This window comes from Melampsora larici-populina, assembly GCF_000204055.1.
Source record: "Melampsora larici-populina 98AG31 unplaced genomic scaffold MELLAscaffold_1, whole genome shotgun sequence".
Taxonomy (NCBI): domain Eukaryota; kingdom Fungi; phylum Basidiomycota; class Pucciniomycetes; order Pucciniales; family Melampsoraceae; genus Melampsora; species Melampsora laricis-populina.
In genome coordinates, this window is record NW_006768765.1 from 80,273 (window position 1) to 151,045 (window position 70,773).

Consider the following 70,773-nt stretch of genomic DNA (forward strand, 5'->3'; position numbering starts at 1 on the left):
AAGAAAGATAACACTTGAACAGATGATGTTCATCACCCCCCTGCACTATTAAGTGTCTCAATGTCTCTGTCCAGTAAGGCTCACAATGCAAAATTTGTAAGGCAAACAACGTTTTCTAAACCAGTGACTGATAATCTAAACAAACAATATATGTTCAGGTTTGTTTTGTCACCATGATAGTATATAGGAGTAAAAACTTATGATCCAGAATTCATATTTCTGAGGTCAACCCTGTGGTCAAATCCATTCTTTCAACAGCAATTCAAATAATCTTCACTAGACTTTTTGCCATAGTGGAGATCAATGATTATATGAATCAGAAGAACCAATTGTTTGATTTTGTTGTTCATATTCAGGAACATGAGGATAAGCTGGATTGTGATAACTTGACATTTATTGAAATTATTCTGAATCAAGTATGTGAATTACATTCTGGTGTTGACCAATTTTTTTGTTTTTGTGGAAGAATTTTGTGATTGATTGAAAGGCACTTATTGATGTAGACTTACTGAGCCAGGTCTAAGAAATTGATATCTGAGAATATGGTTTCCTACAAAGAGATAAAATTTGCTTAATCCTTCAACCACACAATAATAATGGACTCAATTTGTTTCATGTAATACTTCAAGAGTTGATTCTTCACTCCAAAAAGATAGAAGTGGTTGAAGATCTGAACTCAGTCTCAAGTCAATTGCTTGAGACAAACTTGTGAAAGAAGCTCAATCAAAATTCACTTTTGTTATTATTTCCCAAATTATCTTGTATCTGAGAATCATGAATGGAGCAAAATTATAACATTCAACTTCACAACTCTCTTTGTGATGAATGGATAGATCTCATAGGGTATGGATGGATGGATGTTTATGATTTTTCCTTCAGAAATTAGAATGAGGTTACAAATCCTTCTGCCAAGTTGATTTCTCTTGTAATTATTATGAGCCTCAATGTGTTCTTTGCTCTGAGAGGCTGAAAATTAACAAGTTACTTTCATGGATTGGATCAAGTCAATTATCTCATTTTATAGTGAAAAGAAATTCCAAGATGGGCCTCTTCTTCTTCTTCTTGATGTCCATGTACTGTGTCCCATTCATACCTGCTCCGCTTTTCTGTATCAATGGGTTTGATCTTACAGTCGTCACTTGTCACTGTGAGACAAAATAATTGAATACATTTTATTGCTATTTGAATTTGAACCTCTCTATCTCTGTCTTTCTCTCTTGCTGAGCACTGACAAATGTTGACCAAGAGCGCAGAAATTCAAAAGAGGAATGGAAAACTAATTAAGTTGAAAGTCGCAAGAATCATAAATTCAGATTGTAAATCATCACCAGCCTAATGTTGGTTGATGAAAACAAAGCTGAAATTATAACACCACATATCTGCTACATGTGGGAAGTAAAAGTTGTGAAGTCATCAACAAGTAACAATTTCTTGGAATTCAACTTGCGCTGTGATTATAACTGATAAAAACTGCATAAATTGTGATTTGAGGATTCATTCTGTAGAGCAGAGGAAAATTGAAATAATTTCATGTTGTTTCATCTTTTACGTGAATCTACGCGGTTGAAATGGAATACAAGAAAGAGGAATTGAGGATTGGTGCAAGATAAGAAAAGCAATAATAATCAAGGACAGCTACAATGAGGGATAATAAAATATCAAAAGTAGTGTTGTCCATAGAGTACGGGGAACTGTGGGGATGTGATGGTAAGCAAAAGATGGGCCATTTTATAGCCTGGATTGGTCTCCACAAGCAGTGCAAAAGTGAGGCGGCGCCGGCAGTGATTTGTAATGCACCTCACTTTTAAAAGCAAGCAAATTTAAAAAGTCATCAAAAGGACTTTGAATGACAAAGAGAAGACGTAAATGAAATGTGTTTTCTTGAAGAGAGAAAACAAAGAGCACCAAAATATTAAAATCGATGAACAATCCATGTCGATCGACCTGAAATTGGCATTGAGTGGGGACATGCACCTTTGGTGTGCTAGATACAACTATGAACAAAGTCGTTGTTGTTTGAAACTGCGATTGAAGCGTGAAATTACCGGTCTTGAAAAAGAAGAACACGATCGGTGGAAACAAAAGTACAAAGGTTGCTTTGCAAACATGGCTCCTTTACAGAGAGCAAGAAAAGCAGCCACAAAAGGTGGGTGCAGAGAAGAACAAACGGATAAAAAGCATGAAACATTTGAAAAGCAAAAATGAAAAGAGACGTGGGGCAAAAAGAACCGGACCCAAGAGAACAAACGAACCGTACTGAACGGTCCTTCATGCGAGTTCATTCGACGTATTTATATATTAGATATGTCGGTGGGACAGGGGCAAAAAAAACGGACAAGGTATTTATTTGCAAGGCAAGAAAGAGGAAGCATAGCATAGTTGTTGGCATAGTAGAGAAGAGGGATAAACATAAACAAAGTATATAAATTGTATGAAATGACAGCTAAGAATCAGACTACTTTTTTCTTTTTTTTTGATGCAATTCTGGCTATATTACCTTGAAGAACTTTTGCAGCTTCTGCAAATTCACCTTCAGGAATAATACCCTCCTTTAACCACGCTTGAGATCCCACCAAGCGCTCCATGGTGCGAGGGAGCATACTGCCACGAGGTGTACAGATGTCCGCGGCGGCCGAAAAAGTATGCTCGCAAGCGCAGGACGTAGCCGAGACTGACAGATAATCGCGTGCCAGTTTGGCAAGCATAGGGTAACGGTATTGGTGTTCCTGTCAAGCATAGAACGAGATTAGTCAGGTCAACCTGTGGGATAAGAAGGAAAAAAGTGGAAGGAAGAATCACAAACCTTCCACCATTGCAGCGGGGTTTGATCCTTCTTCATTTGATCTTGGCCTGACAAGTAATCCTTGAGCTCGGTTGATGATTTGGTTGTGGGCTTGTTAGATTGTCCAAAAACATCAAAGGCATCGATCTCCGGTGAATTGTCATTCTCTTCAGGAGAAGGACTTGGATCACGCTCCACAGCTTCTTCCAGAAGTTCGTTGAAGGCAGTCTCAATCAGAAGTTTAGAGGAGTAATTGTGTTCAGGGTAATGAAGAGTAAAAAAATCTTGTCGAAACTGGGGATTGAGGATTGTTGCTAGGACAACTGCTTCGCATTCGGCAGCCTCGTCCTGATACTCCCTGAGCCACTTAATCATGACATCAATCACATTATCCAGACTAGGAAAGATTGACTCCGCTCGATGATCTAGAAGCTCTTCGATGACTCTCTTGTACTCGGCAATAAGAATGCACCCAGTTGGACTGTTGCCCTCAACTCTAGAAGTTGCGTCACCAAACGTCTAATGAATGAAATAGATTCATTAGTATATACATATTAATGATAAGCAATAGGAATATTGACAAACAAAACACTCACCTTTAAAACTTTATTTACTAACTCGACCGCATGCCATTCAGAGGCTGATATGGTAACACCTTTGAAAAAGCAGGCCTTGCGATCAGCTGCTATCATCGAGTTGATTACCTGTAAATAAATTTGATAAGTCAGTCTGAATGAAGAAACAACATAGAAATAGGAAAAATGGAAAGATGAAAAGAAACACACCTCCTGCGCCTCACAAGCAATCTTACGACTCTCGTAATGACTATTCCATCAAGTCTTGCAAGGTTGCTTCAACTTTTGACCAGTGTAACCCATTCGAGCAGCACGAGTCTTAAAGTCGTTTCGGCGTGCTGCGCTGCTAGCGATCTGACCTGACACTGTATCTACCTATAAGTGAGAATAAAAATGAAAGTAATGTTCAAGATGAGTAGAAGTTAGACGGTTGGAAGAAATGAAAAGACTCACCTTTGAAAGAGCCACTGCAACTACATCTTCCGGATTGCAAACAACACCACCTGAACATTCACGGACTAAGTCTTTGTCCTCGTCATCGTCTCCATGATCAACCCCATCCGGCTCGGCTGGAAGACCTACTTCATCCTCCTCATCTGAATCTGAATCATACTCAACTTCTCCATCTCCGTTGTTAACCTCAAGAGCTGGAATAGGAAGGACACCTCCTTTGGGGATCGATGGCTTGGTACAACCAGTCTTTTGACCAAGGGCCTTGAGACCATGTCCGACGGTCAGATTGAGCTTGTGGGCATAGCATTGTATATGGTGAGACGAGCTATCCCACGTAGCCGGATCTTCGGCATCAGCAAACATTGATTGAAGCTCGTCTGCCATTGGTTGATTGTTACCTCCGCTATTGGTGGTCTGTGATAGCATGTATTTATCATGAAATAAAAGAGACAAAGTCAACATAATGAAGAATGAAGATAGACATATTATAAAAGAATAAAAAGGACTTATCTTCTTATGAAGACCGTGTTTGATCAAAAACTTCCCAATCGGTTTGGCTAGCAAAACCCCAAAATGTCGCCATGCAATCAATTTGAGAGTAAGATGTGTTGACTGATATTCCCAGTTACTGTCGATTTAATTTGCTGTTGCCCCAACAAAAGCATAGCGGTTACCTTTTGTTGTCCAAACGTCATGAATCAAGGAAAATCGACCATCGTTTTCCTAGGACATGCGACAAAATTGACACAATCAAAACATCAGTAAAGTATTAGAAAGTAGAAAAGGAAAACATTGATAAGAAAGAGATGAGAAAGACAAAAGTTACTTACTCTCAAAGTGTTGATGGCCTTATTGTGCAATTCGGAAAAAAGATTAACTGATTGTTTGGCTGCCCAGGTCTTTGATCGTATCACAGCACTACGGTTGGCTGTGTCAAAGGCCCCTCGAAGGGTGGCATCTTCAAAGCGAGCCCAGGGTAAGGCATGTCAAACAACCCACAATACTAGTACCATATTCAAGAGGTCAACGGTAAAGGTGGGTCCAGATAGAAAGGAGTCCAAGGTTTGATTCTTGGCTTCTTTCTTCTTGGCCTCAACGGTTTTGGCATAGGTGAGTGGAAGATCCATCCCAGCTCTGATGGCACAATGTCGTTCCTTGCATGCAGGTTGGTTTTTGTTGCCGTTGCAATGGGTCCAAAGAGCAGAATACGTCGTGGGGTGTTTGAGGTACGTGTTGTTGCAAAATCAACACTTGTACTTACGACCCTAGGCAAGCAAGATACATGTCAGATAATATACAAACTGATAAACTAGATTGAGATTAGGATTGGAAAAACATTACTTTAGGTGGAAAATAGAAATCAAGAAGCTTCTTGACATTGAGAGAACGACCCTCGTTATATCCGAGTTGACCCTTGGAGGCTACAATCTCAACATCGGATCCTGCATCCAAATCTACGCCTTCAGGGACCTTGAAGGGCTACATAGAAATTTAAGAAGAAAGTAAATCAAAGATGGAAGTGGAACAAGACTCCAGCGAAATCGAATGTACTTACGTCCACATTAGTTCTCTTGGCTGATCTGGCTGAGAGAGGGCTACCAGCTGATGAGTTTGGTGTTGGTGATCTAGCTCGATTGCTAATTGATGAACAAGGCTAGAACACAAATAAACACATGTGTTAGTGTGTTTATGAAATGTCTGCTGAGATTGGAAAGCAAACCTTTCCTGGTGCTTTTGGTTTGGCACCAATTTGTGCCGAACCAACTGGACCTTTAACTTGATTGTTCTTTTTGTTCAAGGTCGGGGGACGAGGTGACGCAGGACAATGAGCAAGTTGGCCTTCTTCATGCTCAGGATCAGGACTTGATGGGATGGTGAGAGCTAGTCGTGAGTCTTTCGGCGTAGCGACAAAACCTTGCTGAGTACGAGATGGGCTCGGTGGTCGAAGTCATCTGGTGGTAGATCCCCGGTCTGGAACTTGAAGGCTACTACGGCTTTGGCTTTGCAATGACAAGTTTTTAGACATTGTAAAGAAAATTCAAACTTTGTAAGTTATATGATTGCTTTTACGGTGTTTTTGAAAAGGGGTAAATGAAAGAACGGGAAGGTCACTTACTTTACATACTTGATAAACTGATGATAACCCAACCACAAGTAGGCCCACGAGCAGGTTGAATTGTAAGAAATATGGGCCAGTGCGTTGGTGTCCATCATATTTAACGGTAGTTGATTGAATGAACTGTTTTGTGGTGAGCAAGAGTGGATGGTGGCGTAAAGTAGTCGATGGCGATAGGTTACCGGGTGCTTGGCCGGGAGGTATCACTGCCAGCATTAAATAGGTTCCCTGGTCGGAACATGACCTAGGCTGGGAATATCATTGAGAGAAGAATGGAGCATCACATCATCTCGCACTGCACATCTGAGCCATAAAGCATACACTACATATGTGCAAACATCTGAGTAAATCCTTAGCTATCAGCTACATACAGGTCCGCTCAGTTATCTGCTCATCTAGATAAGAAAATCATGTGTAATACATGCTGTAACTTTGTTCAGATTGAGACACACATTTCAAAATATTGACTACATATATCACAATGGCTACTCAGGCAATATTCATGGAACTGTGTAACAGTAGCAGAATGGGAATCTGATCACTAGGACCCATATTCCCATCTGGGAACCTCTTTAATGCTGGAAGTGTATGAGTTTCTCCGATATATGTTGGAGAAACCCACCCTGGGCCGGGTATTGCATCGGTGGATCCGACATGAAAAACCCTGGCCCTGGGTTGCGGTGCGCAGCCTCCGATATGTAAATCGGGGGTTGAATCGCATGCCAGAATCGCTGCGAAACCGCTCCAACATCGAAAAAAGTTTTGGAGCGGTTCTGGTATTTCCATGACAGTATTGACACTTGTAGCCTTGAGGATTGTGGATGGTCTACAAATAGAGATGATTCAGAGATACTCTCAAAAGACAAAGGCTGAAAAATTATAAACTTCTCATCACTTAACTTGTTTATATGATTAGGTACTTTTAAATAGAGCACTAGTTGTTTTGTGTATTCTGCTTGTTGAATTCAGATACCTATCAAAGATGTTTACACAGTTTCAGATGCAATATCATCCTAATCAAGATCTAGTTTGATTGGGACTGGGATATTCTGAAAAATATAAAATTTTACTGACAATTCAAAATACAAACAATGACCACATGAATAAGAGATTGCAAGCTCACTAGATTTATCATTTTTGCATATTGGTTGCTCATCATCATATTCAGATGAGATCCCAATCTCTTGAGTTTTCTTTTTACCTTTCTTCATGTGCTTCTGTTGGGTGCTTTGAGTGCTGACACTTTGGTCCTTCAGTTTGCAACTGGTCAGATTCAGTGTCACCTTTATCAGTCTGAGATATACTTGGATTTGTCACACTAAGAGACAATTGAGAATTAGCTGAGGATAGCTTTCAAACATGATTCAGTAGCTGTGATGGGATGAAGAGTATTCCAATTGTGGTACAGATCCATTAGGGATATGCAGGAGAGGGATGAAGCTCAGGATTTGGTGGCATGGAATGATATGATAGTCTTTAGAAATGAATTCATAGATGACCCCAATCCTAGGTATGAAGATGGCTATGAACCCTGTAGTACAGAGACTCTGCATCCTTTTGAGGCTGATGCGGTTAACCCTCACAGCATAAGTCTCAAAAGTACACAGATTCTCTGGACTACAAGGCTTATAGTCATGTTCATACCTAGAGTTGTAGTCAAATATGTCTATGAATTCATCTCTAAAAGCTATCATATCATTCCATGACACCAAATACAGAGCTCTATTCCTCTCCTGAATCTCCCTAGTGGATCTGTACCACAATTGGAATGTTCTCCATCATATCTCAGTTATTGGATCATGTTTGAAAGCCATGTCAGTGTACCACAACATATCATACCTTGGGGGAATAGGAAAATTAGGATTGGGAACTTGTTCCTGTAAGACTGGTGGTGGTGAAGGTTGAGTGGGAGCTATAACAGGCTGTGGACAGTAGTGACAAATCAGGTGATGACTGAATAGCAGGAGTAGAGGCAAGAACAGGTGTGGGTACTGGGAGAAGACATCTAAAGACAGAAGAGAAAGAAGTCAGCAACTTGATGATAGAGAAAAGACAAGAGAATTGGAAAACCTAATGTGTATAAACTTTATGAAAAATAATAATGATGAGGAGGTTGGGGGGGACAAAAATCAGGCAAAGAGGGGCAGTATATATGTATAGATCAAATTCAGATTTACAAAATCTACCTTTGCCATTGTTGATTTTCTATCTTTCTTATGGTAAACATTATGTCTTTCTCATGGTGGACAGTCTAATTTCTCTCACAGCAGACAATCCACACCACAATTCATCTACATACTTTTGGCAACTCAAAATCAGGGTGAGCCTCAAGCCCAATGCCCCACGGGGTCCCTGGCCCCCAAACCCTCACCCCAAGGGTTTGGTCAGGCCTTTTGGGCCTCCAATACATCAGGGACCTCAAAGGGTACAGGGCGGGGGGTCAAATGCATAGAAACCCCAATCCTACCCATGCAGCCCCCTGGTATCCCGTGGGCTTGAGGCAATTGGGTGTGGGTTTGGGGGGCCTCCTGGAAGCCGGGTTTACATTGGTTTGGGGGTGGGTTTGGGGGTGGGTTTGGGGGTGGGTTTGGGGGTGAGGGGGCTTTTCAGATTTGGGTTGGGGCACAGGTAGGCCACTACCCATGTTTTTTGGCTCAGGGCTCACCCTGAACTAAAAAAAACAATGCAATCAGAAAGCAGATCACAATGCTTCAACACTGTTTTCTAAATATGGTAACTAATTACATATATATGTTGAGCTGGGTCCAAATAGCTCACAAGTCTGGTGTTAAAATTCCCCTTGCTCTGTTCATCTAACCTTGTCAAAACAATATCTTGCCAGAATCCATTCAGTATTTTTTCCTCATCATGATAATTCGTTGCAAGAAAGTTCTTGCTGTGGTGAAGCAAGAGTTATTATTGAGGTGTAGCAAATTGGGACCTTTCAGGACCCTGGTATCTACCAATAACTAATAAACCATGTTGGGCTACGGTGAAGTCCTGTAGAAAGTAACCAGAAGTGCTAGGCGTTAGCTCTGATATCTATCCTTTGGAGCTATTCGCCTTGGCCCGACCATAGCTCAGGTGTTTTGAACTTGAATAGCTAGGCGTTGGTTGCCCTAAAAAAATCGATTTTACAACTATGTACTTGAAACTGTCTCTTCGGCTGAAACGATTGCAAACCATTGTTTCTACATATCAATTCCCTGAAAATCCTCATATAAGCGAATTTAAACAAAAACCGCAACTTAACACTGAATTCATCTAGAGCTCCATCAAAAATCAATTCAGCATCAAATTGATCTATCGAAGTCCATGGAAGCAGATTCAATGGAAATCGATTAACTAGATCAATTGATATGTTTCCGCTATGTTTTTTATTATGTGCTTACTAGAGGTGAACCCCTTTTGGAAGTAGCTATGAAAGAGAAATGAGTATGTTAGAGGGCGGTATGAGGTTAGAACAATCAGATGGATTTGATGAAAAGGCATTCAAAGCACAAGATTCAGTTAAATTTATGTTGAGATCCAATCCAAAAGTAAAGTGAGTAATCTTGTTTAATTTGAACAGAACAAATTAAGAAGGAGGTGACTTTGACTTTGATTTTGGTTTGATCTCTAGACCTACAGCAAAGGAAGTTTCACAAAATTCATATTTTTGGGATCCAAATAAACAATTAATGTTTTTATGTGAACTAAGTGATAGGCTTTTAATTTTAAAGTGAGAAAGTCAATAACGTACAATTCTGGAAACTTCAAATCAATCTGAAAACATTTTGAATTGGGATCAAAGGGTAGATGAAATCTTGATTGAGGAGTGTAGAATATATGATTTTGGTTCTTTTAGAGATCTATTGGAAGTTTTGACAAATAAGGGTTGTTGTAATCTTTTCCCAGCCCTTGCTCTTCTATTTCTGTGATGTTCTTCAATCAAAAACTGATGTAGTTTATATTCTTTTGGCATCATTAAAAATATAATCTTCAAGACTCACTGGAAAATTCAAAACAAACATTAGCCCCATTACCCGGAGGATTTTCAAATTCATTCGTACAACTATTGTCTTCATCAATTATCCATGAATATTTAATCATTGAAAAGCTTATAACTCTTGAAAGTATGTTCTTAAATCTACCTTATATGCCTTTTCTGTTGTAGACCGCCCAAAAGGAGCAAGAATATGCAATCAAATCATTCAAATCTGGCAAAAATAATGTGATGGTAGGCAGTGGTGTACCAAAAGGTTCAAATTTTGCAGGAATTCAAAACATGCTTCAGTTCACTATGCCAGCTCAAATCAAAAGATATGTTCATCAAATCAGTTGTACTGGTTGGTTTGGCAAAACAGATATTGTGACTACATTCATCAATATCAATACACCTGAACTTAATTTGTTGTATTTGGAGTATCTGCTTAGTGAAGCCAAACAGAGGTCACCTCCATTCTTACAGACTGTTGAAGATCCCAATGCAGGTTGTACCAGTAATGGTGGATGTCAACTTTGTGGATATGTGTACATTCGATCTCAAAAAACAGATGATAGCTTCAGAGATTGAAGGATATAATTTTTTTTGTAAACAGTTTTGATAGCTTTGGGTCATTCTGCATTCAATTCTCCCAAATGGGGAGATACACAATGATGGCAAGGGACAGGGCACACCACATCATCAAGAAGAAGGTGGTGGTGATGGTGGTTATTGATATTCCAGTGACACTTCCCTCATGTCTTTATACTTTTTGATTCATTATTCCCTGCATGTGTGTGTCCTTTATTTCTTGCTTTTTGTTGGTACAAGAAACAGAGTATAAGTTTTTACAACTACTTGCAGAGCCTTTGTCAGATTTTTCACATATACATCATTTTGCTAGTTGTATACGTGTCTGTTCCTGAAATTGAGCATTATTATTCCTACTTGTATGCATAAAGGATGCATCTAAAGATTTCTTCTTTCATGCTCATCTGAGTGACCATATCTCATTGTGCTGAATCAGGTAAAGAGACCATGTTTGTGGTGGTTTCACACAAAGCAACTGTGTTGGTGGTAGTTTAAGGTCAGGAGACAATTTTGGATAGTGGTCGCAGTTGTTGGGTGAACATTGGACAGTGCAATCCATTTTTGGTTGGTGTACAGATGCTGCAGTTGTTCATCATCAGACATAAAGTGTACTTACTGCGGGGGATGGGCCCACAGAGGTTTACCGTGCATCAAAATGCACAACCCATGTCACCGTGCAAACTGGACGTAAGTCATGATTTTCAGCTAATGCAAAATCAAGAATCCCAGACCCCACAGAGAATCAGTTTTGTTTGTAGTGTTTTCAAGTCTTAGAGCATCCACAAGAGACTTCACAATTTTTTAAATTTGAAGTTGAAATTGTCAAATTTTGCCACAGCAGACTTTTCAAATCTTTGAACCTGACCTCCAAATTTGAAGGTTGGATTCAAGAATTTGAAAATTCAAAAATTATGTGTCAACTTGTTGTGGATTCTGCCACATCACCTCAACATATACAGCTCTACACCCCCCTTCAATACCTTTCAATTTGTTTGATCTCATTGCAAACAAGTGTGTAAGCAACTTCATGCAGTCATAAAAACACTGATCGTGCTTGTAGATCAACATATTGTTAATGTACAATTTGTTGCACTCAACAGAGACTATTTTCAATCATTCAAATTGAACAAGCCAAGTCTGTACTGGGAGTGATGATCTTGCTGTTTGAGCTGCTTCAAGCAAGGTTGCACATGTTTGTACAGAAAATCAAAGTCCAAAAATGGATGGTGCACTGTGGGTAACAAGATTTAAAGGCCAAAATGACCCTTGCAGCCAACTATCCAAAAGTCAGACTTTTCAAATTGTTGAAAAGTCCGCTGTGGATGCTCTTAGCCCCTAGGCCAATTGTAAAACAAGCATTTTGTAAACTGACTTTCCAAGGTGGACGTGTCAGCCTTCTTTCACACATGACATTTGTGATCAGCCATTGATTGTCAACCATCCACAATGTGAAACAACACTTACTCTGTCCAACTCACCATTGAACTTTGTCACATAAGGCCATTCCTAATGTGTCTGGGCATCAAGTATCCACATTCTTGACTAGCCTTTTGATTCAATGTTGATTATGCACAATATGAACCTGAACTTCCATCCCTGAAATTTTTCATAATACCCTATTTTCAAACTGACTGGGGGTCATGTCCAGCCCAACAAAGCTTTATCCCATTTGATGGACATCATAGCTAATCTCTCTACTTATTTTCAATCACTTTCTGCTTGGACTTGCCTTCTTTTGATCTGCCGGGCTTTCTTAGCAACCTGAGACTTCCTCATGTTGATGTGGTAATCTTGGGCAAATGCTCCATGGTGCTTTGGGCTGATGATGATTGACACTCAACGGGAATTGGTTACTTTGTGATGTATTGGCCATTCAATCATTTTAGCTGGAGAGCAGGCTTTAATTGGAGAATTTGGTATCAGCTTAAGAATGATGTTACACCTACCTTGCACAAGTGTGGAAAAATGTAATTGCCAAGGCTGAGCAGAATTGCGATAGTAATGAATTTGTGTTAAATTATGGCATTGTTAGAGCACCCACTATGGGTGCGGTAAACAGCGGTTTTATCGTAAGTTTACCGCTAAAACTTATACAGGTCCACTATGGACCTGTCTTAGACATGCGGTCCCTACGACTGCATCAAATCATGAATCAAGCTTGTCTAAATTTACACAAGCTTGATTCATGATTTATCTTAAGATTTGACGCTTCAAATCTCAACCGTTGCTTTTTTTTGTGACTCTGCAAATCCCACACTTCATCGATTCATCACCACTTTGACATCTCACACTTGATTTGCTCATTCAAAATCGACAAACAGACTTTGATTCTTATGTGGCATTAGGTGCAAAGTATTGTTGTACAGTTGTTCACCGTGTTGGACACGGTCTTGATACGAGTCTGGGGAGGTTGAAGGAGACTTGTCGAAGAGGAAGTCAAAGGCTATTTGCTCATATTCTTGTTGCTCTTCATCGTCATTTGAAGACTTCAAAAGAGCATTGATTGCTTGTTTCATTGAAGTAGACATTGAGATGTTTTTTTGGATGTATTATTTGAAATAGATACAATCTTTCAAGTTGTGATTTTGCCACTGTGGGATCACTTGATTCAAGGTGATTTATTGTTGGTAACTCACACAGTAAATCACTCCATAGTGAATTTCATGCGGTAACTGATTTAGTTGTTACACGCATGATTAAATTTCGCGGTCGGGACCGCAAAATTTACGATAAAACACGCTCACCATAGTGGGTGCTCTTAGTACAATTCTACTCAAAGATAAGAGTATTGCGGCGGCTGGGCGCCCAGTCCCTAGTTCTCCTATAAGGGGTATATAGTGATCTAGAAATGCGACTTTTGAGCTCCTGCAGAGATACAACACATGGGATTATGTCATTGCTCACATGATTTCTGCTGGTTTCTGCCCATTTCAGAGTTGACAAAGGTTTGATACAGCTGATTGGAAGGATTAAACTTGGCTTAGACAAGCTCAAAAGTCACATTTTCATATCACTACCCCTTATAGAGCTATACCGGGGTGCTGACCTTTCCTTGTCAAATGATTTCTTTTTATTAAATGTGAAAAAAACTCAAGATTCCAATCAAGCAGCTTTCTTTAATTGTATACCTCTGTTTTGTGAAACATTTTTTGGGGGGATTCTGTAATTATATATTATATATATGAAAGTTTATGATTGAAATTATTAAGATTTTAAGACAAAAGTACTTTAGATGATCAGATTCAACAAGAAACCAAAAAAGACAAATCAAAACAGAAAACAGAAAACAAATTGTCTAAAGTTAAATAGATCTTTTATTAATTCAAGTCGAGTTCATTAATCAAACCCAAAGCATGATTTAGATTCTTAATCAGATCAGATCTTCTTCTATGATCATTCAAATCCAATGTTTCAAGTTCAATGACCGAATCATGAATCCAAGACCCAATCAACTTCAACCTATCTTTTTCCATCACTGGATTCCTAATCCGAACCGAAGGTGCTTCATCATGATCATGATGTTCAGGTTTAGGAGGAAAGAACCAATAAAGTGGATACCTTTTCCTACCCAAGTTTCCAAAGACTAAAGCCACAGCTAATTGTAATGCAACCATCACCAAGGTGATCGAAATAAACTCCCAACCGATTTTCACAAAGTTAGGTGAAATGGCACCTAAGAGAGCCGTAGCACCACCGGGTGGATGGACTGTACCTGTCATGACTTGAAAGACGGCGGTGAGTGACATCGATAGACAACCGGTTAACCAACTTAAGTCTCGGGACATCTCTCCTTGAATCAGATTAGGTGTGGTTTGTAAATTAAACTTGAAGATTCGAGTGATGATGGTAGACGTTAGACTTGCGATTAGATGGCCAAAGATTACGTTTCGAGGTGTTGCAGTTGGGGTTAAAGGTGTGACGAATAAGATTATAGCGGTGGCTCCGGCTGATCCTAAGCTTAATGGAATACTTTTTGGAAAAAAATCAAGTTGGTTTGATTAATTCGGTTGGAAAGGTTTTGGGCTTTGTGAATGGGTGGTTTTGAGAAAGATTGAAATTGATTTACTTTAGGTGTGATAGATCTGAATAAGAATATGTTAAACAAATCAAAAGGATCGAAAGAAATGAACAAAAGAAAACTAAACCCAAAAACCAAAATCGATGAAATCGAGAACCCCAAGAAAGTCCAAAAAGTCAGAACCCATCAAATGATGATGGAAATGCAAAACTGTAGGTTTAAAGTGTGTAGATATTTACCAGATAAAAGGTTTTCAAAATAAATCGGTAAGAACCTTAACCAAGTGAATAACCAAATCGGTTTTAAATTCGAATTCGATTCACGATATCCCATAAATCTAGAAATGTGAAATGGTAAATTAGGTCTGATATCTATCGAACTGATTTGATTATAATATCTGCTGAAGTTTGATTTCAGGGTGGGTTTCGATGGTCTTGATTGGTCTTCTAAGATTAATGGTCCTTGGTTTGGATGTGAAGGTTGAGGTGGGTTTGATTGCATTTTTTCGTGCATGGGATTGTATGTTGAATGATTTGATGCTCAAACTCGTTAAATCAGCTATGGAAATCGAAAAACGCGTTGATGATCGGTTTGCAAGGTGAGCGAATGAGCGAAATCGAGCGAACAAGAGTCTCACACTTTTCGCGATCGTGTCTTTGAATGGAGCTCTGATATTGGAGAAAGATATCGAAATCGAAATGGAAATCAAGGCGAAAGGGCTGTTTATCTAGAACGAAGTTATAGTTTGATGGACAGTCAAAAGTTAGGATAGAATCAGATTGGATGTGGATTCCCGAGGAGAATTCAGTTCAGAGATCCATCGAATGGGTCCAACTCGATTCAAACATCCCCTACACTGGAGTAGCAGCTCGATTGAGGACTCGCGTCGTGAAGATCAAAAAGAGGATCAGGAACTATTTTCATTAAGCAAACCATCATCAATCATCAAAAAAAAGTATTCAGATGAAAAGGTACAAAATACGGATTGAGCTGAGTTACTCTAACTCTTCTTGGCTTGGAATATATAAAGTCAAACAATACAAACACCAAGACCTCAATCATCTGTGAGAAATCAGTCAAAATGGGATCAAGAATACCCAACTCTTCAAGCGCAAGTTCAACTTCCAATACATTTCATTCTCAATCACCATCTTTAAGATATAGAAGCAATCAAAACACTCCTAATTTAAATTCGAATCAATCTCAAAATAATGGAATGGGAATTGGAGCATTGAGTCCATCATTATTTGATATCACACCTACTTTTCAAAACCATTCATTATCATCAACAAAAGCTTCAATCCCAACTATCAATCATGCACAAGAAGCCAATGAGAATTTAAAAGAATTTAATAGAACTGATTCTATTCAATCAAATGATGAGAATGGATATTTAAGAAAAGCATTGGAATCTATTCAATTCCTTTTAAAACGAAATTTAAACAAATCATCATCATCAACAAGTAATACTCAGAAATCAGAATCAAATCAATCTTCTTTACCTTTACCATTACCTTTACCTGGTTCATTACCTCCCAAGACTATTGCACCATCTCTTGAAAATCTAGGTTCGATTGATAGTGTCTTATCTAGTATTACTTATAATCCTAATCCTACGACTCCTAATCCTAATGGTAATCATCAGAATGTGAATCAAGGACTGGGTTTACTCAAACCTCCTACTGCTACTCTTGCTTCAAATCATCCTTCTACTATTATGATTGTTCATGATCCTAGTAATCATGCTCATCATCAGTTTCCTTCACAATTGATCTCACCTCCTTTGATGTCAAATGATCATAGTTTAGGTAAAGAAAGTTTGTAAGTTGATATCCTCTTTTATCATTCTCTTGTTTTGAAGGCTCAGTTGTTACGGATCAGATTTTGATTTTGATTTTGATTTTGGTTTTTTTGGATACATGTACCAGGTTTTCAAGAATTCGACAATTTCGTGAAACTACTTTTAATTCAACTCAAAGTCATCATGAATCTAATGATCCCAATCTCACGAATTATCCTACACCTAATCATTCCAATCGAAACCGAAATTCGAAATCTAGAATCAGTTTAAATTCTTCTACAAATGTTCAATTCGATTCAAGACATAATTCGATTTACACTCAAGCTTTATCAACTCAATCCAAATCATCATCAACAACTGATCTAAACAATACGAAAGAAACTTCATCATCTATCGATCATCATCAAGTTTCTTTATCTTTGTTTACTTCTTTAAGATATGCGAATAAGTTTCCAGACTTTAGATCTAAATCTATCAAAAGTAATTCAACTAGTTTACCTTCTTATGATCATCATCTTAATAATAGTAAAGGGGTGATTAATACACCGGTTTTGAATTTAACCGAAAAAGGTCAGACTGATGAGATGATCCAAAGCCAAGACCATGAAAAAATTACAAAGTTTAAGATCGCTTTGGTTTTGAGTGTCAGTTCGGTCATGGTTTATGCTTTGATTGGATTGATTTATTCACTTTTGTTTTGGTTTAGAGGTATGAGAATTGGTTTTTAATTTGTCTATTTATATACAATCAGATCTTAACTTAGATTTTTTGTTAGATTTTGGTGATTTCTGACGTGCATTTTTTTTTGTTTTTTTGTATAGCTTTGGAAAATTCAGATGTGGTACAAGTAGCTGATCCAGATGTATTAAGATGTAAGTCAACTTTCCACTCTCTTTACAAAAAAAACACGTTGAAATCTTACAATCAAAAACCCCTTCATAAATTGATCATCTTCTCCCCCAAAAAAGGGCTCACAGCAGCCAGTTCAGTATGTCTTCTAACCGGTCTAACCGGTCTAACCGGAACGATCCTACACTCTCGCAAGATCTTAACGATTTATAATTTAATGCTTTGGCCAAGTTTAGCTTGTGTGTTGGTGATTGGTTATCTGGCGTACAAACGGGTTTCATTGAATTTAGATTTGAAATTGAATCAAGCTTGGAGTGAGATTTATGATCCGTTAGATAGGTTGAGGATCCAGAATGCCTTGAAGTGTTGTGGGTATTATAATCCGTTACGTAAGTGAACTTCTTGTACTTAGAAAAACATCACTCTTTTTTGTGGGTTTCGAAAAGCATTATGCTTGGTGTTAACTTTGGGCGTTTTTCGTTTTAGATGAAGCTACTTTTTCTTCTCAATGTTATCCTAGAGTTAGATTAGTAGGTTGCAAAGGAAAATTATTTAAGTATGAAACTAATAGTTTAGATTCGTTTACTCGAGTGGCTTTTTGGATTGCAAGTTTACATATGTTGAATATTGTGATTGGATTGTTGTGTTCGAATCATGTGGATCGGTACGTTTTTGTCTTTTTTCCTTTTTTCTTTTTGAGAGGGTTGAAGCCAGAGAAGTGGAAATAAATTTGTTTTTTTGAAATTGGGATGGGTTTTTTTTGGTGGGTTTATAGTCAGTTTGGTAAAAATCTTATACCTCCTCAGTACAGATTGAAGTAAGCCTTTTTTCCCTCATATGTTTTGAATTATTTTGTTTCTTAACGGATTCTCTTACATTTTTTTTGGTTTTTTTTAGATTATTGGATGTCAATAGTCATTCAATTCAATTCTTAAACCAATTTCCAATTAAAAATCAAGAAACAAATCCAAAATTGAATGTAAAGAAAGAAGAAGATTTAACCATCAAATTTGGTTTACTCCATCAAAGGAATTTTAGAAATTCAAAACTGTTGATGAGAAATTCTATGGATGGATTAGGTTTAGAACAGTCTTTAAAATGATCATTAAACTTGAAAAAAACAATAAAAAAATCTTAGTGTTTGGTGGTTTCTTGGTTGTTCACGCAAAAAAGGCTTATGGATTTGGTTTTGGTGTTTTTTGGGGGGTAGGGTTCTTGTTTTTGGAATTTGTTTTTTTTTTGAATGGGGTGCTTTGAAAAATCTGGAAAAGTCTTTCTTTTTAGTTTGGTTTTCATTTCTGGAATTTATAAAGTAATGAGTTTTGTTTTCAAAAATAGTAATAATGATAATAATCAATGGGAATCATGTAATAGGTTTTGTTTTTGTAGTATTTTGTAAGAAAAAGGAAATGATTGGATTGGAATTGGAATTCATTTACATAAAGTATAATGAGTGTGCTGTTTGAAAAAAAACAAAGCAGTTTTAAATAAATTGGATGCATGGATGGATGATGAATGGTTTTTGAATGAACAAGGAACTTTGCTTGACAAAGCCCTCTCTGCATGGCTGTGTCTGGACTCTGCTCCCTTGCAGAGGGGCATAGACTATATACTTGTGAACTTCTGGCGTGAACACTCCAAGATTTAAGTGTTGCTATGTAGTTCTTTGCATTTTGGCACTTCCCTCACAAACAAACCTCACTTGATACCACAGGGACAATGTTCAGAATGATCTTCTACACATCCTTGAAGCCTCATATTATAGACACTCCAAGTAGCAAAGACAAGCAATTGGTCTGAAGATGATTACAAGCCCACTTGCAATTTGGCCTTTTGAGATCCTAAATTCATGTACAAGTGCTTTGGGAAAGGATACAACGCATTTACTCCACCAGCCCCAACAAATGTGTTGTATCTTTTCCGGAAGCACTTGTACAATAAGAATACACCTGTACACCCCTTTACAGGTGGGTCATTATAAGGTGTGAACATTTACTTCAAGAAGTGCATGATAGATCAGGATTTCTTGACTAAAAAAGGTCAAAACACATGTAGAAAATGTTTCTGAATAAGTCAGTCTGTCTACAGGGTAGGGAGGATTTCATCAGTGAGGGGAGCAAGAAATATCAAAAAACTACATAAGGAGACTTAATCTCTGGAGTGTCACACCAGAAATCAACAATTAGTCATAAGCCCCTCTGTGAGGGTGTGGCCGCTGCTGTGCAGAGAGGGGTTTGTGATCACAAACCCCATATCCTCAGCTTCATGAAGCTGAGGATATGACCATAAATATCAAGCTTGGTATTGATTAATCACATTCATCTATGAATAATCAACTGCATGTGGGTGGTGATTAAGAAAGTAGAAGTTGATGTGAATTTGACGGAATTGAGTTATTGTACCATAATAATTGCATAAAATCAACCGTCTTCTGTTTGTCATATGTCATGTTACACCTAAGGCTGTGACTCATGTGGCAGGCATGTTCTTTTTAAAAAGACACATCCAATAGCGGGGTTCAAGTCAAAAATTCCAAGTAGGAATTTTACAGCATCCGAGAGAGTTTTTTAGGAAAAATTTTACCTAAAACCGACTTGGGCGTCGTAAGAATGGTTTAAAAATAGGTCACCACATCTTATAACAAGAAGAAGAAAAGCTTTGAGACAAAGGTACAAGTGCTGGAAAAAAGTGCATTTTATCTGTTTTTATGGACTCAACAAGAGAGAAGGACAAAAAAAACAACCATTAGGGAAGAAAAAAACTACTCGTACGCCTTTTCTTGAAACAAAAAAAGACGGTATTTTTTTCTCAATCCTAAAAACAAACCACTCGTCTTAAAATTATAGGCATTAAGGGGGCTCAAGTCAAAATATTTGCGCCCTTTTCTTAAAAAATTGGGGAAAGTTTTTTACAGTACCTTGCTGTAAAAACTTTTCCCAACTTGTAAAAAAGGACTGTAAAAATTTCTTTTGGATCTCCTTCTGAGCAGTCAATTTACGCAAATTTGCGTAAATTTGCTGCTCAAAAAAATTTGGGATGTTGTAAAACTTTTCCCAATTTCATAAACTTTTGCGTAAATTTTATGCAATTGGGAAAAGTTTTTTACAATAAAAGTAGTAAAATATTTTGACTTGAGCCTCCCTATTGTCATATAATTTTAGACATTGCAAGTAGCTATAAAGCTACTTGCAAGTCATAAAACATGAGTTATAATTTACAACCTTTGAGCAATGTCTAAAAGTCATTTTAGGTCCAAATTATTTTGACTTGAACCCCGCTATTATATAAGCAAAAAATTGAAAATTATGTGGTAAAATTGTGTTTTTAGTCAAAGACAATTTTTTTAATGATGTAGATGGTCAGCAGGGGTCAGAAGGTTGTTTTAAATCATTTTATCATTATCATTCCATTCATATATGAATTACATGGTTTGATAAGAGCATTTAGCAGATAAGATAACATTGAAAAATCATAAAAATAGTACATTAGTAAGAATTGATCAAAGAGTTATTATTAAGAATGGAATTGATGAGCAAGGATATTAATTAGCTCATATTCAAAAGAATCAAATCTGTTATGAGAGGAATGAAAGAAGAAAAAGTCAAAACTATAGGTATAAAGTGTTGGAAAATGGTTTGTAGGGTGTTGATAATTGATTTGAGGGTTCAAGAAGGTTATGATGTAAAATTGAATGATAATATTAGTCAGCAAGCACTTTAATGATGAGGGTTGATAAGAGAGAAGTGAAATTATCCAAGAAAGAGGGAAAATTGAGGATGGTAAACAAGGGTACTGCAGGCTTTATTCATGTTTAATGATGTCATTGAGGGATTTATTGGTTGCCAATACTTTTATAATGGTTTTTGAGTTATTCTTATGAATGGATTGATCTACAATGATCTTATGATGAAGCGGAAATCGATATCAGAAGTGAAAAGAGGTGATGATGGGTAAAATGGTCAAAAACGGTTTTCAGATAATTTCATATGTCAAAACTTGTCAGATCATAATGGGGAATAGCCCAATCAACGTGATATGTGTTATTTCATAATATACAACCTGAAAAAGTATATCATCAGAGGTTTTGAGAAAAAGCTATAAGGAAACAAAGGAAATGGTGTGAATTTTGACTTATGTGCTTACATACACACATGTAGCAACATTTACATGACAAAAAGCTTATTTTATCAATCTCTACAGCTCAATAAAATAATCATTACACATCAGAAGTAGGTCATATTGGGGTGAATATTGATCAGCATCAAGTGAGCTATACAATGAGCTACAGTAATCCAAAATTGGACAAATTTACAGAAAATTTGTACTTCTAAAAATGGTTTTCAGCTATGAGTATTAGGGAAAAATCACCATTATTCTTCATGAGAAGATTTTTCCATCCTCTATAAAATCCAATTGATCAATTCCACAGCTTAAACCATGTCATTCATTAGTAATAACTACATCATATGATTACATCAGAGGGGTTTTTGAGGTTTTTGAGGGATTTTGTCAAGTTTTTGTTGGTTTTTGAAGGTTGTTTACCATTGTTGAAAGTTTGAAAGGATGATATATACTATGGATGGTTGGTTTGCAGGCTTTTTCCCCCTTTTTTACATCTTATAATTATGTTAGAATGTTTTTAATCATGATCAAATTAGTTTATCAGTACTAAGCTCACTAAATAGCGCCTTTGTATCAAAGGAGAAATGTTGTTATGTGTGATAAGACTATATAGTCTTCATTGAAATAACAATCCAATCAATTGTTGCTTGTCTTTGGTTAATAAAATTGTGGTTTTGCCATGATCAATTGGAATAACACTATAGTATAGCAGTGTTGAGTTCTTCTCTTGTATCAAAATCACGGGAATGATACTTGAACTAAGTATTGCTAAATATTCCTCTGGTGCCTTATCCTAAAGAAGTCGGCAAATTCTCAAGTTGATTCTTCCAAAGAGGCAGTCTTCATTCAACTTCTATTAGTTAGCTATACTAGTAGATTGTCCCTCTTTAAGCTCTGTAAAGCTCTTGTTAAGCTTTAGAGTCCGTTTGGTTGCCTCCGACCTTGCAGGTTGACCCAGCCAAAATCTCAGGTGTATGCTTTGAGGCAGTTTGAAGTGTACACTTGAAGTTCTGCTGTTTGGTACAGAAGCCGCAGTCAACCTTTGAGGCGTCTACCTCGAGGTCAGCCAGCCAAATTTGTTGACCTGCCAGGTTTGACGTTTTGGTCAAATCTTGCAGGTTGACCTGGCTAGTCCCATAGACCTGAAACCAGGAGCGCGACATCGGATCTTGCAAAGGGAGAAAACCCATAAGTTTCAAGGTCAAGTACACTTCAAGTCGAGTTTGCCAAATGCACCAAACCCTGGTACACGCCTTGTGGCAGACATGGTCTACCTGCGGATCCGCAGGCAGACACCTCGCAAGTCTACGCCAGCAAGGTCAAAGGCAGCCAAACGGGGCCTTAACTTCTACACTGGGCGCGCTCACTTTTTGGCTGAGTACACGGATTAAGGGCAAAAGAGGCGCACTTTTTTTGTAAAAAAGAAGCAGCAAAAATAAAAACAATTTTACACGGGTCTTCTGCACTCCATTAATCACCATTGCTTTCTTGATCTGTGTCTTCTGTATGTAACTGAACAATACCAGCAGCTGTCTGGGTACATAGTGAAATTATCAAAATTGAAAAGAGTCCAGAGTTCAACTTGTTGTCATAGGTGATTTTGGCCACATCTTCATTGTCCACCTTTTGCGCAGAGTCCTTGGCTTGAACTTGTATTTCAATCTGTGTGACCATCTTCAGGTTTGTCATCAACATTTTTTTGAGACATTCTTTTTGTGGATCCCATCTTGGTGAACACACTTTCCACACCTGCAGCATGTGGAACCAGTTCAAGAGCTTTGATTGCTAAAAAGTGCCCGCATATAAAACCTGAGACCACCTGCTTTTAGAATCCGGTGGTTACCAAAAATGTTTGACTGAACTGGGGTTCAGAAGTGATAATTTGTACAAGTTTTGAGTGTCTAGAAGGTGATTGAAAGAAATCAAACGGACACCGGGTGATCTTGAAAATTATCAAGAACCCTTCAAGACCTCCAGCTCTGGCTCCCGCTACCCACATCTCACAACTAGGATAGCAATTTGTTGTCTTTCTTCTTGTTTTCTAACCAAGTTCTATACCATAATTATAAAGCTCTGGTGGGTAGGGCTGGTGTTAAGATAAGTAATCTTGAGTACACAAGTACAAAAAAGGCTTTTACTTGGCTAGATTAAAACTTGATGAGGCTAGAAATTCCCCTTTGTCTGCCAGTCTCTTCATTTGTCGAGCCTTCTTACCCAATTTGGAAATGTGATTGGTCTTTGAAGACCTTAATCTGCCTGTTGCTGATCCAAGGGTTATATAGAGTCACAAAAATTATTGGTCAATATATGATTGATTATCACTTGTTTCTTTTTCCTCTATTGCTTCAGCACCACAAACTTTTTGGCAACCTTTTTATTGCATACATGTCTTGCTTGTAGCTGTTGAAGCAAAGAAAGTTGGGAATAGCAACTTTAGTATTTATATCTTGCCAGCACAGACCGGGAGAGTTCTCCTAGGCAAAAGCGGTCCAGGGCAGCAAAGAATATATGCCCATTCTGCCATCCTACATTCACTGGCTAACCAGATCACCCTAACTTCTTTGGAAATCATATATGACTATTCTCGCTGGTGTCAAGAAGCGTAAACTTTTGGACCAGCAAATTTTTCTCTAGAAAATTGATGCCAAGCCACAAAACTCACCCAATCTGGGATTTGAGGGTACTATTGGAATCTTGGCATTGGTGGTAATCCAGATATCTTGTCAAAAACCAAATATTTCAACTTTTTTACTTGGTTTCCACAGCACAAGAAATTCATCTCTTGAAGTGAGATTCCTGCGAAATACCCGGTGCAACATCTTACGCTTCTCAGCACTAGAAACCATAGAGGATCAAACATTTCACGACATCAAAATTATGATTCAGTTAGACAAAACAAGTGTGGTTAGACCCGCTTGATCATGATCTGGATGATATCAAAACGATCCTTCAAGTATTATTTGAACAATGTTATGTCGATGCTAACTTTTGTGATGAAGTTAAGCTAATCAGATATATGATACCACCGAGAGCGAGCAAAAATCGCTTGAAGATTAATTGGTCTGATCGAAAAGGCAGAGTGATAATTTGCCCTGAAGCTGAGAGAGAAGCCGAAAGGACTTTTCAATTTTGAGTTGAAAGATAAAGAACAACGAGATGAGCTTGACGCCACCCTAAGATACAATCCAATGAAAGTTTATAACAACTTCGCTGTTGAAATAGTGATGATTATCTTAGTCTTTTAAAAATGGTCTCACGACAAAGATAGGCAACCAATACTGATTTCCGGAGAAATCCAAGTTCTGGTGGCCGCGGGTCGCTTTTGCCCCAAAAATCTGGTTAACATTCATGACGATTGTGCATAAATCTTATTAAATTGAAATTATATATTTTAATCAAACTAAACCAAACATTTCTTCTTTCTCATAAACTGTTTTCACATGGGTGTAAAACATTAATATAACAACAATTGAGTCAAACTTGTTCACCAGTGACAAGTTGAGTCTCCTAAACAAACAAGAAGTGAATTTTCTTCCAATCTCTAAATTTAATTTTGAAGTTTTATGCAACTTTTAACCTTCAGCATTAGGTATTATGGGTATTCTTGGATTGATTTGTGAAATTTCTCCTGATTTACGATTGGTTGGAATTTTTGGATCAAACTCGAAATGTGGGTTTCTACGTGAGCGATTCTAAGAGTGAAAAAGTACGATCAAGTCAAAAACTTTGGTTTTTCGTTATTTTAGATCACATACACTCACCTGGATTCTCATTATTAAGATAGGTAGTACTCCTAGTAAACCAAGGGCCAATACTGCCCAAGAAGAAATGAAGATCGCATGATAGGAAGCTTTATTTGCATCAATGCGAAACACAACTGCTGCTCCAGCGGATTGAATTCCTAGTCACACGAAAATGGACCCAAAGAAACTCCCGTCAGCCAGTCTTCGGAGAAATGGTAAAAGGTAAACAAAATAAGCAGATAATAACCTTTGTAGAATCCCACAAATGAAGATAAATCTCTAGGATCATTGCTCAAGGCTCCTATCAACCAATAGGCGAAAGTTTGCCAAACAGCATCGCTGATCCCTAAGTATCAAGAAAGATTCAGAGACAAGATATACTCAAACTGAAAAAGAAAAGTTTTGAATCTCAGATAAAAAGAACTGACCATAGGAGATATAAAGCCAAGCTCTCCCCACATAATCTGGATCTGACCAATCCATCTTGACTGATACAGTTCCACGCTCATAAGTCCTTTGGACTACCCATCCACCGCCCCAAGTCCCAAATATGATCGCCGTCAAGATGCCCCAACCTAAGAATGCGCGACTCCGACGTGAAGAGATTGGATTTCTTGCCGATGAAGATGAATAATCCAGTAAAAGTCCGAACAATCCTGATCCAAATAGCTGTGAAAGCCAATAAAGCAGCGCATTGAGTGATCGAGTGCGAAGATTGAAGAGGGCAAGATTGTAATCGTTGAATTGATAAGTGTAAAACCTGAAATTCACACCGTCAGCTATGTATGGGGGAAGATAGAATAATAAAACGTGAATCGAATCTTCATTCACCAATTACTTGCCCAAAAGAATGGGAAAAGAAGCAACACTGTAGGATCCTTAGTCAACGTCTTGATCATTGCTCGAATTTCGTCTTTCCATCCTGGATTTTGGTCTAATGTTACCCAACTCCCATCAGCTCGCTGGACCGTTGAAGGCAAAGCGAGCGTCATAGTAAGTGCCGAACCAAATAATGTGATGGCGAGGAAAGCAATGTAAACTGAATTTGACACGGGACTATCCTAATTAAGTAAAAATACCACATGCGCATCAGGTTCGGTAGTTCAAAGATTTTTTGATGAAAAGATATTTTCACAGTTTGGCTGTCGTGAAATCGACCAAGTGCAACGGCTTCGCCTAGTACAGCCCCTGGAGTACGTATATTTTCAAAACAGCAGATAGAATAGATATCCTTATCAAATTTATGCAGTGATTTTTCGCATATAAAAGACAATGATCAAATTTCAGAGCGGGGAAGCACAAACCGAGACTGAAGATGATCCAAAACATCGCAATGTATCGACCTTTGGTAGCTTCGGTCGAATAAGCTAGCATCAATGAACCCTGCGCTGTCCATAGCAAGCCCGCGCACACTCCCAGAATAGCGCCTGCTGCAATAACGAAACCGCTAGTTGTTTTTGAACATTTCCCTCATCAGTGTTTGCACTCAAGTTCAAATATTGAGAAGAGCTCACCTATTTTGATTTATGTTGTAAGATAGGTACGAGCCTATAAATAATGTATAACCCAATGACCTGCAATACACAAATTCAATCATTTCAGCCGGAAATTGAAGTGGCGTAATAATTCTTTAAAAGTTATGACGAAAAGAGTCGAAAATTCACCCAATCGATAAGGATAACCTGGGGCCAAGTTTATTAACGATCGTACCTGACAAAAAGGCAGTAGTGGCAAAGGTAGAATATAGGGCTACATTGGCTATTGAGACGCGCGAGTTGAAAATGTCGGATTTCGTACATCAGCAATAGTTTAACACAATTCAAAATCAAGGCTTTTGCATTTAGGAGTGGCCTAGAAACGTTTACGTACCGTTATCGGCCGTGGTCGCGTCGATCTGACCTCCACCTCCGAGGCCGCTCAATGCATTGAACATACCTGTAAGGTATAATTAGATAGACCAACATGAGCAAGCAAATCGGGGAAAAGAAGTCAGAATACGTCATGTCATATTGAGCATCATAATCTCAAACTACCTCACCTGGGCAACAAAAACAGACCATGGATACAATAACGATCTGGATCAAAGGGTGTCGATATCCCATGTCGGGCGGCGACGCTTCGAGTAGCATTGAAACACGACGGAATTCATTGGAAGGCTCGCGAACCGATTGGCTGCGTGCTTTATCTTGCGAGTCGGTCATGATGTTGAAAGTAACGAAGTATCGGTCGAGCAATTCTGAGTTCGATCAGATATTTGTATAGTTGATCAAAATTGATGATCGAGCGTGATCGACGGAGTATACAACAGTTGTCTGAATAACTTCCAAGTGACAAATCGATTTGGTCCAAGAGTCCTTGAAAATGATCAAGATGAAAAAGCACAAGATTCAAAAAATAACTACAGATTAAAATACTTGGATATAGTGAAGCTTAATCGCGCAAAGCCGCCACAGGAAACGAGCTACCAAACTGAGCTGGGAGGGCACAAACGAAGACTTAGGTTCCGAAACGAAAATAGGTCAATTTTGATAGCCACAATGGATCTGAAAAAAATAATCCAGCTGGTAGACGTACAGGTCAAGGGATAAGTGGGGATATCAGCAGATGCCCCTGTTGTGTTAAGTTGAAGGCTAAACATCAAGGAGTTTGAGTGGTGATGAAGATAGGATCGTCCAAATCGTGTAAACTGCTTACAACGGGGGCCATCACATCATTATTATTTCTAATTTACTGGCTAACTGCTCAAAGGAAAAGGAAAGTTGGTAAATCCAAAACCCAAACAGATTGAAAGTGTACATACAACATGGGTGAACATGCAGCTCTTCGTCTTCAGCTGAGGCGAACTTCAAGCGAATCTAACCATAAAACAATTTACGACGGTTGAACTCAAGAACTTGCTGATGTCCGCTACTCGCCCGAGAGCGGAGAATTTTCACCATCATCACCTGTACATACATACCACCACCCTTTCAGTATCACTTCCTATTACATCATACATACCTCTCAACCGCTCAAAGTAGAGATGACTTGGTGAAGAAAGATAAGAAGAGCCTCCAAGGGGCCAAATATTATCAATCGGCCTTCACCTCTTATGGCGGCTCGTTCATAGTCACCGTCAGGAATTCGAGTCGCATGCATCGACGCATTCGCGCTCGATATTTTACAATTCCGTTGTATGTACTGGCAAACGCTTTTCAGGAAACGTGTGGCTATGTGTTGGATCGTTCTAGCTGAAGCTCTCCTGGAGGAGGTATCAACTAAGCACCCTGAGACGAGATCGTGGCAGCAAATATGTATCGGCCTGCTTACTATAGTGAAATATGGGCAGAAGCCGATTCCAATCAAAATTTGTATGGAAACGCTCCAAAGAGATTGCTTTCAGTACGCTACTGGGGTCACCACGTATGCTAGTCCCATCCACACATGAGCGCTGCGATATTATACAAATCAAAAATCTGTACATCAATCACGTTTTTCGCGGGATTTCGATACTTCGGTGAAAGAAGGTTTGAAAGCCTAACATGCTGGGTTTTCTTGAAAAGCCGCCCCCAAGCAGTACTAAGCCTCCAACACATGACGGCCATGCGATATAAAGTGTCCTATGAGAGCACGCATTTTAGAACATTCAAACGTAAAAAAGGAATGAAGGGGAACCGACCATGATCACGTTTCAGCCTCAAAGATACTGGAGTGCCTGTGAGTAAGACGATTGGCTATCAGATCATTTACATAGCGCCCCATATGCTCTGCAACAGATACTGCAATGACTGGCGTCTTGTCTTAATCGAACTTTTCAAGCCAGTGATCATCGTGGAAGATAGTCATGATCAACGTATAATGAAGGACGACTCACGCCAACGGCCGTCCATGTGACGGATGAGAAAAGCTTTGCGGCAAGATTAGTACATTATGAGTACATCAGGTGATGTTCAACTCTTTGGACTTCAGAGATATCGACAGAGAAAGGACGAAAAACTTATGTGTCATTAGCTCAGACCATTTGTTCACGATTGAACAATTTTGTTATCAGAAATGACGCGACCAGTTCCAATCTGAGCATTTACGATCAGTTCATCTGATAATCTTCAAGTCGTTGTATTAGTAATCGGGAGATGTTGACCTACAGAGCACGAAAAACTTAGAGTCATTTGAAGCCATCCGGTGACAATGAAACGAAATTGCTATCAGTGTTATTCCTAATTTCGTCATTTCCCTTTGTTCTCATTGTACGCGCTTTCGATACGCTCGACGCGCTTTTCTCTGCTTTTAACTACTTTTCATTTCTATTGTTTTCACAATGTTTTCCTTATCGAAACGGATCTCACCCAGATCCGTCCCGATCACTTGCTTGACATTACTTGTAGACCGAATCCTTCAGTACCGGATTCGGCCACCTCCACTTTTTACACCTACTTGTATCTCGACAAATCCTTGTCGACTCTCGTTGTACCACTATTTCCTTATTCGTACTTTGTAGAGAGATGGTGGACTATATAAAGCCCACCTCTCTCCCCCTTGGAATGAATCCTCAAGTTACTTCTCCTACACTCTTACCGTACCAAGATTGTGATAGGAATCACAAATAATTATTTGTGTGTTATTTTTATTTTCTAACTTCTTATCAACACGCACCTTGATATCTAAGAGATATTGATCTATTCCTTTCTGCTTACTTCTGTAAACCTTTTCTATTTCGTAGATCCCCTATCGGAAAGTTAAAATCCAACAGAAGTACCCAAAAATCCCCAATAGATCCCTTCGTAAGTTTTTAGATTTCCTAGCTAGTTATCCAAATCCTTCTCGATTCCTCTTTAGATTAGTTAGAATCTCTGATAGACGTTCTCTATCCTACTGCACACAGAACCACCCCTTTATCAAACAGTTTTTCTAAAAAAACCCTTATAGACCCAGTTCTATCGATTTCTTGTTGAAGAAATTATAAAAATACCAGTACGTATTTTTGAGACTCTGATCAAGTCTTGTTTATTATCATAATAACCTTTCCATTATCCTTTTCAACGTATAGAAAATGATGGAAGATCCACATGGATATGTTCAAATCTCTGCTGAGGACCTTAGGCTCATCAAGGCCCAGCTTGAACAAAACAACTCGGATGCTCAAGCCCAAGCTCAAGCCATCGCCGAGCTCCGTAACCAAAACCAGCAAAACCATCAAGATCTGGCCAACGCTCAGAACCACATCCACCAGCTCGAGCAGAACCATCACACTCGCTCGACTCAACCTGCTCCCTTGAAGCCTGACGCGTTTCGCGCGGAACCGCGCAAATTCGGCGGTTTTGGCGATAACGCCGACTTATGGATTTCAGAATTGGAATCCAACTTCAGAACCCATCGTTACCCTGAGTCTGATTGGGGTGAGATGATTGGCAACTATCTCGACGAAGAAAGCCGGATGTTCTGGCATCAAGTACGAGACACGGCCAACGGCGGAACCTGTACCGACTACCAAGACTTCCGCCATCAGTTCCTTGCCAAGTATAGCTGTGGTATGCTCAAAGAAGAAGTCAGAGAGAAACTCAAACTCTGCTTCTACAAAGGCGACGTCAGCGAGTACATCCTTCGATTCCGAAAACTCATCTGCCAAATCCCCGAAGAAGACCTTCCTTTCTTCGAAAGATCCTACTTGTTCCTCGATAAACTCCCAGCCTCTCATAGACAAGATATCAATAAAACTGAATACAAGAAAGACAAGGACATGGAAGTTTTATACGCCGCCGCCCGCGAAAGCGAAAGAAACATGCGGATCAACCAACGCAAGATTCAACCCAATGAGCGAAAATTCATCTCAGATCGCAAGTCTAACTTTCAGAAGCCCTATATCAACTTTCAAAACCGCCGCTCGTCTGTTCCTTTTGGAAAACCACCTGTAAGCACTAGTTCTGCCGTACCAATGGAACTGGACATGGCCGACTTAAGCAAGGTTGAATGTTATAAGTGTCATGGGTTTGGACACATGTCTCGAAACTGCACAAAGAAAACCCCGAACCACAAGGATTCTCGAAGCAACAACTCTCGAGGAGATCGAAGAAAACCCAACCTCCTTCTAATGGAACTCGTCCAACCTATTCGCGAACCCGAGTTCGTAGCACCTTTTCAAGATCATGAATTACAGGAGTTCACATCTTTCACGACCCCGTTCCAAGATGCCAACGGTCAAGTTTTTCAAGCCTCTCGCGAATCTACTGAGAGCCTCGACGGACCTTGTGAAGATGGAAGAGAAGCCCTGGCTGAGTACCAACGCAATTACCTTGAAGCGTTGAAGGACATGAAGCAAGAAGATTTCCTCGACCTTCAGAAAGAACGCGATGCTGTCAGGGAACTATTCAGAAAGGTTTCTGGAGGCACTGTCAGATGCTGTGAAACTTGTTACGCTTACGGTTGCGAAGACAGTCCTCCCACCGTCTCCAAAGGTATCGAGTACTTCGACTTAGAACCTCACGAGTTACCTAACAGTCCCACGAAACGTACTCGAGAAGAAACCAGTCCAGAAGTCGAAGTCTTACCAGCCCATGATCCAAATGGAGTCAATGAATTATATTACATGAACCTAGAAAAGTTCATCAATGGCCGCCTTGACAAGAAGATTAAACTCGACCGCAGCTTAATCGATGGTTACAAGTACACCAGCACTCCTTTCAACTCTCCAGTCGAAGAAAAGGAACAATTCATTTCACCTGAAAAAGAACTAGAGAACGTTGAAACCTGGAACAAGATCCTTGCAACTACATTCAAAGCAAAGAAATTCGAAGATTTAACTATGTCGGGCTTCAACGAAGACATAGAGGACCCAATCATCTGGGCTGTGGATTCAATTGAGACCAACAAAATCATTATCGATCTTGAAGATAGTGAAGAAGAACTAGAAGAATTCGAAGAAGGGAAGATATGGGACCTGTTCCATATTGATGAAGAAAAACAAGAAGTTCCTGAGCTCAACATGATTGACTTGACTAAACCTGAAGAAAAAGAGATCATTGAACTCAACATGGTCGACTTAGCAGCTCATGAAACTAAGTACACCTCCTTACCCATTTACCCTTGTTATTTCAGGAACATGCCAGTGGATGCTATCCTGGATACTGGTGCCGCTGCGAATTACATCTCGGAGTCAAGACTCAACGCCATGAAAAAAATGAGTCCACACCGTATTAAAATCAAGACTGTGGAAGGTCGTGGTGTTAGATTAGCTAATGGCGCTCAAGAAATTGCTAATAAGGTCGCAGTCTTCCAGGTCGAAATGGACCACCACGAGAAGAATGGATCCTTCTTTTTCGAAGTCGAAGCCTTTGTATTGCCCTTGCCCAACATTTCCTTAATCTTGGGTCTCCCATGGTTCAAGGAGTACAATCCTCGCATCGACTTCAAGACAGGAGTATACATGGTGGACGCCAAAGTTGGTAATAAGACTTTCTCCTTTGGTCCACGATCTGACGAACCAAAGTTATTCAGAATTGAAGACGGATCTTTTGGTAACCAACTCCTCGAATCGGCAAAGAAGATCGCACCTTACTGCTTCAAAGATGAAATTGAAATCCACGAGAGGAAATATAAACATTACATTGACACAGGTGACGGTAAGCCTATCAAATCGCACGGCCGCCCACTTACTCCTCCTGAGCATGAACTGATTAATCAATTTGTTGAAGAAGGTCTTAAACAGGGTATCATTGAAAAAACGGATTCACCCTGGAGTTCTCCCCTGTTGTTGGTTAAAAAGCAGGACGGTAGCACTCGAGTGTGCGTGGATTATCGCGCTTTAAACAAGGTGACTAGGAAAAATGCATATCCCCTTCCACGCATTGACGATGCATATCTATTCCTCAAAGACGCTAAAGTATTCTCTACTATCGATTTGAAATCTGGTTTTTGGCAGGTTCAAATGGCGGACGAGGACAAAGACAAAACCGCTTTCACTTGCAGACAAGGGCACTTCCAATGGAAAGTGATGCCCTTTGGTTTATGTAATGCTCCAGCCACTTTTCAGGAAATGATGAATGATATCTTGAAGGATATTATTGACAAATTTGCACTTGTTTATTTAGATGACGTCGTAATCTACTCAAAATCAGAAGCCGAGCATGAAGGACACATCAAGATGTTATTCAAGATCCTGAATGAGCACAACTTGGTGGTGTCAGGTAAAAAATGCCAATGGGGTTTACCATCTCTTCTTTTCCTGGGCCACATCGTGGACGGAAATGGAATCCGCACCAACCCTGACAAAATTAAAAAAATTGTTGAGTGGCCCGTTCCTTCAAACATTTCGCATGTCAGAGGATTTCTCAATCTCTGTACTTACTACAAACGCTTTATCTTGAAGTTCTCAATGATTGCTTCACCCCTCTATAAGCTAACTGAAGGCTCGCCTAAACCCGGCTCGCCTATCAAGTGGGGGAAGGAAGAACAAGAATCATTCGAGAAACTCAAGATCTCACTCTCAGAAACGGCCACACTACAACACCCGACCCCATTCAAACCTTTTGTTCTAGACACAGATGCCTCTGGAACTAATATTGGAGCGGTATTGCAACAGGATACCGCCGTCGATGTACCAAGAGATGTAAGTTTTGATTACATCGACTACCAGAAGAAGCTTAAAAATAGTAACCTCAGACCTATTGCTTTTGAATCACGGAAACTCTCAAAGACCGAACAGAACTATTCTGCGCAAGAGAGAGAGTTGTTGGCTATCATTCACGGACTCAAGCACTTTAGAGGTTTTGTAGAAGGTTCGCCAGTTTTAGTTAGGACTGACCATGAGTCCTTGAAATACTTCAAGACACAGAAGCATATTAACAGAAGACTTGCACGTTTCGTAGATGAACTCGAATTCTTCGACGCATACATCATCTATCGACCAGGTAAAGAACAACTCGCCGCGGATGCTTTGTCTAGAAAACCTAACACTGAATCTGATCCTGACCCTCCTGAAACAGCAAACGCCTTATTTAATATTGATCAAGAAAAGGATGCTTACACCGAATTAATTCAATACAAACTCAAACTCGAAGCAGGAGTTGACCGCACTCTCATTGGTGATGGAACCTTTGATCTAGGCAACGGCGTATTAATCAAATACGATGCAACGGATGAGAATGCCGGACCTTATACCGTGCCAACTAACAAAGCTGACGCGTTAGCTCTAGCCTTCAGCGTACATGAAGATCTAGGTCACAGGAATGAAAAGGACGTTATCGAAGCTGTCAAGAAACGCTATTGGTTTCCACAGCTTGCATCAACTGTTAAAGAAGCAATCTCACTATGTAGCGCATGTCAATTCGCCGCTAAGACAACTAAACAACATTATTTACCTACTCAATCAATCCTAAGAGGTGAGCCCTTCAGACGCTGGGGTATGGATTTTGTAGGACCATTACCGAAGACGGCTAACGGTAACCAATATCTCATCACTGCCATAGATTACGGTACCGGCTGGTCTTATGCCCATCCTCTCAAGACTACCTCAGCTGAAGCCGCCATTGACATGACGAAAAACATCATTTTAAATCACGGTGTTCCGAACGAAATTGTCACGGACAACGGATCGGAATTCCTTAGCAATAAATTTAAAGAGTTCACTGAAGGCTACAAAATAAATCACATCAAAACTACACCCTATCACCCACAGGCAAATGGTTTAGTAGAAAGATTCCACGGTACGTTCATGAACGCACTTCGCAAATTCTGTAGCCCATACGACCAACTCCTGTGGGATGAGTATGTGAACACGTGCTTACTCGCGTACCGCACTTCTTATTCCCACTCTATGAAAGCCTCACCATATTACATGGCTTACGGTAGCGAAGCAAGATTACCGTCAGAGAAAGTAAGTCTAATGTTTGACTCCTCTTTCGAAAACTTAGATTTAATTCATAAGCAACGCAATTTGACAGTTCACAAACACAACGTCAAAAGACAAGAACTTATACAAGAACTCAACGAGAGGGCGAAAGAGAAAGACAAAGAAACAGAAGAAGGCTACACGGAACGCAACCTCAGGCCTGGAGACCGAGTCCTTCGGTCATATGAAGGAAGACCTACTAAGCTTCATCCCAGATGGGACGGGCCCTTCGTCATCCACGACGTCTATCCAAATGGTACGTATAGCCTAATGACTTCTAATGGTCACATATTAAACAACAAAACTAACGGATGCCGCCTTAAAAAATTTAAAGGGACCTCCGACGAATTTTATTTCGCCTCCCAGAGACTCCAGCAACGCGATACTACTGCGAAGCATCGCGACCGTCGCTCATCAACCTCAACGTATCGACTCTCAAGGAACTCATCCGGCGTGAAAAAGGAAAATTCCCCGAAGTAAACTAGGAAGTTTACGGCCTTAAGGAGGGGATGGTGTTATTCCTAATTTCGTCATTTCCCTTTGTTCTCATTGTACGCGCTTTCGATACGCTCGACGCGCTTTTCTCTGCTTTTAACTACTTTTCATTTCTATTGTTTTCACAATGTTTTCCTTATCGAAACGGATCTCACCCAGATCCGTCCCGATCACTTGCTTGACATTACTTGTAGACCGAATCCTTCAGTACCGGATTCGGCCACCTCCACTTTTTACACCTACTTGTATCTCGACAAATCCTTGTCGACTCTCGTTGTACCACTATTTCCTTATTCGTACTTTGTAGAGAGATGGTGGACTATATAAAGCCCACCTCTCTCCCCCTTGGAATGAATCCTCAAGTTACTTCTCCTACACTCTTACCGTACCAAGATTGTGATAGGAATCACATCAGAGATGACGAAATATGATGGCGATCTGAGCATCCAATGGAAAGAGCTTAACTTTCACGAAATGAGTCAAGACTTGAAAAGCGATTCAAGTGAGAAGCTTTTAAATCTGTGATCTCAAAGTTCCATTTATATCAATTTTCTCTTCCGCAAAGTCGATAGTTGGGATCATAAAAGCGATAGAAAAGTGAAGTCTGATCTTGAACTGGTGGAAAATGTTCAAGCGCATTTGTACATTATCATCTTTACGATCAAATGCGAAAAGACAAGATGAAAGTAGGAATGATAATATAATGACAGAAAGATATAAAATCGTCCTCAGCAACTTCCCATCAAAGTTTACCCCATCAAACTTGTTGCTTGACCTGCATCTAATCGAAAAAATACACCATCCTTGCCATTATAATATTACAATCTTACTCAACCAAAAATCAACAAACACTCTTTTGTTTTCTTTCCAACATCAAATCAAATACACCAGCTTCGCAGGAGCCTATCAACGAGATGAGTTCTGACAGTGACTTGCATACTATCAGAGGAGAAACTGTGGCTCCACATAGCCCATTACTCCATTCAAACAGCTCGAGTCACCAACAAGTGATGGATGATCTTCTTCCGGACTCGCCTCAAGTAAGTGCACTCCCTTACACCGTAATCTACTTATAGAGAATAAAAAGTCTGACGTTTCTTCCTTTTATTCTGCATGTTCTTTTGATTCCTCATCTCATTCTATTCTCCAGAACAATCAGCTCCAAGAACCTGGACTCGATTCACATGACCAATTTGTGGAACAAACTGTCTTTCTTCCAGGGTCTCATGCTCTCAACGAATGCGATTGTTTTGATCCTGTAAGCCCAATGGAATATGAATCTGAAAATGATTCTCCTGCTCAACCTGTCCATCAAGAAACTATGCCTCTATTCAGGGACGAGGCATCACCATCACCAGATCTCCTAAAACAACTCAACCGTTTTAGATCTATTGAGACTGAAAGCTCGCTCGAATATCTACCCGCGATTAAATCTGAATCTGATCATCAAGATCAAAGCATTGAATCCCGTCCACCTACCCCTGGACCCGGATGGTCTGACGGAATCTTAAATGATCAGATACCAGATATAAGCCCGAACGGTGAACCTATGGAAGAAGAAATCCCTTCGTCACAACAACACTACAGATTTTCTAGTGGCGAAGAAAAACCGGATATCGACACGGACGGTGACCAAATGGAAGAAGAGTTTCCCTCCCCACAAGAACAACCTCGACTTTCTAGTGGCGAAGAAAAACCGGATATCGACACTGACGATGACCAAATGGAAGAAGAGTGTCCCTCTCCACAAGAACAATTTAGATTTTCTAGTGGCGAAGAAAAACCGGATATTGACCCTGAAGGTCAACAAATGGAAGAAGATTTCCCCTCTTCACAAGAACAACCTAGACTTTCTAGTGGCGAAGAAAAACCGGATATCGACACTGACATTGAACAAATGGAAGAAGAGCTCCCTTCTTCACAAGAACAACCTCGACTTTCTAGTGGCGAAGAAAAACCGGATATCAATCCAGAAGGTGAACAATTGGAAGAAGATTTTCCCTCTTCACAAGAACAACCTCGACTTTCTAGTGGCGAAGAAAAACCGGATATTGACCCTGAAGATGAACAAATGGAAGAAGAGCTCCCTTCTTCACAAGAACAACCTCGATTTTCTAGTGGCGAAGAAAAACCGGATATCAATCCAGAAGATGGAATTACAGAAGATGAGATTCCTGCTTTGCAAGGACAATCTAGAATTCCTAGTCATGAAGAAGACGAACAGATAGGAATACAATTATTCGACTCTCGTGGATCACCACTCACAAGCAATTCTTCTAACGGTGAAGAGCTTTCTTCGACCCAAAACCGTAGCGATCTTCATCACTATGCCAGACTGGTCGAGCAACAGGCAACACCAGGCCCATCAAATCAACCAAATCCAAATTCCGGGAACACTCATGCATTGAGTCCAGAGACTTTGAGACTTTGGCGATTAGGTTTTGTAGATGCAAGAGGAAGAAGATCACCTCAATCTATGAGACAATCCTCTCCTTGTTTGGGCCCGAGCTCAAGGGATGTGTCAGTTCATAATGATGCGAGAGAGTCAAATATACTCCCCAATTTATCTAGGAGAGACGAGGTCAATGCTCCGACTCAAGATCTTCAAACTACAACTGCATTGAAACCCCAAGGTAAGAAAATAAAAAATCAAGCCAACGACTCAACTCTACCAGCAAAAAAGAAGAGTAAGACTAAACAGGTCAAGAAATCTCAACCAGCAAAGCAGCGAGAAGAACCTCAAGCTCAACTTACCAATTCTTCTCATACCATAAGCCCCCCTGCTATACCTCCCACTCCGCCACCACCTCAAGAACAACCTACCACTTCTTCTCAAACCAGGAGTACACCTGCTATACCTCCCACTCCGCCAAACCCTCAAGACAAGCCAGAATCAAGTCCACCTCGAATCCAAGCACAAACTGAAATTCCAACACAAAGGCCTGGAAGAGCTTTGAGACCTAGAAGATTAGATGGAAGAGCTGCTACTAATTTAAGATCAAGAGCTTTGGAAGAAGGAATTGATTCAAATCAAAATAAGAAAAAGAGAGGAGGTAAAAACTCAAAAACGAGGTACAAGAAGAAAAAATAGAAGAAACTCAAACTGGTGCTGAAACAAGTTCTTCAAGAAACTTAAATGCTCCAGAGGATCAAGAAGTAGTTGAAAATACTCAATCAGAGGCTGTACCTCCTCGTCCTTTTAGAAGATTAATTCTTAGACTTCGTCCACCCGTTGATCCAGTTGATGATCAAGCGCAAGAAGAAGTAGTAGCGGATCCCCAACCAGAGGTGCAAGTCACGGAACCTCGTCGTCCTAGAAGATTAATCCTTAGACTTCGTTCACCCAGTAATCCAGACAATAGAAATTAATATGATCAGTCCATTCGTTTTCTTTTAATCCGAGTTTTGAAAACAAAACAAAGTTACAAGAAATAGATTGACAATCTTTTGTAAATAGACCTGTGATACTTATACCCTTCTTTGTATATAGAATTTTTTTATTCGTTTTTCCATAAATCTAATTTGTTTAAAAAATGTTTGTCAGATAAAAGTTGATTGAATCAACTACACCATTTTATCAAAACCGCCTAAGACCCTGATTTATTTTTGGTCCGAGCCTTTGAGGTTATTATGATCGCATCCATTCCCAAGTGACAGAGAGTCAAGAATCATCGTTCCTCAACAGACTTTTTGACTAACACCCGCTTCCTCAGAAGCCTCCGTACCATCTTTGAACGGTGACGGTACTTCATGGGCCCCATCAAATACATTGACATCAAAAGCCAGCTTGTATCATTTGTCACGATCTTTCTCTAATCCTAATTCCGATCCTAGTTGATGACTTTGAATGCTCACTTCAAAGATCCTACAAGCGTGATGATAAATGAAAATGACATTCTGTTAAACAATTTTTTGAGACAGGTGAGTATCAGAAAGCTTTGAGTGAATTTCAAAGATTCTTCGTTTATGGGCTGCACTTGTAGAATAAGATGAAGTTTTATTTTTGTTTATTTTTGTATCCATTGAATGATAGTGAGTGCAGACTTTGGATATAAAACATGACATGTTTTAAACCCACTTTTCGTTTTGATCAATCAGAAACAAAAATGATCCTTCATCAGGAGTGGAATCAAATGACTGTAAACATCTTCAAAAATTTATTCAAAGATTTGATCATGTGTTTGACTCAAGGATTTTGGGTAATTTGATATATTTCAATTCATACAAAAAGAATAATAAATAGAAAAGCATGATCACTAAGAATATCAGTTAGTTTACAAGAGTCAATCAAGGGTAATTCAGGTGGAAATTCATTCTTCCACCAATCTTCAAAAGAGAAAGTTAAAACATCTATGCCAAGTGTTTCGATTGACTTGGTGCTTAACCGACAATCTCTAGTTCTGATATTTTCAGCAGCTTTTGGACCTTCACTTACTCTGACCAAATCATCAATGAGTAGGTTTAATAAGTTGGCAAAAACCACTGTTATTGAATACTTGGTGTACATTTTCTGCGAAGAGAAATGTAGGATTGGAGGATAGGGTTTTTGAAAACCTGTAAATCATGATTTGAATACAATATTAGAATGATACAATTGATTTGAGGATTCTAAAAGGTAAAATGACTGACTTGCAAGTTGACTGATCACCTTTGCTACATCGTCTACTAAAGTTGGATATCTAGTTGCCCAATCATCCATTTTTATTGAATGACCTTGCGATGATTTCTTTACACCATCGATCAAGGTATGGATAGATGGAATTCAAAAGCCAATGATTTCAATCTTTGGTTTATCATTCCATTTCTTTGGTTTCAATTGGAAACTGACCTGCTTCGTCATTCCGTCCGGCTTTACCATAACTGTCAAAAAGCGAAAAGCATCGTTAGTTTTAAGTTTCAGTCAGTCATATAGATTCGAATTTGAACTACTTTGTGAAAGAGCTTACAGGACTGGTGCTCTAAGTGAAAGGACTTGACCCTTTTCACCCGATTCAAAAGTGGCCTTCTCACCAGCTAACTTGGTCTCACCGTATAAATTAGTGGGACTGTTTGGTGAACAAGCAATAGACATCAGTTTAGAGTGAAAGTCTGTAAAACACAATAACCATTTATAGCTCACTTTGGTTCATCATTGATATCATATCCTCCTTCTGGTGCATTACCATCAAATACTATCTCCAGAAATATTTCAAGATCAGAGATTTGACTTACGAGTTATAGATTGTTTTGAGAGTTGGATTTGCTTACCATAATCTGTGCATATATAGATGAGACGAAATGAATACCGCTTGGAAAGTTCGGCTAGATGTTTAGAAGTGTCCACATCACACTGAATTCAAGAGGCGACGTAATTCGAGTCAGTTTACTACTGATTCGACTGAACTGATGAATCATGAAATGTAAAGAACGAGTGGAAAAATTGCTCAACTTGCTTAGTCCTTCTGGATCTTTTTCAGCTACATCTGGCCTTCTCTCCGCTGCGCAATGCACAAGTAAGATTGGTTTAAAGTTTTTGATCAAGTCTTCTATTACTGTTGTATCCCGTAAATCGATCTATGAGACATCCAAATCATCGTTAGATGGTTTCGGGTATAAAATTGAAGATATCTATCAAGGTAAGAATCCAGTATACATACCTTTTCGAGCGCGTCTGTGGCCCTACTGAAAGCATGTGTACCAACATAGGTGGCCTTGCTCTTTCAGATGTGCAACCACCGCTCTACCGAGAAGTCCTGGATGACGAAATGAGAAATACAAACAAATCAGTTCTCTGATAGAGTGATATATGCGTGACTCGGCGTGCTATAATGTAGATCCTACCTGACCCTCCAATAACAATTTTTGTAGCCATTAATCGATCAAGTCGATTAGAGAAGTTAGAAAAATTGCGAAAACTTGAAGGTGCATACACTGCAGTCTCACTTGACTCGCCGTCTACACACCCCGCACAACCTTTCGGCGCCCCGCAGAGAGGGCTTTGTTACATTTCGAAGTGTGTGAAATGTGTGTCTTGATACAGTTACAAGTGGTAATGTGATTGTGTAATTGGTGAGTCAAGTTTTTTTGACCGGTACTACCCTTTGATACAAGCAGTGCACCTCTTCCCCAAAAGTCCTTCAAGCCTCAAGGCGATCGAAGAAAGGATCCCAATCATCACTCTTATCACTATGCCTACCACTCGGCAAGTACTTACAATCGGTAGTCTTTCTGTCCTCACCGCTGGGATCTCTTATTGCTTTTATTTCGATTATAAACGTCGAAATGATCCAGCTTTCCGTAAAAAGCTATGTGAGTACGTTTTCGATTGATGGTTTTCTACCAATTCTCTTTGATCCTAATTGGATTCGATGAAAATGATTCTAATTTAACTGATCTGAATTCTCATGACCAACTTAGTGAAAGAACAACGAAAGCTATCAAAACAAAAGCAAACATCTAACAAGAATGCAAGTCGAGAAGCTGAAGAGATGTTAGCAGCTGCTGTAGCTGCTGTTAATGCTGAACCTCTTCCAACGACTATCGAAGGGAAAGAGAACTATTTCATGGAACAAGTCGGAATGGGTGAGATGTTGGCTGGAAGTAAGTTTTGAGAATCGATACTTTCGTCATTATCAATCTGGTTTAGTTCAATAGCTGAGCGATCTTTTGGGAATTTTGATAGGGCTTCCTCAAGGCGCTGTACCAGCTGCCATTTCATTTTTCAAAGCTTATAAAGTATACCCTTCTCCTCAAGAGCTCATGATGATCTATCAACGTACTATGCCCCCTGAAGTATTTGGCATCGTGGTGTAAGTCTTCATCTTTCGGGTTCTACCCAGCTTCATTTGAATTGCTGACTCAACTGAAGACTCGTCCACTTTTGTAACTTGCTCTTCGCACTCATTAGTGAGATGATCAAATTGGATGTCAATCAAACCATCCGCTCATCGCAGGCCTCTTCATCTGGCGCCTCTCGCCGTAGCGCTCCTTCCGGCGAAGCCCTGATTGAAGAGATCACTGGAGAGGAAGCTGCGGCCTCTAAGCCAGCCAGTCAAACCAGCTCTAACAAGCCCGATTCCAAGATCTCTACTAACACCGTTTCCGACAAGCCAACTTCGACAGAGCAATCATCCTCTGAGAAACCAGAAGTGCCACAAAACCCACCATCGACGCTCTCAGCTCCTGCATCCGAAGCCGCCTCGTTTAAATCCGCAGGAGAGCAACCTCAGCCAAGGAGTGAGAGTCCGAAATCTGCCCCACTCTCAGAACACGGTAGTGGAGCTGGTGAAAGTCAAACAGCAAACAGTTATATCTTAGTTGATGATTCCACCCCTGTTGAACCAGTTGCACCAGTCGAAAAATCTACTGGAAACGAAGAATGGGTAGATGATCATGATGAGAAAGTCGAACCTTCTTCCGAAGAAGATCCTAAAGTCGAAGAATTGACACCGGCTACCATCGAACCAGCACAATCAATCGAGACAGCGGTTGAAGAGGAGAACTCTGCATCTTCTGACTCACCTGAAGTAACTCAATTAGATGAAACCAAAGAAACTAGCGAGGAAGCTTTGGCCTAGGTTGTAGACTTTGTTGATGGCAAGTGTAGCTCGAAAAGTAAATAGAGGATGATACTTTATGGAAGACTAGTTAAGGAAAACATACCAAGCCTAATGACTTTAGTATTACATATCTTAGGATGGCGTAAATATTAGATATGTTGATGTGTTCTTTATAATAATCACCTTTCATTTTAATCAAAAAAGTTTTGGCCTTTCATGTTTTGTTTTGGTATTTGACCAGAACATCATGTTGATTCTTTTTCCTGATAGCGTCTGTCTGTAACGATTGGGGCTTGCCGCTCGACATGATACTGAAACACTCAAGTATTCATGCCTTTCTTTTTCTCAATCCATCACAAAATCTAAGAATTCTTTTCCTCGTTCCCTGACAATCTCCATGTAGTCACCATGAGAACTTTTTCCTTCCCTCTAAGATCATATACACACAGTATCCGCCTTGAGTGGGAATTTGTGAAGCCATCAACGTGCGATAACAAATTTTGGTAACAAGATGATAGTCTTTTGTCTCTTCCGTCGTTCAGGATGCTTACCACATGGTACGCACTCTGCAGACCATGGCCATTCACGTATCCTGAATATCGTTGTTAACGAGTTCAACCACCACAAATAGCATCGACAAAGTCTTGAAAAAGGGTAAAGGGCCTCGTGGGAATAGTCAACAACAAAGATCGGTTTGAATACTGCTGCGCAATCCGAAACCTCAAAGTGACAAATTAAAAGAAGGCCCCGGTTGATAAGTGATTTGATTGATGATAATGAGGATGGATGTGATAAGTTAACATCTTTTATTTGATTCATTAACGTTTTATTATCAACTTTTGATTTTGGTAGCCGTCTTCGATTGGATCCTTGACGATAGATCGTTAAGATGGAATTAATCGATTTTGCAGAAAGTACATATAGACTCGATCTTGAGGGAATATTCTCCCACTTTTTGCTCAGCTAAACCATCATCAATTTCTTTCTTGAAACTTTCTTCACCTTCAGCTTTCATTCACCAGAACTGGTCGAAGTACTTACTCTCTCAACATCATCTCATCAGCTTTAAAAACATAATCCATTTCAACAATGGGAGCCCTTAATCTCAAATTCTCGTTACTTTTAAGCTTAGTTTTTATTGTCGCAGGACAAGAGGATAAACCGGTGATTAATCTCCCACCGAGGTGAGTAGCTATAACTTTGATCGAGTCAAATCATTGAGATGATGGGCTTGTGTTTACCAACTTGTTGTCTCTTATTGATTTATTTGACTTCCTAATGTATCTCTAGTTTGATCCAATGTCTTCCGATAGCCTTGACGGTTGGAGGAGGCGAAGCGCCATATTATGTATCTATTCTACCTGGAGTAAGTTCTAGTCTTGAATCCAATTCATGATCAATTTGTTCTAATTGTTTCTTCATCGTTTTTGTATTATGAAAGGGTTCACCTGGAGCACCACCTTTGGAAACATTTCCAACCATGAGTCTACCAGGTCAATTAACGTAAGTTTTTTGTTCCAAAGAAAAATCTATTCGTAAACAAATCATGAATAGTTTTTTTTGAATTTTTTTTGTGGATAATTTTAGCTGGATTGTCGATCAAGCACCTGGAACACAATTAACATTTCAAGTAAGAGATAACAAAGGAATTATAAATTATTCACAAATCTCTACAGTCCTTGTGAGTATCATTCTTATACCTTAGGATAACATGAATCAAAATCTAAAGAAAACTTATTGTTATGTTTGGATAGGCCGGAGGAGACTGTAGTCATGTTACACCTCTTGGAATGATTAATTCTGGAGACGGAGCCACAAAGAGTCCAACAAATCAAACTTCTACTCAATCCAATCCTGCTCCAATTCCAATCACACCACCACCTTCAACTACCGCAAGTCCCCCACTCACACCAACCAAACCATCAAACAGTTCATCTATATCACCTCTTCCTGGGGCCGCCAATGCAACCAGTACCCCCAAAACCAATGCTACAACCATTAGCAACACCCCGCCTCCTTCTAGCATTACACCGATACCGGGTCAACCTCCTGTTTCACCAACGATACCTAACACTACCTCAGGACCTAAAACTCCTACTGTGGTAACTCCCGCTATTAATCCAAAGAATGTAACCAATACAAACATTCCGTAAGTTTTAATGATTTCATTTGATTTGAATGGTGCTTACTTTTTTTATTGATCATGTTTTTTTTTGGTTTATTAGGAAAGATAAAGCTAAACAAGGTGATGGGAATCGATTTAAGATTGATTCTCATATGATGCTTATCAGTTTAATATCTATAATCATTTTCAGTATAGTTTAGAAAAAAAACGATTGGAAAAGATTAAATTATAGTTGATTTTTTTTTCTCGAGATTGGTTTTGATCTTGATTCTACACTTGTTGTTTGTTGTATTTGCAAGGAAATTAAGGAAAGGAATGTTTTTTTTGAGATTTTGCAAAGTAATGCCCTTTGCTATGGGATGAGATTTCAAGGATGTTTTTTATATTTTGAGTGAAAAGAGAGGCTTATCAATGAGGTTAGTTCCTGATTGAATGTCGTTAAAGCTGCCCTTATAAACAACAGGTTGAACTTTAGTCAGGTCTGATGACGTTTTTGGTCGAGGAAAGATTTCTGAGTTCGTCAAGAAAAGAAATTGACCATGGGTTGAGCTCAAGCTTGAGGTGTTCATGATAGCCCTTGGAGTTTTCAAGAGTCGGTATCTATTTTACAAGTTTTGTATGCTTTTATCAAGGTAATACTGAAGGCTACATTGCACTCTTGGCATTCTACAATGTCATATGAGGGCTCTCCGGATGGGATTCATCTCACGACTTGCTTTCTTATCTTTGTTAGAAGCCATAGAAGCTCTTGTCGTACACCAGTCTGATAATCATCCTCTGCATCGTGTTCCACTTGAACTGACCAAGTTCTTAACCTAGAAAGTTTGCTTTTGATCCAAACTTCTTCAGTTTGATACGACTTCTGAATTGAAAATGAAATTGAAAGATGAGGTTACAAAGGCTTTTTATTGCTACAAGGTGATGGATCGTAACAGGTGATATCTTCTTTTTGTACTAATCTATAATACAGCGCTAAATTCATCTTGATAAAGTATAAAATAATTCATACAAAATATAGTCCAGCTTTAAAAATGAGAATCAAGAGATGTAAGAAATATAAAATAGATATCAAAGTTTAAGTCTCATAATCCAGATTATTAAAACCAAAAAACAAAGATAACCTAAATAACTTGAACTAAAGAAGAATCAAAAAAATTGATCAGATGGACATGTCAAAAAGGAATCAATCAATAGTTTTCCTCTTACCTAGTCCAAATCAAGATGAATCGTGTTATCAAATGTTATTGAACGTCTAGTGTTTTGAGCGGTCGCATTACTGGTATAATTCGACACCTTTTTAATCAGATTTGTAGCTGCATCCATAGTTTCAGTCAAACTTTCAATTCAAAGATCAAGAATTCATCATTAGTTCTTTTTTTCAATTCTGGGTAAGATGTAAGATAATGGAACTTACCCTCCTGAAACTGCATTCATGACTCCGGTTGCTGCCTTCATAGCCTTTTTCGCCATATCAGTAGCATTAAAGCCTCCACTTTCAGGTGCACCGGGTGAGGTGGTAGGTGCCGCATTGTTGACGGGAGCTGGCGGGGGGGATGCGGAGCCATCTCCTTGTGCAAGAACATAAGAGGAAGCCAAGAGAACAAAAAGCGCAAGGAAGATGTTGTTGAAAGAGGTGAGATGCATGATAGATTTTATTTTACAGTAGAGGCGGTTATGCACAAATGATCTCAGGTGAATTGGATCTTGAAAGACTCGAGATTTTACAATGCAATAAAGTATGGACAAAAGATTTCAGTGATTTAGGATTTTTGGGTGAAGTGGGGTGTGATTGTGCTTTCGAGAGTTGGAACTTGAGCTCTTTAATAGAATTTGAAACCCACCAACACTGATAGGAAAAGCTTTTGCCAAGGCTCTGAGAAGACGTTCCAGATTGCATGCTTGTGATTCGATGGCGAGGGGTGTTCAGAGGGCGCGGCAGACGCGCTCGCAAGATCACTCAACCTTACCGGGTTGCCCAAGTCCAAGCTTTTGTCAGACGAGTTGCGGGTTACCTATGATGAAGTCAAGGCAGGTCAACGAACCCATGGCGAAAACAAGTTGTAAGGCTAGCCTCGGGAAACGAGCCTTTCTAAGTGAGGAGTAGGACAAGGTAGGGCTTGGGCGCTCTCTTCCTGGCGAGCCATGACAAGTTACAAACTTCACGCAATTAATAGCCATTCATTCAGACCGTGGCATGAAGACGTACACTGCCATCACTAAAGCCTCAAATAATACTTTCATGATTGGACTTAAATCTTTACTTGAACTCGATGCCCAACTGGTAATGTCTTGATCCGGCATCCTCATCTTTTCCATGCCCGCATTTTCCGCTCCGAAAGACCCCGCCTAAGTCTAAGAGGGAAGTTGATTCAGGCCATGGACATGCATCTAGAAATATTCAATCAAGTCTGACTAACTGCTCGGCGTGCATCAAAAGCAGCCTGCAGAGCCCTTAATGAGCCTCTGATCAGATGGTATGGCCTAGCTACACTGACGCTGAATTCTGGAAAACTTGTAAGTACATGTTGTTTTTCTCAAAAAATCATTCATACTGGTTTTTCTTCTTTGAATCATACAAATTTCACTACAAGACTTGTAGGTACTTACCTAAGGGCTTCGGACGTACAGGGTCTTGATGGTCGCTTTGAGTAAGAGTGTTTGAGGTGATTTCACATCAATTGGTACAAATGATCTGATTGAAAACAGCAAAGGATGCAAGTCTGATACATAGATATTGAGCAAGTTATCCAGTAAGACAAAAAAATTGTACAAGTGTTACAGTACAGAAGAAAAAAATCAAACACATAATATTGTGTTCCTTGTGATAAAGAGAGATTGAGGACTAGAAATTTAAAATCAAATGAGGATTCCAAAGACTTTAACATTCACATGCTCTGATTAGATTGAATGATGATACATGAGGATCAATCTCAATAATCTCGCTCAAATTCAATATGACGTTTGGTTTTAGGAGCTCCAGTACCAGAAGCCATTTGACCTACTCCATCTGCGATGGCTTTCAAGATACCTGAAGGCATTGCTAAACCTCCACCACTCAATCTGTTCCAAAAAACAAGAAGAAAAACATAAGTCATTTAAGCCAAATTAAATCAATTTTATATGAAGGACTGAAGTAGGACTTACCCAGCTGAAACCGAACTTAGTACACCACTAGCAGTTTTCAAACCCTCAGCTTTTTGCTCAGGAGTGATGGGCTTGGGATCAGCAGTTTTGCCCGGAGTGGTGGTACTGGGAGTTTTCACTTCCGTTTGACCACAAACAAGAGATACAGCTAAAAGGGCGTATAGAGCGATGAATAAGGTGTTGAAGGATGCGATCTGCATTATGGACAGTTGTTTACAGTAGGCAATGAAGTATGGTAAAATGTCTTTGAACGCTTTAGATGTAGATAGTTGTTAGGTTGGGTGGGATGATTAATTCTTTAGACGAAGGAGCTAGATTTTTAATATGATTTCAAGTGAGTGTTGAGCGTAGGCAAATGTGTTCAAGGGAGGGTCCAGTGACGAATCTCAGAATGCCTTGCTTGTATGTTAAGGATGGATTACACATAGGCCCTTTGTATCCTCAGGCTCCACTCTTTTGCTCCTCACCCTTCTCTAGATATTGATCATCACGGTCCCTCAGCTTCTGGCCTTCCTGAAGACTTTGACGTATTGATTTCAATACAGATTTTCTTCGACCCCAGTTACGTGCATCATGAGGGATACATTTTGCAACCACGGGGTAAGCATCAGATCATGAGTCTTTTTGGTTTCCTTTTTTTTCGCTGAGTGTATGTAGCACATAAACATCTTTTCAAACTGCTGCCTCAAGTCGTTTGCCCAACCAACTCCATTGTTCAAATCGCGACGCCCTACCCTCGCTTATGACGACGCTAAATGGGTCCGACCAGTGAAGTCAATGCCAAAGCGGCAAATATCTCCTCAGGATACGACAGCATACGCCCCAATGATCATCATCAGACCATTATATTTACAAAACTTCTGATGATCCAAGTATGCAGTAAGGGTTAGTAGCGTCATAGTCCCAAGGGTGTCGAGCTAAATGTCATTTTTTTCTTAGGAAGCTTTCCAAAGACGCCTACGCTTCTTCTGCTCAAATGTTTCAGCGTGTTGAGCTCTGTTTGTCATATTTGAATGCCATTCGATTCAGGAATGAACTATTTAGATACTCCATCATCCTCAAGCCTCACTTAGCTCATGTGTCCGTAGTCAAGACATAAGAGAATATAAACAAGGTATCATGATTTATAAGTGGCCTGGATGCCTGATTAATGGTGTTGGTTCCCATTCTGGGGATGAGACTGAGAATAAGCTGTCATCTCTGAATTTTATATACTTTTAGTACAAATACATGCAACATAACAAGTTTATGATGAGCTTTTGACAGCTTGTGATAGACCAGAAGCGAATGATTGAGTGAGTTTGGGTGGCTCTAATGACGATAGTCTGCGCTATGTCCAAGTCTTGCTGGACTATTTGATAACCGTGGCCGAAATTAAAGATGTAAACAGGGTATCGGGGTCACATGCGGCCTGGATGTTTGGTAGGTGGTACGGCTTCGGATCCAGACGAACATGAGGTAGATAATATCGTAAAATTCATCTGGCTTGTTCGGAATATAGCAGCCATTGAGCTGGTAAAGTAAACTTGACGAGCCTTTGAATCGAGGTTCTGCATCTCGAATTATTTATTACCTTTGAGGAAATTTGAATTCCTAATGATAAGAAACATCATCAGGTTGAGCATAAAGTGTGTCAATAAACGAGATCAAAAAGAGAAAAAAGTCCAAAAAACTCTACCTAATCTTATTTCGATTTTCTCTATTGAGTTCACGTCTGATAGCTCTAAGAGGTTCATCAGATTTCCCAGCACCCATTCCAGGTTCGATCAAACTCCAAAGCCAACTTGGATACTCTTCATCCGGTTTGGCAACGGGATCTCCTACACCTTTAATGATACCTAGGCCTTTAAGCGGTGTTCCAGCTTTAACACTTGAGATTGGTGTTGATTGTCCTGCTGATATGAGTGTTACTTCAATATCGGTCCCTTTGAGTTGGTAGATTGATAGGTAGAAATGCTTTACCTGAACTTGAGCTCACAATTGGCTTTTGGTGTCTGGAAGAGGATGATGAGATCGATCGAATAGCGAAGGGGATAGAATGAGATAAAGGTTTCTTGAGTTGATGAATGAATGTCATTTTGTACTTGGTCTTACAATCTTTCCTGCTGAGTTCAAGTTGAGTTCACTTTTCCTAAAACCCGTGATCACTACTTAGACTTAACTTGAGGTACCTTAACCTTATGTGGTGTACATACACTATTCTTGCCCTTGTCATATGACCTCAAGGTTAGGTTTTGTTCGGTGTTGCAGTGCCAGTTTCTTGTTTACCATTCAATCGGTCAACAGTCATCCTCAAACCGATTATCATCCATCATCAACATCAATTCTTCAAACATATCTCACTGAACACTTATTGGATCGAGCTGTCGAATCTCCCAAATGGACTCTGCTTTGGCTGCTCAGATACAAGCTGGAAGGAGACTCAAGAAAGCAACTACCAATGATCGAAGTGCACCTGCAGTAGTTGGCAAACCAGCTGGATCAAGTCGTCCCGGCGGTGGACTAGCGAGTGCACCACGACCACCGGGTGCTGGAAGTGCACCTTCTGTTCCAAAGATTCCAGGCGGTGCTCCAGCAACTTCTAATAATTTGGGGACGCCAGCAACGAACAATGGTCCTCCTCAGCTCGGCGGATTGTTTGCCGGTGGGATGCCTACACTCAAAAAGACCAACCACAGCAAACCAGCTCCTCCTCTTGCAGCTGCACCTCCGGTGCCAAAACATACTGTGAACCCTCCAACCCGAGCACCACCTGTTCCGAAGCATGCTCCTACTCAGCCCATACCTTCTCGAGCTCCACCACCACCGCCAGCATTGTCATCATCCACGGGGCCCTCTCGTCCCCCACCACCACCTCCAACATTTGCTTCAGCACCCACTCGAAAACTGCCACCTACTACTCCAATAGACACTCCGACTTCTCGATTCACACCGCCCCAACCAACGAGATCATATACGACAATCACACCGCCCGTTCGACCTGCCTCGGCGGCTCCTGAGATTGTACCCCCGGCCCGCCCTCCTCCACCTCCCATTCGACCCTCACCAGCTCTTCAAACCGCTCCAGCTCCTCCTCCTCCTCCATCAATGAAACAACGCGCAGTTTCAATGGCAAACCTCGTACCTCCACCGCCTCCACCTCGCCCGCCACAGCAGGCTGGTCAAGCTCCACCGCCTTTACCTTCAAGACCTGGAGCCAGGCCAGTTCCGCCGCCACCGCCACCGCGAGGGGGCACCGCTGATGCCACTCCTGCTCGTAAGGCGCCTCCTCCGCCGCCTCGACCCAACTCAGCGGCGCCGACGCCAAACATAGCTCGCCCAGCTTCTACACCCCCTAGACGAGCTCCTGCACCACCCCCACCAGTCAACCAACGAGCTCCTTCTCCTCCAATGCCACCAAATCGACTCCCTCCGCCTCCTTTGAGGCCTTTACCTCCGCCACAAGCTCCAGAGACCCCCGCGTCTCGCAGACCGGTATCAGCACATTTTCCTGAACAGCCTCCACCCCCACCACCACCACCTGGTATCAGCCCCGCAGCGCGTGCACGGGTAATGTCTATGATGGCCCCGCCACCACCGCCACCACCACCACAATCAAAAGCCAGTCCATCTACACCCTCGCCAACAGTCAGGCCAATGAGTATGATCGTACCTAGTGCCAACCGGGATCCTCCTAGAACCAGACGTGAGTGAAGTTTGATCAACTCCCCGGAAAGGATTCAGAGAATCATGATCCTGATGGTTCTTCCTGATGATTTAGCTGCTAGTCCACCTACTGTTTACTCTACCAATCCACCACGAAACTTCCCTGATTCCAGTCAATTTCCACCACCTAGAGTGTTTATGAGCGGTATCGTACATCAGTATCCTAGTGCTAAGCCACGTGGATGTGACTGGGAAATGAAGGCGGTCTTGGGATAAAAGAAAGAAAATCAATTCCATAGAAGAAAAAGCTTGACTGTATGTAATGTTTAAAACGATTGGACAATCGGAGGGTTTTCTGTGTTAGTTTGATTCCTATGTATGTTATGTGTAAGATTGCAGCATATAATGGCTGGTGAGGGGCTGTGCATTGAACGCTCTGTGAGTTTGTAGAATAGTTACACTGCAAAGTTTGGGATTTGTGTGAATATTGTGGGGTAAATTGAGTTACGGACGATACTTTTTGCACTGTCACTGAATTGATTCATTTGAGATGGCTTTTCATGATAATTGGTATTGTGGGACTCAGCCCTGTTCTTTGATAATGCAGATAATTTTTATGGCTATGAACTTCTTGAACCTTATGCCCCCTGTTAGGATGTTATTGGTGAACATGTTGTTTCAACTCGGCCAATTTGCATCTTTATGATTGAACACCAGAGTATTTTGGTAATGTACATCTCCCAAGTATGTTAATTTCATTGCAAGGAAATCCACTACATCAATTAGTTCTTTCTATTTTTTTCTTTTTGATGTCTCAAAAGTTGAACTCTACATGGAAAATTGCTATCTGGTTGAGAAGGTGATTTATCAAAAGTATGTTTTTAGAGATGATGTTTTGTCCAAATGGTTATAAGTAAAAAAGGCCCCTTGTTTCTACTTTGTGATTCAAGTTTGGTTGTCGCTATTTACATTTTCAAAAAATCCAAATGGTATATTCTCAATCAAAAGAACAGGGAATTATGACTAAACTCCCTGAAATATGTAGAATGAATGATTGAAGGAGAATCATGTATTTTGCGACAAGACTTACAAGGGTGATGAGAAGCATAAGAGTTGTCAAGACTTTGAACTCAACCCACTTCAAGTGCACCATGGTAAACTTGCTAGATTCATTCTGGAATGACGTGCTTGAGAATCACAAGTGCCATGGGAGTCATGGGCTCAGGTTGTGAGGTCAGGTCATCAGGGCCATGACAATCTTATTGAATGCGACGCTTTTCTTTCGCCGTAGCCACTTAAATGTAGCGACATCAAAAAGTTGAAAACTCGTTTTATCCAGTATCTGAAGCAATATAATCTCGCGCTCTGATTGCTTTTCGTCCCCACCCCTCTCGTCGCCGCCCTCAGCCTCCATAGCTTGTTAATAGCCCAACCAAAGCAAACCCACGATTTCCGTGATCTGTATAAAGCTTCACATACCCCAATTGGTTTTCTCCTTCACGTTCTCCTTATAACATTCCCAACTCTCACATCAACTCAGCTACATTCCACCGTTTGTGTCCACTGTCAACTACTTTGCACAAAAATGCTCAAAGCATACCTCGTTATAGCACTTTGCGCCGTCTTTGCAACCATATCTCAGGCAGCGGGGCCACCAACAGGCGCAAAGGGAGCCGTCGCGACTACTGGCAGTAGGTCTTTCATCCTCTTCTTTTCAACAAGGCGTCAATATTGCCACCCGGCTCTGTATGATAAATATTTGCTCACAGCTCGGCTCACATCTGCGTAGCGACGTGCAACAAAGCCTGGATCCCACCTAGAGCGAATTCCAAAGACAAAGGCTTTGGTAAGATACCCTCTGTGATGTGTAATCATGTACCTCCAAGACGCTATCTCACCGCAGAAGCTTTTCCAATCACTTTTTTGCTCAACAGTTTGTATTACTGATACCGAATGGTTGACTTGTGACAGAGGCGGAGTTTCTGACGCGTATGCTCGAAAGGCACCCAGTTGAGTGCTTTCCTCACCACACATAAACTACAAGGGAGTCAAACCTTCATCGCGATGCGTCCTTCCTTTGTCTTTTCTCTCGCTCTTAACAATTTCAAAGGACTGATTGGCCTCATACTCTTCTGCTCTCTCATATCGAATTCAGAGGGTTCGGATTGTACCAATCATGGGAAGGCCGTCAGCCCCCCATCGTGTACCGGAGGCTTCCAATTCTTTACAGGTTTTTGTAAGTCAGGTTCTCTATCGGCTCAAATTTGTGACATTAGAGCTATATGATTCCTTTTTGCTTACTTGTATTCACGTGTCTTCTTCAACAGATGAATGCTATCCAAACGCCGGGAGCAGAGAATACTTCAGATGTGCGAGTGTGGAGCCAATGAGTGTGTTATCATTCCAGTTCAAAAACAAGTTTTGATATCTGACCTCGTGACTAACACTTGTTTGATTTGCTCTCTTCTTTATCAAAGTGGGTGGGGGTGGTGAATGTGATAAGCAGGTTCATAAATAACAACCTCCCTAAAATCCAGCATCAGCTCTGGCCCATCGGTTCTGATCTTTCATGTCTTAGAACCAATCTTTACAGCATATTTTGTTTGGTTTCCATACAAAAGCATGCTTCGTTGTGAACTGTGTTCGTTTTGTTCTTTTCTAACCGAGAATGTGTATTTGTCTCTTTCTATCTAGTTTTCTGCTTGTATAATAAATTTACTTCTGTGTTATCTTTCTAACGATTTCCCACTTGACTCGAAGGCGTATGTGAGGCCTATGGCTAGCTAGATGCCATAGTGAGTCTAAACAATCTTAAAAGGCAGTTTATACAAGAAGGTTGAGCTCCAGTCAGTGTACGACAGGTCAAGAAGGCGGACTCGAGCTCACATGGCTCGATCAAAAGATCCGATTGAACCATTTTATGTACCAAAAACCTTCTTGCTTTTTTGCCAATTGCCAATTGCATGCTTCGCTTTTATATCAGTCCGGTTTTGCAATCATAGACCAAATCGCTAGAAAATCACAGAACAAAACAGCCAAATTATACCAAAACAATTAAACCAAAGAATTGAACTCAATTCACAGGTACCTAATTTCACTTCTGAACCTTTGTACTCACACCTACCCAGAAAGAGATGTATAACTGGATATTGCGGAGAACTTGAGAGGGCGCGAACCTTGCGAGCTGAAATTAAGTTGAAAAAGTACCTCTTGCGCGGACGACGCCGTGCAAGAGGCATTGAGGTCAGAAACAAGCCTGTGATCTTAAAGTTCATATCATTATACAAAAACCATTAGTTTGAATAAAAAAAGTGGACGTCATGGGCTCAATAGTTGCGACAGGTCTTGTCGCGCGGTGACCAATCAGACCCTTCATGCAACTCTTCACCGTGGGGCATTCCTTTCGCCGTGTCCCCATATGTTTTGTGAGATGATGGAATATTAAAGTCCTTCAAACCACAGGACCAAATTTCGCAGTCCTAGACCCTACCTTCCGTACCATCATCCTCCCCGGCTTCCATATATTGACCATACCCAATTATATCAAATAAACGAACCCCGTGAATTGTTCAAAGCTTGTATCATTTGTTTTTGTGTCCATAGGATTTTCGACTCTCATCAAAACTCATAGCAATAGTTTAAGAATTTTAGTCATACTTCACAAAAAAATGTTTCAAGACTATCTGGTAGTATGTCATGAACCTGTCACATAGAAAGAAGAATGTAACACGAGCGTCTAAATAGGGCTAATATTTTTATAATAGCTAGTTAACAAAATGACGTATGTACACAATTTGTAATCAGGAACAAGGAACACGGATAACAGTCTTTTTATCAATTTCGAAATATTGTTATTCTCTCATATATATACTTGTTGTTTTGTTAGAACTCTGTTGCTCTTTTCTTTATCGGAATAATCATTTATCTTACGTTTCCCTTTTGTTGACTTCTCCGCACTCTGAGATCGAAAAACCGTTCCTAAATAAAGCTATTATTAGCCGTACTTAAGACTTCTCCGTTCTGAGAAAGTCTCGACTAAGAATACAACCCAGGCCTTTACATTTTTATTCCGATCTTTTTCTTTTTGAGCGTTGTTTTGAATTTTTTTGTTCTTTTTCTTCAGATCACTAGATCACAATTTTAATAAAGTTTTTTTTCAAGTTTCTTTAACTTTCATTTAATTTTACAACTCTCATCGACTCCTTCTTTTTTCAAGTTTACCAGTTTATGTTCACTCATTTTTCAATTTCTCACGCTTTCAGACATCAATATATTCATCCAAGCTCGTTTTCTACAGACAATTTACTAACCTCTTTTTCGGAATTACCTTATTACAATCAGATTGAAGATCCCTGTCAATTAGTAATAATATTTCAAACTTTACCTTTCTTTGAATTCCCAGAAGAAAACCCTTTTTCAGATTTCCCATCTCATTCCCCGCTTACTCAAGAATCTCTTCTATACTACTTAGATTGGGAGGACTACGATAGGTTATACTTAGAACAACTTATCCATTTCTCAGATCCACCTCTCACAGCGCCAACTTCTTTGAATTCAAACTTTTCGGAGGATTTTCAAGAATGAACCCTTGGAGAGAAGGTAGAGAAAGTCCGGCTGTCTCCTCAGTATTTGGAAGAGATCAGCCCCCGCATCAAGGAACTAGCAGTGAGCTCTCGGATCCCCATGCCATCAGAATTGATTCTCCCCCAACCTATCGCAACGGTCCTCGTCTTCCACAATCCCAAACTCCTGTCTCTCGGCTAGCTCAAAGTTTGGATAATTTGGATTTCGCAACTAATAGAAGGCATTTGAATTACCCAGGCCAGCAAGTACCACAACCCCAGATGCATCAAGGTCAACAAGGGTGGCAACGTCTCGCGCAGAGATACCAACAAGAATTCGGACCTGGAGCCAATATCCCAGGATTTGTCCCACCAGTACAGACTCCAATCTGGCCTGAAGGACATCCGCAATTTAATGGGCCTCCACCTTTTGCACCTCCACGATACTCGTTCCCTCGATTTGCTGCACCTCCACCGCCACCTCCTCAATTCGCTGTCCCTCCTCAGATGCAGCAGCCGCCGCAACCCCAATTTGCCCAAGTTCCGCCACAATTCACTCATCCTCAGAATTTCGCCGTCCCTCCTCAACAATCTATGCAACCCGATTTTGCTCAGTATCAACAACAGCCTCAACAGCAACGGTCGACACCAACAGCCAGACCCGCTTCAAGAGCCCGACTGCTGAGCTAGTATCGGATTCCAGAGCACCAAAGATTCGTGACAATCTTAGGTATTATGGAGACAACAAAGGTTTGCGACAATTTCTTGTTGAAATCCATGACGAACTCGATCAGATCGTATGGAAAGACGACAAAGCAAAAATAAACTGGATTGCTCGCCATTTCACTTCGAATACAACGGCATCAAGTACACAAATTTGGTTCATGGGTTTGTTAGAGAGGAACGCCTATTCTCAGAATTATTTTAATGTGTACGGAAATTTGAAGGCTTTGGAGTACAGGATCCCGGAGTTGTTGAACCTAGACAACTTTTTGGATGAACTAATTTACAAGTTCGGTGATAAACATGCTGACAAGACTTGTAGAGAGGAATTGGAGGCCTGCAAACAGGGGAAGATGTCGATTATTGACTATAACTCAAAATTCGAGATGCTTTCACTACATGTCAAGAAGACTCAAGAGGACAAGATCTTATTGTATGTTGAAGGATTGCACCCAAGCATTCAGATGGAAGCAACGAGGATTTCAGGTTGGGTTAATGAGACGGATTTGTCACGAAAGCAAGCCATGGCGTTAGAAGCAGCTGATATTTTAGATTTGCGCTCTAAGGTATCACAGCTCCATCCGCATTTGAAAGTTCCTGGCGAGGTATATCGACATCCCAACCATCACTCTTCGACGCGACCTAACCATCACCAAACACATCAAGCCTCAAATCGCAACAACGGGCCAGTACCAATGGACATCGATGTAAACGAAGTGTCTATTCAACGTGACGAAGAAAATCCTTTTCCAGCAATTCGTCGGTTATGTAATGCCCAAAGGTTGTGTTATGACTGTTTGAAGTCTTACAATGAAGAACATAGAAGACTAAAAGGTTTGCATGGTAGACGATTGTGCCCGAACCCGCCTGCTCGTATGGAAGACAAATTGAAACTCTTACGGACTTCGGTGAATTCGGATGCCAATCAACCTCAAGGACACTCAGCGCAGATCTCGGCGATGAGTTCAGAAGATCTGGAATATGCAGCATACACTGCTCTCCCTACTGCGACTATTGAAGAGACGACTCGGTTTGTGGAAAGTTTTTGGGAAAGTTTGTCATCACCGGCCTATCCATCGACTACGGCAGAAGCTTATCAACCAACTGTTCAAGAAGTACGAGTGGATGCAGTACGGGTTCAAGCAGATGAGAACAACCCACGTCGGTTTCTAATCCCGCTACGTATCATCTCTGATAATCTCCCCATTGCGGTTATGGCTCTTGTGGACACCGGCGCTAGCGATAGCTTCATTGATTTCGGTTTCGCTAACTTACATCATTTGAATCTGAATAAAAAATTCATTCCACAGAGACTTTCGGGTTTTGACGGCAATTCAAGCGCAAGTGTGACGAAAGAATGGTGTGGGCTGATGAGGTTATTAGATGTGGAAGGAACGGAATCGCAGTTCAAGGCGAAACTAGGCGTTACGAAGTTGGGAAGCGGTCATGATGTGATATTGGGATTGCCGTGGATGATGGAGAACAATGTCACCTTGTTGATGAGTAAGAAAGGGGGTTGGCTTGAGATTGGGGGTAGTGTAGTGTCTGCGTGTGCTGTAGATGATGATGTGGTCGATTTATCTTTAGTCTCTTGTGAGCCTAGTTCTTCAACCATTTCTTTTTCTTCTCTTTCAGATACCACAGCAGCAATCTCCAATCCGAACCCAGCGACACCTTCTCTTCTTTCCCCGGACAAGTCTTTTCCTTTTAATCTACCAAAGAGTTGTGAGAAGTACTTACATGTTTTTCCTCCGCAGGAATCTGTTCTACCTCCCCATAGATTGTTTGATTGTGCAATTGATCTTAAACCGGGTTGTGAGCCACCTTTTGGAGGTTTATATAACCTTGCGCCAAATGAACAATCTGAGTTAAGAACTTACCTGAACGAGCAATTGAGTAAAGGTTTTGTCCGTCCTTCTAAGTCACCCGCAGCGGCTCCCATATTTTTTGTGAAGGTCCCGGGTAAGAAGAACAGACCTTGCGTTGACTATCGTGGTCTCAACAAAATAACCAAGCGTGACAGCTACCCTATCCCAGTCATGTCTTGGCTATTGAACCAATTGAGAGGTTGCAAATTTTTTGCAAAAATTGACTTAAAGGCAGCGTTTAACTTACTCCGTGTAGCAGAAGGCGACGAATGGAAAACGGCATTTTGAACTCCATGGGGACTATTCGAATATACCGTGATGCCATTCGGTTTAGCAAATGCGCCGGCAGTCTTTCAACGATTTATCCAATGGGTGCTTCGGGAGTATTTAGATGTTTTTTGTTTTGTTTATTTGGATGACATTTTGATTTTTTCAAAAACCGCAGATGAACACTCTAAACACATCGAGAACATCTTATCCAAATTGTCAGAACATAAACTGACAGCTTCTCCAGAAAAGTGCCAGTTTTTCGCTACAGAAGTAGTATTCTTAGGTTTTGTAATTTCAACTTGTGGAATTAGTATGGACCCTTTGAAGCTTAAGACCATTGCTGACTGGCCATTTCCACAAGATTTATCAGAACTACAACGCTTCTTAGGTTTTGCTAATTTTTATCGACGATTCATTGCTAATTTCTCTCGCATTGTAGGACCACTGACTACTTTGACAGGCAAATCGGTGGATGCGGTGAAAGGATTGAAGGAAGGAATAGCGAGGAAATCTTTTAATGAGCTACGTCGTCTGTTCTCCGCAGCGCCCTTCTTGCTACACTTTGACTTTGGGTTACCGCGTGTTTTACAGGTCGACGCTTCGGGGTATGCCTATTCTGGTATTCTATCACAGAAGTCGGATCAAGGGGATTTACGTCCGGTGGCTTACTTTTCAAAGAAATTGACGGATGCAGAGAGGCGTTGGCAGATCCATGATCAGGAATTAGGCGCGATTGTGGCATGTTTTCATGAATGGAGGGCGTGGCTGATGGGAACAGAACAACCTGTGGCTGTTTTATCTGATCATGCAAACTTACGCTACTTTATGTCATCGCAGGCTTTGACACCCCGACAAGCGCGATGGGCTTCATTTTTAGGAGAGTTCAACTTCGAAATTTTGCACACACCTGGGAAATCTAATCCGGCCGATCCAGCTTCGCGACGCTCCGATTTCATGGGAGGAAAGCAAGACTCGTCAAAGGTGGTTTTGTTGGGTTCACGTGAGATTAAGGAGTCCAACATTAGTGCGATCCGCATTATAAACCCGGGGAGTTTTGATCTTTCTACTTACATGCCGATCACAGACGCGTTGAAGAATAGGATCACTGACGCTTATCTTGGTGATGATTTGATAGCCGGGGTACACCCATCGTTCCTGTACTTCCTGGACGGATTGTGGTGGTGGCGAGATCGTGTTTATGTCCCGTTGTCCCTAAGGAAGAACATTTTAAAAGAACTTCACGAATCTACTTCTGGAGGACACTGGGGCAGTTTGAAGAGTTTGGATTTGCTGACTCGTTCTTTTGGTTGGCCAAACTTACGTAAAGATGTTCTAGAGTTCATTCGGGAATGCAGCAGTTGTCAGCGAGTCAAGGTAGATCACAGGCCGCCGCAAGGACAATTGATTCCCCTACCCATACCTGATCGCCCTTGGTCAACTATTGGCGTAGATTTTATTGTGAAATTGCCGATTTCAGAAGGATACGACTCGGTTATGGTGGTGGTTGATCACTTTTCAAAGGCAGCCCACTTTATTCCGGCGAAAGAGAATTGGACAGCTGAGAATTTGGCCTCTGCCTTCGTGCAGCAAGTTTTTAGATTCCACGGTTTACCCGATGTAATCGTTTCCGATCGAGGAACTACCCTGGTACCAGGATTCTGGACGAGCGTATTAAGACTTTTGCGTGGATCACCAGCCCCTTCGACGGCCTTTCACCCACAGACGGATGGGCAAGTCGAGAGGTTGAACGCCCTACTAGAGGATTATCTGCGTCATTACGTTTCGGAGGAACAGGATGATTGGGCAGCCTGGCTACCAATGGCAGAATTCTCCTATAACAATTCCGCTTCAAGCTCGACGAAGATGTCTCCTTTCTTCGCCCTCCAAGGATATCACCCCCGTTTCAACTCTTTGACTGGTTCTTCTGGTAGACCTAATGCTGACAAGTTCGTTGGTCACATGCAGGCTATTCAATTACGGTTGGCAGAAAACCTGACTTTGGCGAAAGAATCACAAGCTCGATACTACAACAAGGATCGGCGCGTGGACATGGTTTACAAACAAGACGATCTGGTGTGGCTTTCACGGAAACATCTGAAGACAAAGCGTGCTAATAATAAGCTTGATGTTCGACGATTGGGGCCTTTTCGAGTCGTGAGGATGGTGGGAAGGAATGCAGCTGAGTTGGAATTACCTGCTGAGCTGGGACGTCTTCACCCAGTTTTCAATGTTTCTCTTTTGATGCCATTTGTAGGAGAAAAACACGATTTACCGACGGAAGAGAAGACTCGCTGGAGGTCATTTTCATTGCAAGATGATATCAAGGTCAAAACAATTCTAAACTATCGGTTGAGTCCTTTCGGAGTCCACGAGTACCTTTTACGTCTTGGGGATGCTCCGTCTTTAGATGATCTATGGCTGCCCTTGTCGCAGTTACCTCTAGATTTAGATGTTTTTCTGGAACGCTTTCACCGTCTCTCACCTGCCTTAGGAACAGGACCGGGCCATCACGTGTGGATTGCGCGAGCGAAGAGAAGGGTGGATGGAGAACGACAGGATTTGGGCCATGCCAGACTCAAGGATGGATTTTTTCTGTGATCTTGCCAACCCCTTTGTGCCTAAACAAGCCATTCAAGACTTGGGTATGTGAAGGCGTTTTTGCGGATTTTTTGCCATTTTTTCGGGTATAAGGAAGGTCATAATTTGTCATGAACCTGTCACATAGAAAGAAGAATGTAACACGAGCGTCTAAATAGGGCTAATATTTTTATAATAGCTAGTTAACAAAATGACGTATGTACACAATTTGTAATCAGGAACAAGGAACACGGATAACAGTCTTTTTATCAATTTCGAAATATTGTTATTCTCTCATATATATACTTGTTGTTTTGTTAGAACTCTGTTGCTCTTTTCTTTATCGGAATAATCATTTATCTTACGTTTCCCTTTTGTTGACTTCTCCGCACTCTGAGATCGAAAAACCGTTCCTAAATAAAGCTATTATTAGCCGTACTTAAGACTTCTCCGTTCTGAGAAAGTCTCGACTAAGAATACAACCCAGGCCTTTACATAGTAGCCCTGTTCATCGTGCTTGCAAGTGCCTCTCAGACCCAAGCGGCCGCTCACATACCGCGAGCCGCCCACTCCGGTTCAGGTAGTGGGTCTCTCATCCTTTTCTTTCCAACATCAAGGCTCTAAAAAGTCACCAGGCTTAATGTAAGATTAACAACTCGGTCCACATCTTTGTAGGGATCTGTCGACAAGCCTGGCTCCCACCGAGGCCCAACACGAATGACATAGGCAATGGTAAGATACACTCTGTCATGTGTGACTATTTACCTCCCTGCGGGCTGAAGCTTCTTTAATCTCGCGGTATTCTGATCGATAGTCTGTATCAACTCTTTCGGCTGGTACACGTGTGGCAAAGCCGTAGTCGATCTTGATAACGATCGAAAAGAGCCCAGTTGAGTGCTTTCAACCCTTTATTGGGTCCCTCACCTTTACCATATTCTTTTCTTTCTTTCTTAACGATGCTGAATGACTTATTGATGGCATATTCTGCTGCTGTATCCTATCAAATTCAGAGGGTTTGGATTGTACCTATAATGGAAAAAAGGTCAACAACCCAATCTGTATCGCAGGCTTCCAACGCGGGGTTGGAGACTTTTGTAAGTCGGGTTCTTTGCGGGTTCAAACTTGGATCTATGTGATTCCCATTTGCTCATTTTGACTTGCAATTTCTCAATAGTCGAATGCTACCCCAAAACCGGGAGCAGAGAATACATTCGATGCACATCTGTAGAACCAATGTGTATGTCATCATACCCTCTTCAAAACACTTGTTTATGCATTTTTTGAGATACGACCCCTGGCTGATACGCTTTTGGTTTGACCTCTTGATCATTGAAGTCGGTACGGGTGGCGAATGCGATAAAGTAGGACCTAACACTTGAAATTCAGTATACGCACAGGTCCATTGTTTTTCTGTTTTAGTTATGTTTCATTTGTCCGCTGGCCACACCGTAGGGAGATATTATTTTTTATTTTCAAGTAATTTATCATCCCTTGGCACTTAGCCTTGGGATTTCGTTCAAACCTTTGCAGTCTTTTTTCTTTCAGTATTGTCATACTGAGTACTTTGTAAGTTTACTTGATCCACATTTCCAAAAGACCTCATTGGATGTCTTTTTGATTGGGGAAGCAATCAAAGGCACGACATTGAGTTCCATGACTGAGACTCGAGAGGCGGGTTTGAACAGACTGTAGAGATATGCTTATAGCAATAAGGAAATTGAGGGGGAAGTTATTCCCCTGTTCACGCTCACACCCGGCACCTTTTTTGTGGCCCAGGGCATGGCCCGGGCTGTGGCCTTGTGTGGTGTGGCCCAGTGTGGCCTTCCATTTAAACAACCCCATATCATCATTTTTAGTTGCTACTCCCTGCTTGAGACAATCTTTATGGAGGGCTTAACTGAATTTAATGCCCTTTCACTACACCAAAGTACATCTTTTCTGTACGGTTTAGAAAAGTGTACATGTCATAGAAAACTACATCATTTTTACATGCTGCTTTGAAAGTATTGGAAATCAATCATGACCAATCTTTCTCCAGAGTACATGCATCAACAACACTATATGAGCTGTGCAACGTCTGGTGCAACAGTGTGCGTAGTTCAAACTGGGAAAATTAATTGGTGATATATTCATGCCTGCGTGATCCATTTTATGTGAATACTTGTATGTACATGTAGTGATGAAAGACTATTGAATAAGATCAATCTTGAAAACTTTAGATGAGAGCGCATAATTGTGACTTCAATGATCTACATCGCCTCAATTAATAAAAAGTGATAAAAGGGAATAAGTAACAAGTTGAATGAGTCCTTCCGGATGTTCTACGTTGTCATGCAGCATAATTCTGGTAAGAGACATCTTTAGTTGATTGCTGAGCTGTTTATCATTGATTCAACTAATCACATTATTTTGCTGAAAAACTATTCACAGTCACATGTATCATCTGAGAACAGGGTCTATTTATGCACTACGTACTGGCCTTACATCAGAAAAAGCTGGTTCAGTGCTGCTGTATTAGCTACACAAGATAGATTGTGTTATCTTTTATTCTACGTTTATCCACCAGACTATCTGAACACTCTATGTTGTCAACACCACGGTTTGTATTCTGATTGCATTTTGTTCCACTCATATTATGGTCCAATGGCTTGTACGCGACTTTCATGCAAGTTTTTTACGTTCATTTTATCATTCTCAGTTCCGAAAATTTCGAAGAATGATAGCAATGATTGATATCTTTTCAGTGATGAAATTGTTTCTTTTTCATGTTACACTAGTCTAGTCTTGAAGATGTGTAGATGGAAAGAATTCCAAAATTAGTTGTAAAGCCTATGAAATTGACCGTTAGGCTTCTTATACCTCAGGTAACACTACCAGCGAAGTTGTCTCATTCTAGATCAAGCAAAAATGTTTTCAACATTGATCTTATTCAATAGTCTTTCATCACTACATGTATATACAAGTATTCACGTGAAAGGAATCACGCAGGCATGAATATATCACCAATTAATTTTCCCAGTTTGAACTACACACACTGTTGCACCAGACGTTGTACAGCTCATATAGTGTTGTTGATGCATGTACTCTGCAGAAAGATTGGTCATGATTGATTTCCAATACTTTCAAAGCAGCATATAAAAATAATGTAGTTTTCTATGACATGTACACTTTTCTAAACCGTACAGAAAATATGTACTTTGGTGTAGTGTTTGAAGGCCATGAAGGGATCAGGGTGAGGGCCACGGCGTGGCCTAAACCCTGGCCCTGGCCCTGACCATGTGCCCCTTCAGGGCACCTCGTGGCTTTGTGGCACCGGGTGTGAGTGTGATCCCCAGTCCTGTGATCAGAAATTTTTCCTCACACTCTCTCACGTCTGCTCAAACGCAAGCTAGTCTTGAACTCTTCTACACCAGGGGGTAAACTTCCTCGGCCTCGGATGGTTCTGGAAACGTGTCCAGGAATTTTGTTGCGAGAACCAAGACAAAGCAGTTCCGGTAACGAAATGAGGAGAACCATGTGACAATCAGTTGTTTTCACCGGTTTTTGTGGGTCCAAGACAACCAAAAATCATAGTCAAAGATGGCATGAAAGTTGGTCAAGACTCGGATGAGACAATACCTTGACCCAAGTGCAACCATCTGGTTGTGATGCGATGTGTTTGACCTCGTCAGTCTTTGCTTGGCTGAGCTGTCAATTGATGGGTTCAGCACTCTTGCATACAGCTTACTTTTTGGTGACTGCTACGTGATGGAAGCATTTTTGTTTAGAAAAACCTGGACATGTTCTGGACACGCTCCAAAACAATTAAAATGTTGTAGCGTGTCTGTAATGCTATCGATCCTAGTTTTGGAACGTGTCACTTACCCCCTGGTGTATTCTTTCAGATTTTCATTTCATTTACAGCACTTCAAGAATTGTTTGATTTTTTTGGACGCAAGGGATGGGAAAAAATGTCCAAAACCCTTGGCAACAACTCTTTTTGGACCCAAAACTGTAATGGCAAACCTTCTTTTCCTCTGTAATGGTCCATACCTGACATTGGGCATCTTGTATTGATTTCTCCAAGATCAACTTTTGCCCTTTGACCCTTGCCCCACATGACGTTTGTTGTACCTTTGCCTCCATCTAACTCCCTCAGCTTCTCAATTTGATTACTCTTCAAACTTCCAGCTGCACCAGACTAGTCTCTGTAAGGACCTGATAGCGTAGAAATGCAAGAGCAGCGTGGAAGGTGTTCTACTGAACTAGTTAGATTGCTAAGTGAGGATCAAGGCAAGGGATCCTCAGCGTGTGAAGTATAGGCAATACAGTATAAGCATACAACAGTTAAGCCTTATGATGTTAAGGTCATAACACCACTCCCCCTTTTATGACTCGACCTCCTCTTGCAGGTCAGCATCTTTCCACGGGTTAGCGTTAAAAAACCCACTTGGGGAAAAAGCTTTAACCCTCTCTACTTTCTCCTTTTCCTAGTATATCTCAATTCAGCTTGCGGGTATTTTTCATTAAATTCATTTATCAATTCTTGAGCATTTTGAAGATTACTTGCTGGTTCCCACGAATCTTGTTCTTCTCCATAACCTTTCCAATTAATTAAGTATTCAATCATTCTTCCTTTTCTTCTTTTATCTAGTATTTCATTTACTTCAAATTCTTCATTATCATTGATTGTTATTGCCGGTGGTGGTTGCATGTCTTGACCTTCTACTTTACTCATTTTGAATTCCCGTAGTAAATTGACGTGAAAGACTGGATGTATCTTCTCCATTGACTTGGGAAGTTCGAGTCTGTAGGCATTAGTTGAAATGCGAGCCACTATTTTAAATGGTCCTAGCCAACGATGAGAAAACTTAACAGTAGGTCTCGACGTTGACAGGTTTTTTCCATTTAACCACACTTTGTCTCCCCTCTTCCACGATGGTGTGTCTCTTGATTTTCTATCATGTTGACGTCGCATCTCTTGTTGTGTTAAGTTCATCGTGTCTTTCAGCTCTTGTTGCACCTTCTTTATTTGTTCCATGCGTTGTTCCACTAATGGTACACATTGTTCACTCGCCGGGATATCTGTGAAGTTCACATTGAAACCATAATTAGCTTTGAACGGTGATACACCTATTGCCACATGCTCGTTGTTATTATACGAAAATTCTGCAAAGGGTAGTAAGTCAAACCAGTCATCTTGTTTATAAGCTGTAAAGTGTCGGATGAATAGTTCCACTGCCTTGTTCGTAATTTCAGATTGTCCATCTGTTTGTGGATGATAAGCTGTAGAAGATTGAGTTTTGATTCCTAAGCGTTTGTTGAAATCCTTGGTGATTCGAGAAATAAATATATTTCCTCTGTCGGACGTGATTGATCGTGGAGTGCCATGCAGTCTCCAGACCTCTTTAACCATAACTTTTGCCAATTCGTCTGAATTCATACTTTTCTTGCAAGCTATAAAGTGGGCCATTTTTGTTAGCCTGTCGACCACAGTTAGAATACTATCATACCCTTCTGATACAGGTAAATCTGTTATGAGATCATAACAAATATCAAGCCAAGGACCTTCAGGGACCGGGAGTGGTTGCAGTGACCCATACGGTTTCTCTGTTCTTGCCTTCACTCGTTGACATGACTGACATCCATCGACGTAGTTGTTTACGAAAGCCTTCATCGACAGCCAGTGATAGGCTCTTTTGATTAGCGCTAAAGTTCTCATCCTTCCCGGGTGTCCAGCAAGCTTGCTATCGTGCCTAGAGCGGAGAATTTGGACTTTTAGATCAGTATCTTTTGGTACCATGATTTTATTACGGAAATACAATAATCCATCGACCATTTGATACCCTTTCAAGTGTTTTGAAGTTGGCATTTCGTTGCATAATTCCATTAATTGTTTGATATATTCATCTTCCTTGCTTCTCTCTCTAATTAATCTAATTATGTCTGAATCATTTAAAATTGCGCGGATTTGAGGTGTATCATTGTTAAGTTCTTCATCTTCTCCAATATTATCTTGGTCTTCCACGAACTGGTCTTCATTTTCGAACCACATTTCGGCAATTTCCAATTCATCTAGGAACGCATCGGCTGGTAGATTTTCTGGCTTGAGCATTTGGCCGAAAGTCAGCTTCATACCTTCTTTTGGAATAAAATCAGGTCGTCGTGATAGCGCATCGGGCTTTGTTGAGTGTCTTCCAGGCCGGAATCTGATTTCGAAGTCAAATGTTCCTAGGGTCTCGGCCCAACGTGCCTGTCTCCTTGTTAATTCTTTAGTTGTCATTAAGGATTGGAGATTCTTGTGGTCAGTGTATACAATAACATTCAGGCGGTTGGGGTTTCCTTCGAGATATTGCCTCCACTCCTTGAACGCCGCGACTACCGCCAACAGTTCCTTATCAAAAATTTCATAATTTCGTTCCGCTTGAATCAGGGACCTGGACAAATAAGCAATGGGGTGGAGTTCGCCGTCATCATCTGATATTTGTGATAGTACAGCACCTAAAGCGTAATCTGAACAATCGCACTCAAGTACGAATGGCTTGTAAGGATCGGCAATTTTAAGTACTGGCGCAGTTGTAAAGGCAGTTTTCAGTGTTTCGAATGCTTTATTTCTTTCGTCATTCCAATCGAACTCAACATCTTTCTTTGTCAATTCGTGCAATGGGCGAGCTATTTTAGAGAATTGATTGATGAAACGCCGGTAAAAGTTCGCAAAACCCAAAAATGTTTGCGTTTCAGAGACATTTTTCGGAGTTGGCCAATCCTTCACTGCGCTGACTTTGCTAGAGTCCATTTTGATTTGATTTTTCGAGATTATTAATCCTAAATACGATATTTCTTTCTTTGAAAACTTGCACTTTTCTGGTTTCAACCACACGTTTTGCTTTCGAAGGATCTCTAGAACTTCTTTCACCACAGCTTTATGATCGACTCCTGGACCAGTGTATATAAGTATGTCATCTTGATAAGCCGCAACATCTCTTCCTATATGACTTTTTAAGATATCCTGTATGAAATATTGAAAAAAACCAGGAGCTCCTGTAGGTCCAAATGGCATCGTGAGTGGTTCAAACTGGCCTTCTTTGCAAATAAATGCTAACTTTGCTTCATCGCCTTCTCTAACTCTTAAATTGTTATATCCATTGCGCATGTCAAGGCTCGTAAATTCTTCGGCATTCAATAAACTATCTATGAGTTCCATAGTTAAAGGTAACGGGTATCTATTTTTTACCGTAACCGCATTCAGCTTTCTGTAGTCGAAGCATGGCCTCAAGTTACCATCTTTTTTCCCTGTAAATAATACCGGGGCTGCCCATGGAGATGTGGTACGCCTGATAGTGCCGTTTCCTAACCCTTTTTCCAACATTTCCTTCAGGACTTCCCCTTCTTTTGGCGATAAGGGTATTACTCGGCCTGCTTGAGGAGTAGCACCTGGGATTAAGTCTACTCTGAAATCATAAGGTCGGTGCGGTGGTAATGTATTGGAATTTGACTTTTCGAACATATGTAGGTAGTCATGATAGCATTCAGGTACGAGCTCAGCTGCGGGTTTTGACACTACATCCTTGGCCTGTTCTGCTGCTATCCTAGCTGATAGGTTCCATGAAGTTTTCGCTGCATCAATCATTGCAGTAGTCGGTTGGAGTAAGTGCTTGAATTGCTTCGTGATCAATGTAGAGTGTTGCAAGGTCTGTCGTCGATTTTGTGTTGTTATCTGTGGGTAGTTAAACATACGCTTGTTGGCTGATTCTTTAATAACAAAGTCTAAAGAAGGTTTACACGTACTCTGCGGGGGTTTAAATGAGTCTTTGCCTAACTCAACCCCCTTGTCACTTTGCCTTGCTTGCCTCTCAGGCTCCAATCCTAGTTGGGTCGTCGAGGCTTTGGTCGGCGTTGACAAAGCTGCATTTGTGCTAGCTGCAGGTACGTGATTCTCTTGATGTCCGTTTCTCGAAATAGGTTCTTGTTCTAGAAATTGTTCAAGCTTGCAAGCTGATTCTTCAATTGCATGATTCTTAGGGAAATCGAACTCACATTGCGGGGGTGTTAATGAGTACTTGGACTCCACCCCCTCGTCAAAATTCCTAGCTTGCCTTTCCGGTAGTTCCACTGGACTCCTTAAGGCGTTTTTCGGTTTTGACGATGCCGCGTTTGCAGCCGCAATGAATAGGTCTTCTTTTCTCAATCTTCCATTCTTCCAATCAATAATGTCATAATTTTGTTTAATCCATGGCATGCCTAATATGATGTCGTATTTGTCTCTCAACTCAGTTACGATGAATGTTGTCGGGGGTGTATCCATGGAGTTTACGTGAAAGTCACCTGTGTGAGTGATTTTTGACTCGTGGCCGCTAAACCCTGTGACACTTCTTGTCTGGGGTAGTGGCTCGGTTTGCAGATGATGTTGAGCAACGAAAGTCTTACTTATAGCCTCGTGAGTAGCACCACTGTCTATCAGGGCTCTCGCTATCAATGTTGTGGCACTTTTAACTTCAGAGATTGTAATATCTTCAATGATTCTGGTATCTTTCATTTCAAGTGAGTTAATATTACTAAAATCTAAAGTTAAATCAATACCGCTCGGGGGAGGCACAACTAACACTCCCGAGCTTCTCCATTTTTTGAGCTCTCTGATTTACTTTCTAACTTCTCTTCTTCTTTTACTCCATCAACTTCTGCTACTCTACTTCTGAATTTAAATCTACTTCCACCCCTTCCTCTCCAATTTCCTCTCCCAGAAACTCTTTTCTTTCTCTCCAGACAATCTGCTACTAGATGATCACTTCGTCCACAACTGTAACACGCTCCTGACATTCCACGCCTGTGATACTCGTCATTAGATATGTTAAAACGGTACGCTGAGCAATCCATGGCGTCTGGGTCTACCGTAACATTCGCAGTTGATGATGAGCTGGATGAGATGGTTGGTTGGTGATGAGTAACATCGCGCTTGTTGATTTCATTATCA

General features: G+C 40.6%; 12 protein-coding genes across 12 annotated transcripts; 6 read left to right on the forward strand and 6 right to left on the reverse strand.

Annotated features, from left to right (window-relative positions):
* Positions 1–9,357: 9,357 nt before the first annotated feature.
* On the forward strand, positions 9,358–10,481 carry MELLADRAFT_100922 (DEAD-box helicase; the record flags this gene model as incomplete). Its single annotated transcript, XM_007403424.1, has 4 exons — positions 9,358–9,470; positions 9,549–9,647; position 9,720; positions 10,083–10,481. 4 exons carry the CDS (start codon positions 9,358–9,360, stop codon positions 10,479–10,481), a joined length of 612 nt encoding a protein of 203 aa, XP_007403486.1.
* A 3,172-nt stretch (positions 10,482–13,653) lies between these two features.
* MELLADRAFT_41373 (HPP family protein) lies at positions 13,654–15,284 on the reverse strand (the record flags this gene model as incomplete). Its single annotated transcript, XM_007404127.1, has 3 exons — positions 13,654–14,450; positions 14,548–14,620; positions 14,739–15,284. The coding sequence occupies 3 exons, from the start codon at positions 15,010–15,012 to the stop codon at positions 13,799–13,801; spliced, it is 999 nt and encodes a 332-aa protein (XP_007404189.1).
* Positions 15,285–15,580: 296 nt separating this feature from the next.
* MELLADRAFT_86685 (tetraspanin Tsp2) lies at positions 15,581–18,251 on the forward strand (the record flags this gene model as incomplete). Its single annotated transcript, XM_007403425.1, has 7 exons — positions 15,581–16,320; positions 16,428–17,008; positions 17,122–17,172; positions 17,269–17,538; positions 17,636–17,813; positions 17,925–17,966; positions 18,047–18,251. The coding sequence occupies 7 exons, from the start codon at positions 15,581–15,583 to the stop codon at positions 18,249–18,251; spliced, it is 2,067 nt and encodes a 688-aa protein (XP_007403487.1).
* A 6,592-nt stretch (positions 18,252–24,843) lies between these two features.
* Positions 24,844–27,215, reverse strand: MELLADRAFT_86686 (major facilitator superfamily transporter; the record flags this gene model as incomplete). The annotated part of the gene is made up of 11 exons (XM_007404126.1): positions 24,844–24,963; positions 25,033–25,172; positions 25,262–25,360; positions 25,443–25,774; positions 25,846–26,075; positions 26,150–26,202; positions 26,319–26,461; positions 26,529–26,588; positions 26,679–26,772; positions 26,884–26,949; positions 27,053–27,215. 11 exons carry the CDS (start codon positions 27,213–27,215, stop codon positions 24,844–24,846), a joined length of 1,500 nt encoding a protein of 499 aa, XP_007404188.1.
* A 9,070-nt stretch (positions 27,216–36,285) lies between these two features.
* On the forward strand, positions 36,286–38,740 carry MELLADRAFT_86687 (MDN1-containing protein; the record flags this gene model as incomplete). The annotated part of the gene is made up of 3 exons (XM_007403426.1): positions 36,286–36,411; positions 36,522–38,424; positions 38,466–38,740. 3 exons carry the CDS (start codon positions 36,286–36,288, stop codon positions 38,738–38,740), a joined length of 2,304 nt encoding a protein of 767 aa, XP_007403488.1.
* Positions 38,741–39,590: 850 nt separating this feature from the next.
* MELLADRAFT_32508 (NAD dependent epimerase/dehydratase family protein) lies at positions 39,591–40,127 on the reverse strand (the record flags this gene model as incomplete). The annotated part of the gene is made up of 2 exons (XM_007404125.1): positions 39,591–39,925; positions 40,001–40,127. Coding segments are annotated over 2 exons (462 nt in total), but the record flags the coding sequence as incomplete, so codon positions are not given.
* A 22-nt stretch (positions 40,128–40,149) lies between these two features.
* Positions 40,150–41,222, reverse strand: MELLADRAFT_86688 (S-adenosyl-L-homocysteine hydrolase; the record flags this gene model as incomplete). Its single annotated transcript, XM_007404124.1, has 8 exons — positions 40,150–40,154; positions 40,200–40,231; positions 40,318–40,416; positions 40,491–40,546; positions 40,619–40,658; positions 40,800–40,924; positions 41,008–41,065; positions 41,197–41,222. The coding sequence occupies 8 exons, from the start codon at positions 41,220–41,222 to the stop codon at positions 40,150–40,152; spliced, it is 441 nt and encodes a 146-aa protein (XP_007404186.1).
* A 255-nt stretch (positions 41,223–41,477) lies between these two features.
* On the forward strand, positions 41,478–43,223 carry MELLADRAFT_70372 (mitochondrial import receptor subunit; the record flags this gene model as incomplete). Its single annotated transcript, XM_007403427.1, has 4 exons — positions 41,478–41,659; positions 41,768–41,950; positions 42,033–42,159; positions 42,258–43,223. 4 exons carry the CDS (start codon positions 41,539–41,541, stop codon positions 42,925–42,927), a joined length of 1,101 nt encoding a protein of 366 aa, XP_007403489.1.
* A 775-nt stretch (positions 43,224–43,998) lies between these two features.
* On the forward strand, positions 43,999–45,234 carry MELLADRAFT_100929 (Hypothetical protein; the record flags this gene model as incomplete). The annotated part of the gene is made up of 6 exons (XM_007403428.1): positions 43,999–44,093; positions 44,200–44,275; positions 44,351–44,412; positions 44,497–44,590; positions 44,664–45,058; positions 45,135–45,234. The coding sequence occupies 6 exons, from the start codon at positions 43,999–44,001 to the stop codon at positions 45,232–45,234; spliced, it is 822 nt and encodes a 273-aa protein (XP_007403490.1).
* Positions 45,235–46,240: 1,006 nt separating this feature from the next.
* Positions 46,241–48,378, reverse strand: MELLADRAFT_86691 (uncharacterized protein; the record flags this gene model as incomplete). The annotated part of the gene is made up of 9 exons (XM_007404123.1): positions 46,241–46,370; positions 46,449–46,602; positions 46,876–46,932; positions 47,077–47,162; positions 47,241–47,380; positions 47,452–47,567; positions 47,642–47,665; positions 47,994–48,088; positions 48,179–48,378. The coding sequence occupies 9 exons, from the start codon at positions 48,376–48,378 to the stop codon at positions 46,241–46,243; spliced, it is 1,002 nt and encodes a 333-aa protein (XP_007404185.1).
* A 1,362-nt stretch (positions 48,379–49,740) lies between these two features.
* Positions 49,741–50,255, reverse strand: MELLADRAFT_86692 (60s ribosomal protein l37 mitochondrial precursor; the record flags this gene model as incomplete). Its single annotated transcript, XM_007404122.1, has 3 exons — positions 49,741–49,771; positions 49,857–50,073; positions 50,141–50,255. 3 exons carry the CDS (start codon positions 50,253–50,255, stop codon positions 49,741–49,743), a joined length of 363 nt encoding a protein of 120 aa, XP_007404184.1.
* A 302-nt stretch (positions 50,256–50,557) lies between these two features.
* Positions 50,558–52,099, forward strand: MELLADRAFT_100933 (verprolin-related protein; the record flags this gene model as incomplete). Its single annotated transcript, XM_007403429.1, has 2 exons — positions 50,558–51,863; positions 51,939–52,099. 2 exons carry the CDS (start codon positions 50,558–50,560, stop codon positions 52,097–52,099), a joined length of 1,467 nt encoding a protein of 488 aa, XP_007403491.1.
* Between the last annotated feature and the right edge of the window lie 18,674 nt (positions 52,100–70,773).